General features: G+C 33.3%; 3 protein-coding genes across 3 annotated transcripts; 2 read left to right on the forward strand and 1 right to left on the reverse strand.

Moving 5' to 3' along the window:
* Nucleotides 1–18,145: 18,145 nt before the first annotated feature.
* On the reverse strand, nucleotides 18,146–18,718 carry LOC111365716. Its single transcript, XM_022986254.1, has 2 exons — nucleotides 18,251–18,718; nucleotides 18,146–18,205 (listed from the first exon to the last, which is right to left on the reverse strand). The coding sequence occupies exons 1-2, from the start codon at nucleotides 18,716–18,718 to the stop codon at nucleotides 18,146–18,148; spliced, it is 528 nt and encodes a 175-aa protein (XP_022842022.1).
* A 5,889-nt stretch (nucleotides 18,719–24,607) lies between these two features.
* LOC111365407 (60S ribosomal protein L7a-1-like) lies at nucleotides 24,608–27,255 on the forward strand. Its single transcript, XM_022985930.1, has 6 exons — nucleotides 24,608–24,707; nucleotides 24,815–25,067; nucleotides 26,233–26,402; nucleotides 26,479–26,607; nucleotides 26,696–26,788; nucleotides 26,918–27,255. The coding sequence occupies exons 1-6, from the start codon at nucleotides 24,705–24,707 to the stop codon at nucleotides 27,047–27,049; spliced, it is 780 nt and encodes a 259-aa protein (XP_022841698.1). The 5' UTR covers nucleotides 24,608–24,704; the 3' UTR covers nucleotides 27,050–27,255.
* A 12,975-nt stretch (nucleotides 27,256–40,230) lies between these two features.
* LOC111365408 (60S ribosomal protein L7a-1-like) lies at nucleotides 40,231–42,927 on the forward strand. The gene is made up of 6 exons (XM_022985931.1): nucleotides 40,231–40,341; nucleotides 40,449–40,701; nucleotides 41,893–42,062; nucleotides 42,139–42,267; nucleotides 42,356–42,448; nucleotides 42,580–42,927. The coding sequence occupies exons 1-6, from the start codon at nucleotides 40,339–40,341 to the stop codon at nucleotides 42,709–42,711; spliced, it is 780 nt and encodes a 259-aa protein (XP_022841699.1). The 5' UTR covers nucleotides 40,231–40,338; the 3' UTR covers nucleotides 42,712–42,927.
* Nucleotides 42,928–72,089: the final 29,162 nt, after the last annotated feature.

Below are 72,089 nucleotides of genomic sequence, written 5' to 3' on the forward strand. Positions count from 1 at the left end.
AACTTAAGTTTCGAAACTAGAGGCCATTTATTCATTAAAAGGGGTAAAACCACATATTCACTTTGCAATATTTGGAGACCTATCATTGTGACTATGAAATCAAGAAAAATATGATCTTGAATCGGAAACTAATGCACAAAATGCAAGCATGTAATACTAGATCCTTTTCGTGTGCATTTCATTCTTATTCAATATTTTTCAACAGAACTACCCTTGAAACTCAGAAGAACCAAACATACTCGACTATGCTTTTATATCAAAACACAAGCGAACAAGCTCGAATTCAAATTACCTTAATAAATAATTCATTTTCAATACTTCCAAACAATAACTGTGCAATTAGTTTTCTATAATTAATATTTACCTTTACTGTTCCAACTCTATCTTTCAAACATACCCTAACATTTGTAAACTATTTCCATGTTTACCACTATGAAATATGTTGCCAAATTTAGCTGGACATGGATTGGTTCTGCAGCAGAACTACAGCCATAGAAACTTGCAATTTGGTGAAGAAGATGATCATAGAAGCTAACATCTTGGACATGTCCATGCTGATTAGTACATATAATGATAGTGAAGAAATTAAATGGCAAGGTCATCTCTGTGTTCTGTGTCTCTAAAATTGGAAGTTGTTGAGTGGGGTTTCTGAAGAGACAACAAATTTGAATTCCTACTAATATATAATTCTACGTCAAGCTACCACCCATATTCATTTCACACCTATTCTCTCAAAATGAAAATTATAGAGTTTTGAAATGTAGCCAATTGTAACCTACCCCCTCCCAACACCCCACCCTACAATGGGAATAAAAAAAACAAGCATCCTCAATTGGGAGAACCATATAGCACACTTGTCATCCATTTAACCGAATTAAGTAGTAACAATTAAGTCAATGCAAAGAAAATACATACTCGCCCTTAATTCATTAGTCTCCATCATCCCTTCTTTGAACACAAGCTTTACAACAATGTTTAACAAGAACAAGAAATCTCACATGGAAGAACATATAGTCACAATTTGTAAAAGTACTATAAAACAAACTGTAATTGATGCAATCAACTGCTCGTTATCGACCTTTTGTAGTGAATAGGGCAGATATGGAAGCAGTGATTCGTTCGTTGTCAACCTTTTTTCTTGTTTCGTCTTCGTCTTTCTGGTTTTGTTTCAATTGCATGATGAGAGAGGGTTTTGTACGTGGTGAAGAGGTAAGAGAGAGAGGGGGAGAGATTGTATACGTAAGTAGGTAAAGGACTTGATAAGAAAGAATTTTTTGACAATGTGAGTTCCATAGAAAATAAATTTTTTGACAGTGTGAGTTCCATAGAAAATAAATTTCCACTCCACACAAAGAAAATGTTTTCCTTGTTTTCAAAGAAAATTTGGTCAACTGATTAAAAGTAAGAAAATATTTTTTCACGAAAAAAATAGTTAATCAAACAGCATAAAAATGAGAATTTAGGTTAAAAAAAAAAAGACATTTTCCATGTAAAATCTCGACAATCAAACACGCCCTTACATTTTTCCTTTCTTTGATGTATAAATTATCATTTAAAATTAGAGTTATTTTAAATCCTTTTCTTATAGGAAACTTCTAATGTACTTTCAAAACTGAGCATAACAACAAAATCTTATTGCAAGCTACTAGTCCCCCTTTTTTTTTCTATAATATTCTTTATTAAATGACTTGATTAACAATTATTGTTAGTTATAAAAGTAAGGAAGTCTTGAGGTAGATAAAAGGGATTTACAACTTTAACCATGGTTAACATTGGGTTAGACAAGAATAAAGGCATCGTTTTTTCGAAATTAGTTATTTTAAATCAATCCATACTACCATTATTCACTCTTCATTTATCTAAATAGCATTTTTTTTTCTCACTTAAAATCATTTAATTTTTTTTCACATGAACAATGACGTCTCTGTCGCTGTTTACGATGAACTCAACATTGACATTCACCGTTTTTTTTATTTTTGAAAATTTGAATAAAGTTAATTTTGAAAAAAATAATAATATGCAAAGTCTAAAGACCCGATTAAAACTCGAACTCTGATACCAAATCATAACGACCCAAATTTTATATATTCAAGTTGCTATCAAAAAAAATGTTTCTTAATACTTTAAATATTGATGGATTTTTGGCATGAATAGTTTACACAAAAATTGAATAGTAATTTTTTCATATTCTTTAATCATTTTATTTATCACCTAACTGGTATACAACTCAAACTCGAAACTAATTACTCTAGATGTAAATTATTGCATTTTATTATTATTATTTTATTTATTTATTTATTATTTTTTTTTTTTTTTTGTAGTAGTAGTAGTAGTGTGTTGGCCATGATCAAGGGCAGAGCCCACTAAAGTCCAGTGTCCGCACTGAATTTTGGGCCCGACCTTCACGGCCTTTTTTTTTTTTATGAGTTAATTCCCTCCTGCTGCCCAGCAAAGACCACTAGCCCATCATCCCATTAGCCCAACATCATCACTCAATACCCATGACCCATTTACAAATACAAAATAGAACCCATTCCCATTCAATTGAAATGGCCATGATCAAGGGCAGAGCCCACTAAAGTCCAGTGTCCGCACTGAATTTTGGGCCCGACCTTCACGGCCTTTTTTTTTTTTATGAGTTAATTCCCTCCTGCTGCCCAGCAAAGACCACTAGCCCATCATCCCATTAGCCCAACATCATCACTCAATACCCATGACCCATTTACAAATACAAAATAGAACCCATTCCCATTCAATTGAAATTATTGAATCAATTCAAAATTTTCAATTCCATTTTCATTTTTCAATCGCCCGCTCTCCAGCCTCCGTGAATCGTGACTCCGCCTGCTATTTGAGGACACCAATTCGGGCTTCTAACTATCGCTGACTATAATAACCTCTGTCAGTGCGAAACACTTGAAGATATCGAGATGCACCTATCCGCCACTCAGTACGGGCTACCTCCAAAATGGTTCGTCTTTTATTCTTAACAATCAAAATTTATTTTAGGTTTGCGAAAATTTTGTTTATTTGATGAATTATGTAAGTGTACACGAAATTATTGAGAGTTAGGAATTTCTTGAGCTAATTTATTGAATTAATTGACAATTAGATTCAAGGGTTTTCTGTTTGCAGAGATTTGATTTTTAGACAGTGTAATGTAATTGAAATTGTTGGTCTGTAGTAATTTTTGAAGTAATTAAATGTGTTACTAATAATCTGATTCAATCATTCTCATTTGAATATAATTTGAGTTAGTTAATTATGTCTTTTAGCTGCTGCTATGTGACTTCTGATGATAGTTTTTGTAGATTCAATTAAACGCACATATCTCATAATTTTTTCTATTTACTAAATTTTGTTGTATTTATGCATGTTGAATTTTTTTTCTACTTCCATCTCGATGGAACACTTCTCCCGATTTCCAAATTCCACGACCCTGATTGGCTGATTTTATTTATTTGTTTATTTTATTTTATTTTTTACGCATATGGAATAGCAGCTTTTCAAATGATCGAACACTGGAAGCGGCACTACCACTGCCTACACTATGAGTTGCTTATTCTCGACGTCGAAAAAATTTTGCTCGCACTAAACTAAAATCCTAGCCCCGTCCCTGGCCATGATAGATGGTAATGATTACACATGCCAATGAATAGATATTCCACCATGATGTTAAACATAGTTGAACCGGTAAATGTATCACAAAACTTGCAAGCTCTCCTCACTCTGGTACCCTTTATCACTCAATCCCTCTTCAATTCGGTTTATTTACGAATGAATTTTAACACCCATTTATACTACCACTTTCTTGAAATGGACGATAAAGATTTATCCAAATTAATGAATAGGACTCATCTTCACAAGAATAGAACAACTTAGCATCCTTCCATAAGTTTCATACACTTTCATGGAGTCTTTGAGACTTATCACTAGAATCTTCTTGAAGCTTCTCTTATGGATGGTTCAAGTCTAGGACTTCTTCCACGAGTTTCAATAGTTTTTTGCAAACCTCTTCCAAGTCAATTCAAACATGTAGGCTGCTGGTCTAAACTTTCAATCAGTCGTAGTGTGCCTACATGCTCCTTGTGCTTGGCTACATCCCTGCAACCTGCCTATATCCAGTGGCGAAGCCAGTAGCTGCTGAATCAGAGTGGCCGTCCATCAAAAATTATATTTTTGGGCAAAAAAAGTTTGGTACATATTTATACAAATAATTTTGTACATCATGACGCACTTTCTAACAATTTTCTAATAATTATACAAATTAGTTAATTAATTAAAAATTACATCACTTACGGAGTACGCCGATCAGTGAAATCGAAGGCAAGCCAACTGGATACAATGGCCAAGTGATACATATCATGGAACGACGATATATTAGTTGTCATCCTCAGGAGCTGCTTTGTCTTTTCCTCAGTGAAGGAGCATGGAGTGAACCGGAACCTCGACTATGTCGGATCTGGGTTGCTCTTCTTATCATTGGACTGTAAATAGTTAGAGTCCACGACAACCTGAATCGTGAGATGATGAAGTTATTTAGCTTCAGATTTCTGGTCATGAGCGTTGATACTAGCTCTAGCAACTGCCACCAGCCAAAATGGTAACGTGCCGAATGCCATTTCAGGGGGTAAACAATTGACCATTTGGAATCTGTGTGCTTTACGGTTTATGATGACTTGATTTCGATGCTTTTATTAGGGAGTTCATTGATTTTAGGGGAATGGGGCTTTAAAAATGGTGCAGGAAAGATGTGTCCGTGGTGACGTGAGAGTTTGGGGAGCGAGGGTTTTGATTTAAAGATATAGTTAGTCATTCAACTATTAGAGTTTTTCATTTTAGTCCTAAATTGTCCCTTCTAAGTTAATAAAAGAATTTGTTGACCTTCAAAATTTGATTGATAAAGATGTCAACCAATCCATTTCCATAGGGATAATTTGTTGAGTGGCGAGATTGGGTATTCTGTTGGTGACATATTGCTAGTGGAGAATCTAGTACTTAGTCAGTACTCGTGGCCGCACGTGCTGGATCCACCAGGAGCAATTTTTTTTATTTTTTATTTTATTTAAACAATAGATAAACTTTTTAGCTTATATTACTAGTAATTCATCTTAATTTCAAACATCTCTTCTAGCTAAATTGGCTAGAGCTTGCATGTACGTGTTGGAAGTTGTTCGAATCCTTTACCCACCAATTTATTGTGCAATAATTTTAGTTTTACAATTTTTACCAAAATTAATGCAAAGGGAAGGCGTCGAAGGAGATACGTGTGTCATCTTGTTAGGATTATTGAAAGCTTAATTATTAAGGCACCGTTGAATTTTGACATTAAATTTAATAAAATAATAAATGTTAAGTTTCAGCAGTTTTAATTCAATTGTAAAGGTTCGAGCTCGTGCTTTTCCTTTGAATTATACAAAACTTGGCAATAATGTCATTCGGTGAGAACAATTTATTCTTATAACAAAATATATATATTCAAATTGAACAAAATAATTGTTATAGTTAAATTTTAGGCCTTGTTTGACTCTCATTTATTTCAAAATACATTTTTCTTTATCTTATTGTCAACCATATACTCTTCAATAAAATATTATTACGAACAAATTAAAAACTTTTCGTTATTTTTAACCATACATTCCCATCAAATCACTATTCCAAAATGCATTCTTTACAAAAAAAAATGACATCGAACGAGCTCTTAATATTTTATTGCGACCGATGGTCGATGGTCAACGACCACCCATACTGATTCAAAATCCTAGGTCCGTCACTGCATATTGTAGTGCCTAATATGGAGGGTATTGTAGTGTCGAGAGGCTGAATTTTTATTCTTATTATTTTGAGTTGTATCAGATGATTTCATGAATGTCCTACCCCTCTTTTACATTTATTTTCACATTGGGGACAATGTATAGTTTAAGTTTTGGGGGGTTCAATCATTCGGGTTACTTGCTATTGTTTCTTTTTGTTTAAGCAGTATGAATATGTATATATATGTATGTATATATACATACATATATCTATATGTATATATATATATATGTGTATGTATACATATATATGTATATATATATGTATGTATACATATATATATGTATATGTATGTATACATATATATATGTACATGTATATATATATATATATACATACATACATTTATGTATGTATATATATATACATACATACATACATATATATATGTATGTATATATATATACATACATATGTATGTATATATATATATATATGGACAATGACTCCCAAATCAGATAACTATAGGACATCAAGTTTTAAATACTCTTGCAAGCTTAATCACTCGAATCACAAAGACTACGAAAAAACATTTCATATTGAGAAATTTTTTTTGTCATCATTAGTGTAATGTCTTTCATTAAACACTCATTCTAAAAATCGACCATAATTTAAGATTTTCATCTTATTTGTCTTAGACAATTCGTACAAAAATTTCACGCACGAAATCTTTAATCTTATCAATGTCTTCCTACACTAGTTCAACCATTTCCAAGTTATCCTAAAAGTGGTTTTTCTATATATACATGTTTTAGTGTATTTATAAATTGATTGAAGAATTCTTTAATATTATTTAATTAAATATTAATAAATGATCTCATCATTGCAGCTCTAGACAGTCGATGATCAACGATCAATGTTCAATGACTGCCCTAGAGCATGGCATATTCTTGGATCTGCCATGGCCTACATCATTCCCTTGATCTGCATTAGACTTAGGCTATGTACATCCTTCATCCTCTCTTTATATCGCATTCAATCTATGCATCCAACTTTCGTCTTGCACCTTCGTCCTTCCATTTGAAGAAATGAAGGATCCTAAAAGAACCGATCTTTCTTTTAGTTGTCAAATAAATCTAGGGAATAACCTGCTGCATTTGTGGACAAATCAAAGTTTGTTGAGAAACAAATCTCTTTCAAACCTTGGTTCAAATGGTGGGAGTAAGCCATGCTAATGTGCCTTGGATGATCCGTATTTCAAGTTCGAACTAATTGAACATTTGTATTAGAAATTCCTCGAATTAATTTGCATTGCAATCTAGGCACTGTCTCGGAGAGAGGCTTGATTTCCAGTTTGACTACCTTCTTACGACTTCACTCCAATCACTAGCCCTACCAGTGGCATACCCCTCCTTGCAATTAAGGTAACGACTTCGGGCATGGCCTTTGGCCCCCTGCTTGTGCAATCCTTGCACATTTTTTGGGTGCAATCTTCGATTGCTCTCATAGATCCTCGACTCTGTAATGCACGGGCCTATCCTTACTCATTGAATGTAGTTTCTATTGTTAAGATTTGTGACAATTTTTTCAATCACAAGACAACAGAAAAGCATGCTTTCAGATGACTCAAAAGTATGTTCATATATGATATATTTCTACATATGGTATGTCTATGATGACACATTCTATCGTTCAACCTTAGAAATTGAAATTTCTGGTTTTTCATAACCAAAGAAACACAATTGAATAATAATTTGGTGAATACCGTTGAATTGCAAATGCTTGAGGGCTACAAGAATCATTTGTGAACAAACTACAATATCACCCCCTAAGTTTTTGTAAGTTATTGAAATCTTATTTGTAGTCTAAGACGAATTAATTTTTATATTTCTCATATTACCTTTTGTAGTTATGCCATATTAAAAGTGTCACTTTTCTCATTTTTAATTTAATTAATGTTAGCTTAGTTTAAAGAAAGTTAATTCCTTTTTCCTTCTCTTTGGACAAAGTGATTGTATCACAATAATATTTTAGTCAATTTTTTTAAAAAGAAAAACTAATTTTATTAAATTTTTTGACAGGAAATAAGAAGGTAAAAAAAAAAAAGTTAAATTTTATATAATGCTAAATTTGTTTCATTTATGATAAATAATAATTTTAGTCTAATTTTGTGAACTAAAGAAAATATCATTAAGAAATTTGATTTTTAGTAGATTTTAATAAAAATGATGAAGTTTATGATTGAAAAGTTGTTATCTCATTAAATATGTAATTGAAAATAATTTTTAATTTTGACTTAGATTTTAATAATCTTTTTTAGTTGAACCAAACATGGGATAAATTCAACTATATAAATTGAACTTTAATATCCTATTTCCAAACAAAATATATTTAACATTTCAGATAACTTTACTATGGTTTTGCCATAATTTTTTAAGGAAAAAAGGTTGCTACTTAATTTTCAAGTTTCGTTTTCTGAAAAATATGCTGTTTCAACCTTTTTTATATTTATTAATTAATTTTTTATTTGAAACTTAAAACTAAGTTGAATTGATTGTAATTATCATCTTTCTCACCCATACGCATATAATTTGTGTTTCCAGTCACTTACTAAATTTTTAACGCTCCCGTAATCTTATATTATCAATTAGAAAAAACTAAATCACCATTCCCATGAAATCCAATTATTTTATGCATTTATCAAATGTCTACAATTAAAATAATGTCATAATAAAGGTTACTAGAATTAATTAGGCACGTGTTATGGGTAGATTAAAACTTGATAAAAACAAATATAGCTACAAAATCGAAGAATCAATAGCGTCTCCAATACTAATGTATAAAAAGGATGAACCCCAACCCTGAAAGTCCACACTGCCCTGTCCCTAGAGTATCGTGAGAGAGGTAAATCGCGGGATGTGCCCCATCATATAAGGGAACAAGAGTTTACCCATACACTAGTGCCTACAAAGAGTCTAATTCCATATCTCAAGATCGAACTCTCATACTGTGGCTGCCTATAAGGGAAGCATGCATTGATTTTGCTCCAACCAGAACAGCTGATGTCTAGCATAAAATCATGTGGAAATTTTTGCCATAAATTTTTGCCATTTACTGCCATTCAATTTTATATTTACAGTAGTTTTCTAAGTCTGTATTCTACACATTATAACAGTAGCATAGATTCAGCCTTACTATGTATGTATTTCCAAAATCAGCTCATCAATTACTTGTATATAACACAGAAGTGCTATCAATAAAAAGTGTGGGAAATTCTTGATTGAAAACACAGGAAATCTGTTCTTCTATATGGTATCAGAGCCGTTCATCTCTAACGAGCCACCGATCCAAGTCACCACCATGTCTTCCTCCTCCAACCAAACCTCAAACTTTAACCTCAATACCCAACCCCTTTCTGGAACCGAAAAACATCTCATAGCTCTCAATATCACTGCCCAAATCAATGAAGAATTAACTCCCTCCACCTTCCCTCAATGGCGTGCTCAATTTGAGGCACTCCTTATTGGTTATGATTTACTCGACTATGTCGAAGGCACTCTTCAGTGTCCCTCTTCCGCTAGTACATCCGCTGATGACCTGCGCAAGACCCATTGGGTTCGACAGGATAAACTTATCCTGAGTGCTATTCTAGCCTCCACATCTCCTTCAATCACCCCACTCATTGCAACCTCTCATGAAGCTTGGAAGAAGTTAAAAACTTTGTATCCGAGTCGATCAAGAACTCGTGCTATGTAGTTAAAGGAGGAACTCACATTGATCCAGCTTGGAAATCGGTCGATCACAGAATATCTCCATGCTGTTAAGGCCTTGGCTGATGAATTAGCCATTATTGATCACTCAATTTCGGATGATGACCTAACCCTCTATGTATTGAATGGTTTATGTCCAGATTTTCGAGAGATTGCTGCCCCTATTCGAGCCTGAGAATCATCATTGGCCTTTGAGGAATTGCATGACCTTTTGGTTGGACATGAGGCATATTTAAGGCGTCTTGAATCTGCAACGCAGAACTTGGTGGTTTCTATAAACTACACGAAGACGAAGCAGCCTGTATAAGGAGGAAGTCACCCATGGACTTTCAAGCAAAATGGCACTCAACGTGGGCCTCAAGGCTTTGGCCAAAGCCAAAACTCAAATGGAGCCCAGCGCGATGGACGTCGCTACAACAATTCTGGCCGGCCCAACAATTCCAATTGACGTTACCAACCCAAATGTCAAATTTGTGACCAATTAGGCCACATTGCCAAGTCCTGTCCTCAATTTCATTCACAAAATATTTTCATAAATTGTGCTACAACCTCTACTGGAAAGGAGAAAAATTGGTTGCTTGATTCGGCCGCTTCTCATAATATCACGGGTGATCTTTTCAATCTTTCTATTCACTCCGAATATGATGGAACTGACGAAGTAATTCTAAGTGATGGTTCAGGTTTGGCAGTCTCACACATTGGTTCCTTGGCTTTGTACTCTCCACACCGAGCTTTCACATTGCATGATACTCTTTGTGTTCCAAATCTTTGCAAAAATTTAATTTCTGTTCACCATCTCACCAAACAAAATAATGTCTTTATTGAATTTCACCCTTTTCATTTTCTTGTGAAGGACAATATCACGGGGGCGATCCTACTAAGAGGAGCATGTAACAATGCCATCTACACCTTTCCGGAATCAACGATGACATCAAACAAATTTGCTAATGTACATGAAAGGAGTTCCATTGACGGATGGCACAAGCGCCTTGGGCATCCTTCTAATAAAATTGTCCATCATCTTGTCAAAAATCTTTCTCTTCCTATTTCATCGAATAACAACTTGTCTTCATTATGTACTTCATGTTCTATTAATAAAGCACATCAACACTCCTTTCGTGCCACTAGTCTTCAAAGTCATGAGCCACTTGAACTTATTTACACGAATGTGTGGGGTCCCGCTAGTTATACTGGAATTGATGGATCACGATACTACCTTATCTTTGTTGATCATTATACAAAATATATATGGTTTTTTCCAATAGTCACTAAATCCAGTGTTTCTAATATTTTTCCACATTTCAAAAAGGTTGTTGAAACCCGCTTTCAAAAACCTATCAAAACACTATACTCCGACAATGGCGGTGAATTCATCGCTTTAAAATCATATATATCACTTCAAGGCATAACTCACTACACCACTGCGCCACACACCCCACAACAAAATGGTGTCTCAGAACGACGTCACCGTCATCTAGTTGAAATGGGCCTTACACTTTTTCATGATGCAAATCTTGATTTGTCGTATTGGCCTTATGACTTTCAAACAGCATCTTACCTCATAAATAGACAACCTACCCCTCTTCTCCAGGGAAAATCACCTTTCGAAGTCCTTTTTGGTCAAACGCCCAATTATTTGAAATTAAAAAAATTTGGGTGTATTTGCTATCCTCTCACACGATCCTATAACTCAAATAAAATGCAATCCAAATCCAAATCCTGTATTTTTCTCGGTTATTCACGAACTCAAAATGCATATAGGTGTTTTGAACCTCAAACAAAAAAATTCTTCATCTCACGACATATGTTATTTGATGAAAATCAACATCACTCCAGTCCGTCCCACCCCGAGCCTTCCATAACAACTTTTAACTCTCAAGAATCTTACAAATTTCTTCCTCTCTTCGATGCCCAGCAGGCTGCTGTGTCTCCATCAACGTCGTCCAGTGCGCCATCCTCATCGCCACCTCCGGAAGGTTCTCCTGCCATTATTGCGCCATCCTCAAGTCCATATCATAATCCCATAAATCCCACTCTTCAAAACCCCATAGAACCAAATAATCCTTCCCTACGCACTCATAACATGACCACAAGATCAATGAACCAAATTTTCAAACCAAAACAAATACATACCGTGTCCAAACATCCTCTTCCCCAAACCATTGAACCAACGAGTGTGAGTCAAGCCATTTCTCAACCTCATTGGCGTAAGGCCATGTCCAATGAGCTCACTGCTCTAATGAAACATGGGACCTGGGACCTAGTTTTACCACCATCAAATTGTAAACTCGTGGGCTGTAAGTGGGTATTCAGAGTTAAAAGGAAAGCTGATGGGTCAGTGGACAAATTCAAAGCCCATCTAGTTGCCAAGGGCTATAATCAACGGCCTGGTGTTGATTACAAAGAAACATTTAGCCCTGTAGTTAAACCAGCAACTATCAGAGCTGTTCTATCTATTGCAGTTATGAATGGATGGGATTTGAGGCAACTGGATGTCAACAATGCCTTTTTAAATGGTGAATTAATAGAGACTATGTTTATGTCACAACCTCCAGGGTTCAAAGATTTGTCCAAACCTAATCATGTTTGCAGGTTAAACAAGGCCATCTACGGGCTTAAACAAGCTCCACGGGCTTGGTACACAGCACTCAAAAATGTCATTCTTCAGCTGGGTTTTCATAATTCCAAAGCAGATCCCTCTCTCTCTTCATTTACAGCCAAGGTTCCAATCTCTGTTATTTTTTGGTTTACGTTGATGATCTTGTCATTACCGGAAACAATTCCACACTTATGGCCACTATTATTAAACAGTTGGGTGCCATGTTCTCTCTTAAGGATATGGGTTCTCTTCATTTTTTCTTGGGAATTGAAGTAATTCCTACCCGGACAGGATTATTTCTCTCACAACATAAATATATTCGTGAACTTTTGACCCACACGAGTATGAGTGGTGCAAAAGATGTCTCAACACCTCTTTCTACTACTCAATCCCTTCAATTAGTTGATGGCACTGCTGCTGTGGATAGTTATGAGTTCCGTAGAATTATTGGCAGTCTTCAATACCTCTCCTTGACGCGTCCAGATATCTCATTTGCAGTCAACAAACTCTCTCAATTTATGCACAAGCCAACTACAAATCACTGGATAGCAACAAAAAGGCTCCTTCGCTACCTAAAACAAACCATTTTCTGTGGTATTCAAATCAACAAAGCTGGCTCCCCGATATTAAGAACTTACTCCGATGCTGATTGGGCTGGAAATGTAGATGACCGCACATCAACCTCTGCTTATATAAGTTTTTTGGGATCTAACCCCAATTCATGGAGCTCAAAAAAACAAAGAGCCATTGCGCAATCCTCAACAGAGGTTGAATATCGAGCTCTAGCAAATGCAGCTTCCGAGACAATGTGGCTGTCCACTTTTTTAAAAGAACTAGCATTTCCTGTCAATGAAGCTCCTCAACTATTATGTGACAATCTCGGAGCCACACATCTCAGTTTTAACCCGGTCAATCATTCACGCATGAAACACATTCAAATCGATCTTCACTTTGTGCGTGACTTAGTGCAAAAAGGAAGCATCCAAGTTCGACATGTACATACTCAAGACCAACTAGCCAATCTGTTAACAAAGCCGTTGTCAAAACAGTGCACAGAATTGTTACGTAACAAGATTGGTCTTGCCGATGGAAGCTCAATCTTGCAGGGGCGTATAAAGGAAGCATGCATTGATTTTGCTCCAACCAGAACAGCTGATGTCTAGCCTAAAATCATGTGGAAATTTTTGCCATAAATTTCTGTCATTCACTGCCATTCAATTTTATATTTACAGCAGTTTTCTAAGTCTGTATTCTGCACATTATAACAATAGCATAGATTCAGCCTTACTATGTATGTATTTCCAAAATCAGCTCATCAATTACTTGTATATAACACAGAAATTCTATCAATAAAAAGTGTGGGAAATTCTTCATTGAAAACATAGGAAATCTGTTCTTCTATACTGCCAGCAAGGTTGAAACTACCTCACTCCTGTCCTTTACACTACTCGAATATGCCTCGGGGGGTGCATCTCCAATACTAATGTAGATTGTGAGGAATATGGGTATTGTTAAAAAAAAAAAATCTCCAATCCAATCTAAATGTGACTCGATCATGCTAAATTGAAAAAGAAACAATAGACTTTGCCCATTATTTGGTTAAGCTAAAAAAATCAATCAAAATCTAAATTAAAATCAACAATTAAGTTTAATTACATATGTTTCATGGGAGTCCAGACTCACAACTTTTCAATCATATATTTTATTAATTTGTATAAAAATCTAATAAAATTCAAAATAATAATAATAAAATGAAATAGCGGCCCTTAGAAAAGCTTGTTTTCATGTGGATATTTAGTTAGACAAAGTCAACAAAACTGATGTTCTATGAATTTATTTGAAAAAAAAAAAAGGACACTATCCGTTGGATAAACAAATTAATGTTACACATTGCTCTCCTGCTCTGCTCCATCTAGAATATCCAGCAAATGGTACCCTCGGCTTTTGGGGACTCCATCAAGAATTCCACCGCCACCGCAATCTTCTTGTTCAAATAAAGTTGGTGAGAGTGATGAAACTAGTGTTGCAGCTTTGCATAAACACTACCATCTATATAATACATCAAATATCAAATTAAATGAGAACCATTTTTTGGATGATTTTAACTCTCTTACAGTTTAATTATTTCAAAAATATATTAGTTTTCGTTTTTCGATATGTAATATATTCTACAAAATCCTTGTCATCCTACAACACAAAAAGGCCTTTTGTGTTGCAAAAGACAACATTCATCAATTACATGTTGTTAAAAGTGGTCTATCGCAACATTCACTAATGTTGTTTATCTCTTATTTGCTAGTGAATATATTCTCATTTTAAAATCATGATGTGAAAAGCATAAGTTCTGACGTTCTTATTGTAGTATGGAAGGAAAATGTATAATAATCCTCAATGAGATCTGGTCTTTCTCTTTTCCTTTACTTCGATAGAGAGGAAATGAGGATCAATAGTTGAATTGGGCTTTATAATGATAGGAGACTGAGTTGTAAGGGCAGTTCAAATTATGTACAATCCTTCTAGGCTTCAGGTAAAGTTTTCATTTTGAATGCTGGCTCAGCGCCTAAAACAAATTGTCGATTGTTGTTGGTTCTTTCTTTGAAGTTTTACTGGTTGGGAAATTTATCAATGCTCTGAAACATCTAAGTTTTTGCAAAATATGATCTCGATCTGCATATATGATTCATATCTGCAAAAAAAAAAAAAAAGGTTTATAGCCTTTCGATCATTCTGGTCAAGTTGAGTTTGTATGATCAGTAATGTCTATAAAAATGTTGTTTTCTGTTATGTATAGTTTTACTTTTGTCATAGTAAAGCCAAAAATTTAGGGAATGCGTATAAACTTACTTGATGGCATAGAGAACGTACTTGATTAGGGTTGTATTGGAATATATTTTCATATAGTATGTGATTTTTACATACTGGATTATTGCTTATTGGTTATTTTCCTGAACCAGTTTGGTTCAAATGGCTATTCCAGCTTCAAAGGTTCTGTTTTTATGCTTTTGAGTGATTTTGGACTAGAAAAAGCTCTCATATGAACATACAAGTTTGATTGACACGAAAAAATATTTGCATTCTTCATGTTATAGAAGCATATTTGATCAAAGATGTTGAAGAACAACAAATATTGTACTGCATCTTTCATTATATTTGAAGAACAAGCTCTCATGCAATTTTTTTTCTCTTTTTCTTTTTTTTTAATCGATAAATGTAAATTTTCATTGATCAAATTTTTCATGTACAAGTACACCGGACATATCCGGGCAAACAAAAGTCAATATCACATACAATTACTCCAAGCATACCTAGGAGATACAAAATAAGTGAAGTGCGTAAAAATCAATGACCCAACACTAAGGACTCGAAATGGATCAAAACATCCGAATACAAAGAGAACATAACTTTGCATACGTGTGTCTTGATCTATCTCACAATTCAATCCAAGCTAGGTGAAAGGTCTTCAAAAATCTTCTTATTACGTGTTAACCAAATGTAGTAGACGGTACTTGCAAGTGCAATCCTTTTTGCCTTGCTAAGCCATGATGTCTCATGAGTCTCTTTTTTCAACCACTTTAGAACGCTAGCAATTGTTGATATAGATCTTTTAATGCCAAGCCATTGTCTAATATTCCCTCATAAGGATGATGTGAAAGAACATTTAAAGAATAGATGACAACCCGTTTTCGCTATATGCCCACAAAAAACACAATTACAATCAATATCCAAAAATTGCAATTTGTCTTTCGTTAAGAGTTTAGATTGAACCCCTAACCAAAGCAAAAATGAGTGCTTTGGAGTAATGCAAGATTTCCAAACATCACCCGTCCAAACCTTCATTGAACCTTTTGGCATGAAGAATTCATAGGCAGCTTTCGTGCATAATTTATCTCCAGTCGACCAGCCTTTAAATCTGTCTAGAATTTCCTGTTTTCGATCACTGTTTTTTGCAGTTACAGCCCGCTGACTTGAGGGTAATCCAGCAGCCACAAATAGGTTAATTACTCCCCCCACCTGATCTAAAATTACAGCCTGTCCATGAGAAAAAATCTGGGGGGCAGCAACATTTTATATCAAATTATCTCTGATTTTCAACAGTTTTTTGAAAAGTGGAGAGTGATCTTTTCTAGGTAGAACATCCCAAATGCAAGTCACTTTAAGATAAACTTGGTGCATCCAATGTTTCCAAAGAGTGTCCTTTTTATGTTGAATATTCCAAAGAGATTTAGCTAGTAAAGCTAAATTCCAACTCTTCATGTTTTTCAAACCAAGACCCCCTTCCTCTTTCGGTAAGTAAATGTTTTTCCAAGCAACCAAAGGTTTTTTGGAGCCCCAAAGAAATTTTCAGCAAAGACTAATAATTCTTGAAGTAATTGTAGTCAGGATAGGAAAAATAGAAAGCCAAAAGCATTCAACACCTTGAAGCACTGCCTTAATAAGTTTTACCTTACCGGCATAAGATAAGATGAGCAATTCCAAGCTCCAATATAAGCAGCAATTTTATCAAGAAATGGAGCATAACAACTCACAAGCTCATGCCCATAAATACCAGCTATATACAAGCTAGATTTTAAAGTGTTGATCTTCAAACCTGATACAAAACCAAAGTTAGCAAGGCAATCCATAAGAATTTGCACCGACATAACATCTCCCCTTGCAAAGAGCATCAAGTCATCCGCAAAAGCTAAGTGGGTTATCTTTAAGGGGTCACATTTGGAGTGATAATTGAATTCACTATCACTTGTAGCAACCTTAATCATTCTAGAAAAATATTCAAGACAAACACATGAACAAAAAGGGGGATAGTGGATCACCTTGCCGAAGACCTTTCCTACCTTTGAAGAAGCCGTGTATACTCCCATTCAAAGCTATGGAATATGTTGGAGAGGTAACACATTACATCACCCACCGTATAAATCTCAAAGGAAAATGCAACCCTTCGAGTACAGTTTTAAGAAAATCCCAACTTATCGAATCATAAGCTTTCCTTATATCAATTTTTAGGAGGCATCTCGAAGCTACCCTTTTCCATTATATTGTCTCATGAGTTCTTCGGCAAGATGAATATTTTCCGTCATACTCCTACCTTCAATAAAAGCGGCTTGTGCTTGATCCACAATGTCCCCTAAGGTAGGCCTCAATCTAGAAGCAAAGATTTTAGTAATCACTTTATCGATAACATTACAATAAGATATAGGCCTATAATCCCCAACACTAGGTGTGTGACTTGACTTTGACACCAAAGCAATGACTGCGTGGTTGATTTGTTTGAGGATGGATCCCAATGAGAAGAATTCCATGATAGCCTCCACAAAATCATGTTTAATAGTCCCCCATACCTTTTTGAAAAAACAAGAAGTGTAACCATCCGGGCCGAGAGATTTATCATCTCCAATCCCAAAGAGAGCTTCTTTGATCTCATCACTAGAAATGTCCCGAATCAATGAGTTGCCTTGTTCCAATAATACCAAAAGCCCATTGCTAATAATTTCCATCTCAATAGGCCAAACTGGCTCTTTTTTCCCAACAAGTTGGTGTAAAAATTGACAAATTCTCGAGCAACTTGGTCTTGTGAAGTAGTATACATCCTATCCTCTTTAAGAATAGAAACAATAAAGTTTCTTCTTGCATTCCATTTAACCAACGAGTGAAAGAATTTAGTACACTTATCATTTTACTTAAGGAAGATGCATTTAGCTTGTTGGTAATAAAAGCTATGTTCCGCTTCACATAATCACATGGCTTTCTTTCTCAATCTTGCCACCATATGTTGATAATGCTCATTCGTAGGTTGATCATGAAGTATGAGTTGGGCAGCCTCCAATTCACTTTTAGCCTCATTTGCTCGAGTAGAAATTGCCCAAAATACTTAACATTAAGCTCCTTCAATGCTTCTTTCAATTTGCATAACTTCTTACAAAGAATAAATTGCTTTGTTCCCACCACACTAAAATTCCAGCTTGCTTGAACAATATCATGGAAGTCCTCGTGGTTTGTCCACATTGTCTTGAATTTAAATGATTTCCTAGTGTTCACTATATGGTCTTGAATGGACACAATGCATGGAGAATGGTCGGAAAGCCACCTGGAAGGTAAAAAATCAACAAAGACATATGCACCATTTTTGTACCCAAATGTCATTCACCATAGCTCTATCAATTTTGCTCCATACTGAATTATTAGTCCATGTGTAAAGACAACCAATGGAGCGCACATTCGTAAGGCCAGCATGAAGGCAACAATTAGCAAAATCTTGAATTTCATAAGGAGTTACTTCTGCCCCATTGTTTTTCTCATTGAATTTGAGCACATCGTTAAAATCACCAAGAATCATCCAAGGTAATGACACATTTGCATTGAAATCCATGATGTTGTTCCAAAGCGGCCTCCGGCTAACAATTGTATGAAAAGCATAAACAAAGCTAACAACAAAGGTATAAGATGTTACCTTGAAAGTAACAATACAATGGATGACTTGTGGGTTAGTCTCCAAAACTTCCAGTTTGACTTTTGATGAATTCCCCAAGATTAAAATCCATCCGGCTCTATGAGTGCAAAAATTGTTGACTTGCATAAAACCATCAAATTTATTCCGCATAATTCGGTTCATCGATCTCCAAGCTTCGTCTCCTAAATACTCATGACACCAATGCAATGTCGCTTGATGAAATCTCAAATCCCATTTTGTTTGAGGAGGGATTCGAGCCCCTAATATTCCAAGATGCAATTTTCATGATTTGGAAGCAAGGGAAATTCCCTTCTTCTTGCCAATTTTGGTTCCGACTTTCCTTTGCTCATTGACCTTTCCTTTGAGCTTTTCATTGCTAGATTTTTTTAGAATCTGCCCCTCTAACATTTGATGTGGAATCTGCCCCCACATTTTCCATTTGACAGCCTTCATCTGCCGACACATGAGAAGGCATAATACATGCTGAATTTTTTCCATTTTTCCGGTTAATTACCTCAACAAAAGGGGCGTCTACCTGGTCTTGAATCTGGACTTGCTGGTCGTCCACATCTTGTTGCTGTGCAAAATTTTGATTTGGGGGCTGCCCTTGCTGGCCGTCCTTCCCCCTAGGTTGCTGTCCCCCAATTCTGGCCGAATTAACACTAAACTGTGAAGCTGTCTTAGTAGAATTTGATGCTGTCCAATTCTTTCCAGCCTGCATGTTTTTCTCTTGTGCAGCCGGTATGGAGGTATTTGCTGTCTCTCTATTTATGGACTTTCCTTTTTCACCCACAGCCTTTTTGTTGTAGTTAGAACCGAGATTGGAATGCCCGAAAACTTTACAAGAACTACAAAATTTTGGTTCATGCTCAAAAAGAATCTCTTGCCTCCTCAAAATGCCATTAGGAAGTTTTATCTTTACCATCCGAACAAACTCAATAGATGCGTCAAGTTCAACTAGGTCTCTTGCATAGGATAGTCTACCCCTTGATGCCGTGACCTTATCGGTCGAGATGGGTTTACCAACTTTTGAAACAATCTTACCCAAGGCACTCGTGTTCCAAAATTCCAATGGCAATCCCGGTAAGTTAATCCAAACCGGCATAGTGCTAACGTCTTTGTCATCAAAATCAAAGTAGCGGGGCATGACTTTTAGCATTAATGGTCTCCCATAAACCAAGTAGGAACCACCATGCAACACACCAGAGCCGGTCCTATAGCCAGGTAAATGAGGCCTGTGCCTCAAGCCCAAGACCATAGGGGGCCTATTTTGGCCCAAAAGTTTTTTTTTTTTTTAAATATTAAAAGAAGGAAAAGGAAAATAGTTTTTTTTTCCGTTATTTGTGAGATGATTGAGATATTTGTTTGTTGTTATAATGTTAAGTTTTAAGTTGACAATATTTTACATAATATATTATTGAATTTTGCATTTATATTGATTTTGGGCGCCTAATTTTTGGACTTTGCCTCCAGCCCCGACAAACACAGGACCGGCCCTACCACACACTAAGCTTTTCCTAGTCCATCTCAAATTTGAAACCCAACCACTCGCTCGAGTGCACATAATATTTATAATCAACCTTCCATGAATCATACAATTGGAGTAATGCCACTTTCCCCAGGAATCTACCGACAAAATATCCAAAAGTCCATATCCCCAAGTATTCTCGATATTATCTTCATCTAATTCACCCAACACCACTTCTTCCGATTGATTTTCGAAGGGCTTTAGCTTGATATTTTCCTCCATCTTCCTATTGTTTTTGAAGAGGTTTACCCATGGAGCTTTAGTGTCTTCCACACCCTCAATCCACCGTTTTCCTCTTTTTGGTTCTTTAATTCATCCGTATTTGACTGAAATTTAGAACTTTCAGATTCCGTATCCTCGCCTCCAAGTGTTTGGGACACACTTGGATACTCACAAGTTGCCTTATGAAGTACCTTCGAAAGGGGGATTATCTCCTTAGACATGGAGGAATCACAAGAGGCCTGCGACAATTCATTAACTGGTCCAGCAGAATTTTTCCAGGAATTAGTGTGGCTAACCTGGGAATGGACGTTTGAGGGCTGCTTGGATAAGAGCCCACTCTTGTGGGCTGATTTCTTAGCCATAACAATCAGTAACAAAAAGGCCCAGCAAGGGGGGAAAGGCAACCCACGAGGAGAGAAAGGAGCCCAAAGGCAGAATAAAAATCCAAGGAAGACCCTGCCCACAGAATAATAAAACAGAAGTGGTCCAAGGAGATATAAATGATCCAAGAAGGTCCAGCCAAAACAGGCCCAACTGGAGACTTGATCCACACCAAAACCAATAGAAAATCTGAGATATAATATATTTAAGAACTTTCCGCCTGTTGAAACTTAGAATGGCCTAAAAATAAGCTGCAATAAATGAGAATTCAACCAGAATAAGAGGCACCTCAAACTGAACCAAATTATGCAAGAAAATAATCTGAAAATAGATGGACAAAGCTGGGAATCCAGGAACCACAGCACTGAGCACGTTTTTATTATTTCTTATTTCTTCCAAATTTTTTATTGGTTTTTACTTATACTTTTCTTTTCAAAGTATAGAGTCTTTAGCTTCAACTGATCAACCACGTTTTTAAAATATTTGATATTTATTTGCTACAGTAGATTATAATACAGTAACATCTCTTTCGCTAGAATATTTTTTGCTATTATATATAACTTTGTCATTTTTCTTATGTTGGAAAATACATCAAGTAATTAATTTTTTAACTATTCGTAAGTGAATAATTTTTTCAACAGCTGGCTCACATTGATTGTTGCGAGATTCAAAGAAAGATGGAGTTGTTTCATTTCAAGAAATTTTATACTATTTTTGAGATGTAATTTTACCCTCCCAAAGTTAGGAAAATCATTCCATCAAAATGACAATTTACAAAATGTGTAGTAATTAAGTCATACATTAAAGGTTCGAGGTACCTAATAATGGATGTTGAATCAAAACCAATATAAATTCCAAGTCTACAATGGGGTCCCATTTTGGTGCACTGTAGGGATAAAATTGGGATTTGCATGACACAATCGAAAACCCATAGTTAAGAAATATTAGGTTCATGACCTGATGTACATTGCAAATGTGAGTAATGATAATAAGTAGTTTGTTTTGTGCGAACTAATGATACAGCATGTAATTTGACATGTCCCAAAATAGAAGTTGAGAGTTTTATTTCATAAATAATGGTCTATTACTACGTTTTATACGTTTGACAAATGGTTTTTTTAAATCATTTTGTGTACGAACACGTGCAACTGAATATTCAATAACAATCTCAATTGACATATGGTAATTTTTGAATTGTTTGTGATTAATTCACAGCATTATTAAGACGATTTATTGATTGAGTAATTAAAAAATTGAGCTCATAATTTTATGATTATTGACAAATAGTTTAGTAAAAGCTACATTCCTAGTGAAAAATAAGCAAACATGTGACCATCTAATAGAAAATTTAATTAATACCATAAAATACTAAAATGGTCCCCATGGTGGGTGTGTTGATCCACATATATCTTCATAAATTCTTTTAAAAAAGTTAGATACCCAACATTAACTTTTGTAGTCGAATTTCAGATACTTACTTACCTTGCAAACAAGCAATACATGGATAATCATATGTAAAAAAAAATTTCTAGTTCTTTAGAGAATGTCCATGTGAGTTGTTATTATTCGGCACATTATTGTTCCTGGATGTTCAAGCCGATCATGTAAAAGTATAAAACTTTTTGGGTCAACAAACTTCGAGTTCGTGATAACATTTGATTCAAATATTTCTATAAATATATAATACATACTAGATGGGAGTGTATTTAATTTTTCTTTTACCTATTTTTGGCCAAGTACAAAATAAGTTGTAGGGGGTGTTTGAGCCACATTATTTTGATAATAATGCATTATTGAATAATGTATTGATGGGAATTGTGTGATTAAAAAATAAAGAAAAGTTTTTTATTTGCGTGTAATATTATTTTATTGAAGAATGTGTAGTTGAAATGATATCAAATAACTGTTTAAGAATGCATTTTTTTGAAATAATGTGGCTCAAACGGGCCCATAGAAAGATATTTAATACTATTTTCTTTTATTGCTTCCATGTGATATCCATTGCAGTAAATATTTTTAAAAATTAAGCAATTATTTTAGACTTATTTGAATAAAGTACATCATCAATGTATAATTTTGTATTATTTAGTAAGATAATACAAGCTTTTTTTGAAGCCTTCAATGATATTTGATGTACTTGATATTGCATTAAAATTATTTTTTGCTAATATTAATTTCTAGAAGTTTTTTTTTTTTTTTTTTGAAGAATTGTGTGCATAGTTGCACTATCTGCTTAATAAATATCTTAATAATCCATCTTAAATCTTATCAGTGTTTCAAAATTTTTGCTTTTTCAAAAGTAATAATATAGTATTTTTTTACAATATTGAGACGTTGAATATTATGCTTTTTAGGAGCGATAAATTAATATTCTTCTTGTAATAAAATAAAATAAAAATTGTTTTTCTTCAATGTGTTTGATTCGTGCTTCTTCAAGAGCTTAATGAGATATACTCTTACAGAGTAATAAATACAATATTCTTCTGAAATATTAATATTAACAATTTCGTGCTAAATAATACAATATTTTTTCTAGAATATTTATCGAATATAAAGTTGTTCTTCTTTAAGGTCGAGTAACGATATAATATTTAAGAATTGGAATAGATTTGGATAACTTAGAGTCAAATTCTTATAATAATAATAATAATAATAATAATAATAATAATAATAATAATAATAATAATAATAATAATAATTTGTTCTCCAAAGATTTAGGATTTCCAATCAAATCAAAATTCGCTATTGCTCGCATAGTGATTTCTTACAAATGAACCGTTTGATCATCATTGTAACCACTGAATTTGAAGAACAATGAGTTATGGATATATCGTTCAAATTTCACGACAATCGAACCACGGTTTATCGACATATCAACATTGAATGAGAATTGTTGCATGTTGTCCAGATCTGTGAATTTTTCGCACTATTAATTTCGAAGTTTCTTTCTATTTTGGGTTAGCTCATTCAAAACATGTGTTACTTTGAGAGCACATTGTAGCTTAGTATTACTTTTTTCAAGAGTAATGTGTCAATATTTTTTTGGAATATTGACGTTATAGTTAATGCATGGGCCACCACTTCTTCAAGGCAATATTTCAATATTTTTCTGTAATATTGAAAATTATAATTAATGCTTTTTAAGAGTAAGTAATATTTTTTTGAAATATTAATTGTACCGTTGTGTTACCTCAGGAAAAACAACAAAATAATCATAATAGATCGATCTACGAGTATTAAATTAATAAGCTGTACTACGTTTTATAAAGAGTAAGTGCGTGAAATGATAAACAAAAAATAAGACTAATGAAACACCTCTAACATCAATTATACCTCGATAATCCTAGCCCCCATCTGGTCCCATTAAATTTATAATACATTTTCTCTCTCTTTTCTTTAACTATACATTCTCCAATAAAATAATATTACACATAAACTAATTTTTTTCATCTTTTTCAACTACATATTCTTCAAAAAAGACTATTCCAAAAATTATAATATCAAATAATTGGGACATAATTATAATTTACAAATATGAGATCTTGATTCTCAATAAAATACACATATAAGTCTATTTAATTCTTTATTTTCCTCTACTTTCACTCTAATTTATCATATGAACTTTAATTATTTTATAAATTTTTAATATTTTTTATATTATGATAATTTTATTTTATTTTTCTACTCGTCAATCATAGTTTGCATAAATTTTACGATATGGAAACACAAAAAAACTGCAAAGAAAAAAAATAAAAAATTACTAAATCAACTGTTTTTTAAATTAAAATTATAATCATTTTGGTATAATTTTAGTGAGGCCTTGGTATCTTATTTGGGCCTGGATGTCCACTAAAGAGTTAGGCTTTCAGGTTGATGTGTTATTTGGGCCAAATAAAACTGGGCTTTATTTTAGAAGGTTTGCATTTCAGGAAGTATATAACCCTAACCTAGCAGGATCTCTAGGGTTTTACACGTTCTAAATCCCTCTGATCTGATCTGGGAGAAATGGTGCCGCTTCCTCACCGATTTTTACTTTGTTGCAATTTTCAATTTCTGTAACTTACATATCAAACTGACTTTATTTTGCTTCTTTCGTGTAAAAATGAATGTTGTAGGCTCCAAAGAAGGGCGCGAAATTGCCGGCGGGAGTGGCTAAAAAGAAAGCGGAAAAGGTAGTGAATCCTCTATTCGAGAAGCGGCCAAAGCAATTTGGTATTGGTGGAGCGTTGCCGCCAAAGAAGGATCTCCACCGATTTGTGAAATGGCCTCAAGTGGTGAGGATTCAGCGCAAGAAGATGATTTTGAAGCAACGCCTTAAGGTCCCGCCGCCAATTCATCAGTTCTCTAAAACCCTCGACAAGAACTTGGGTCTGTTTTTATACCCTTTCCTCTGTATATATTCGTTTTTTTCATCTACTCCGTATTTGCTAATTTTTTATGAGATTCTGACTGTTATTCTTGTTTGCTAAATGTGAACTTGGTAATTTTTATAATTTATTTTTGATTGTTATGCTTGTGAAAATTAGATGAAGGCTACCTACAATGTAGGAGGCTGGGTGTGTATAGTAGTATGCTATTTTTCTATGATTGACGATACTGTTGAGTTATTTGCCTGTTACGAATGGGGTGTCTTGTTATACTTTCACGAAATGTTCTTTTGGTTTGTATTATTATTTGTGACTTGAGATAAGATACCCCAGCTCATATCATTGCCAATTCAATTGAAAATTTCAGCATGGTACAATGATGCTATTGATGGAATAATGTTTGGTTAATTTATGCTTATGCACATGTTATAATTCTAAATTGAGTGCTCAGATTGGATTCTATTTTTATTATCCTTTCTGAAAAATATACCTTTGGTTATCTGGTTAAAAGTAAAGAGAATTGTTTTTAGGACTGGATAAGTCTGGAAAATATAGAATTTATATAGATACACTTTGATCTCTGATTGTAAGTTGCTTAAGCACTATTTATCAAGCTTGTAACTGATAATCTTTTATATCTTTTAGACAAATTCATATCTATATAATAATAGAGGAGCCAATCTATACCATGAAATTAACATTTACATTGTAGTCTGGCTTTATGGTCTTGGAATTGCTGTCCTAACTATGATCTACGCTGGTTATAAAGGGCCTCTTTCTGTTGCCTTTTTGTAAAATTTTATTGTTGTTTGGCTTTAAAATGAAATTAAATAGTGCTTGTACCATTGTCAAATTATATGTTCATGATGCGGTATTTATCAAGCTTGTAGCTGGTAATCTTTTATATCTTTTAGACAAATTCATATCCATATACTAATAGAGGAGCCACTCTAGGCCATGAAAGTGACATTTACATTGTAGTTGGGCTTTGTCGTATTGTAATCACTGACCCAACTATGATCTACCCTGGTTATCAAGGGCCTCTTTCCATTACCTTTTTGTAAAATTTTATTGTTGATTGGCTTTAAAATGAAATTGAATTGTGCTTGTACCATTATGAAATTTTATGTTCATGATATTGAATTTGGTTGCTTTTCAATATACAGCAACGAGCTTGTTCAAGATGCTTCTCAAATACAGGCCCGAGGATAAAGCTCAAAAGAAAGAGAGGCTTCTGAAAAGAGCACAGGCTGAGGCTGAAGGAAAAACACCTGAGGTTAAGAAGCCGATCATTGTGAAATATGGTCTCAACCATGTTACATATTTAATTGAGCAGGTTTGGACTTCTTGACTCCAGTGCACGTGTTAGTGTATTATTATGAAAGAACTAATGAACAAAGCTATTATTGCAGAACAAAGCTCAACTTGTTATCATTGCCCATGATGTGGACCCCATTGAGTTGGTGGTATGGCTTCCTGCATTGTGCAGGAAAATGGAAATCCCTTACTGCATCGTGAAGGGAAAGGCTCGATTGGGAACTGTAAGTGGCCTAAGGTCTTTGGCTACATGATTTTCGGTAGTATTTGCTTAGAGCCCATTATAATGTTCTGTATTATGCCATCTTGCAGATAGTCCATAAGAAGACGGCTTCTGTATTGTGCTTAACCTCAGTTAAGAATGAAGACAAGATGGACTTCAGCAGGATCTTGGAAGCTATTAAGGTAGTGTGTTATTCATATTCTGTAAATCATGTTTCCTTACGTCCTATGTTGAGTTATTCTTGATATGTTTGGCATAAATTAAAATTTGATGGACAAATCCCTTGTTTTCTTTTTCTGCTGTTGCAACAGGCCAACTTCAATGATAAATACGATGAGACCAGGAAGAAGTGGGGTGGTGGAGTTATGGGCTCAAAATCCCTGGCCAAGACAAAGGCCAAAGAGAGACTCATGGCCAAGGAGGCTGCACAGAGGATGACTTAGGCTCTTAGTCTAGCCTTTTTCTATCAAGGATAGAATCTTTTTACCTTCCTTTGTTGCTCCAATTCATGCTAGACATTTTTGTTTCCATGTGATATTGGATAGACGAAATGCTTTATCATGACTAGTAAATGACAATGTTTGGTTTTGTCAGGTGTTTATGTACTTTCAAGTTTTTCGTAGAATGAAATGCAACATTTTTAACGTGTTGTATTGTTCTTCCTCTAGAAATTTTGCAAATTTGAGGCTCCCTTATCGTTGTGGAATTCAGGGTATAGAGTGTGTGGTACCACCGTCAATGCATGGCATAGAAATTCAAGGTATAGAGCTTTTGCTCCAATTGGTCGACCAAACTTCTAACATATTTGAAATTTATATGCTACAGCAGATTGTACTACGGTAACATCACTTTTGCTAGATTGTTTTCTGTTGTTATTTATAACTTTGTCACTTTTCTTATATCAACAAATATATCAAGTAATTAATTTTTAAACTATTTGTAAGTGAATATTTTTTCAACAACTTGATATATTTGTTGCGGGGATCAAAGTAAGATAAAATTGTTTCGTTTTAAGAAATTTTATGTTATTTTTGGGATGTAATTTTACCCTCTCAAAGTTACGAAAATCATTTCATCAAAATGACAATTTACAAAACGTACAGTATATAAGTCACACATTAAAGGTTCAAGGTTACCTAATAATGGATATCGAATCAAAATCAACATAAATTTCAAGTCTACATTGTGGGCCCATTTTGGTGTGTGGGTTTTGAACAGCATAATCGAAAATCCATAGTTGAGAAGTATTAGGTTCATGACCAAATGTACATTGTAAAGGTGAGTAATAATGGTAAGTATTTGTTTTGTGCGAACTAATGATTCAACATGTAATTTGGCATGTCTCCAAATAAAAGTTGGGAGTTTTATTGCATAAATAATGGTCTATTACTAAGTTCTATAAATTAGATAAATCATTTTGTTAAATCATTTTGTGTATGGACACGTGCAATTGAATATTCATTAACAATCTCAATTGTCATACAATAATCTTTGAATTGTTTGTGATTAAATTCACCAGTATTATTAAGACGATTTATCTTGATTGAGTAATCAAAAAATTGAGCTCATAATTTTATGATTTTTGGCAAATAGTTTCGTAAAAATTGCATTCCTAGTGGAAAATAAACAAACATGTGACCTCTCATAGAAAATTTAATCAATACCATAAAAAATAAAATGGTCTACATGGTGGGTGTATTGATCTACATATATCTCTATGAAATCTCACCAAAAAGTTAGATATTCAACATTAACTTTTGTAGTTTGAATGTCTGATACTTGCCTTACAAACAACCAGTACATATATAATCATAGGTAAAAGAATTTTCTAGTTCTTTAGAGGATGTGCATGTGAGTTGTTATTGTTCAGCACATTATTATTGCTTCTGAACGTTCAAGTCAATCATGCCAAAGTATAAAACTTTTTGGGTCAACGAATTTCTAGTTCGTTATAACATTTGATTCAATTATTTTTATAATATAATACATATCAAATGTGAGTGCATTTAATTTTTTCTTTTATCTATTTTTGGCCAGATACGAAAGAACTTGTGGAAAGATATCCAATACTATTTTTTTTTTTTTTTTTTTTTTTTTTTTTTTTTTTTTTTTTCCTTTTTTGGTAATTTTTTTAAAAAATAAAGAAAACAAATTCTAATTTTTTTTTTTGTATTGCTTCTATGTGATATCCATTTTGGTGAATATCTTTAAAAACTAAGTAATTTTTTTAATTTGCTTGAATAGAGTGCGTCATCTCTGTATAATTTTGTATTATTTAGTAAGATAATACAAGCTTTTTTGAATTTTTCAACGATATTTGATGTATTTGGTATTTCATTAACATTATATTTTGCTAATATTAATTTCAAGAAGTACTTTTTTCTTTAAGAATTGTGTGCGTAGTTGCACTATCTGCTTGATAAATGTCTTAATAATCCATCTTAAATTTTATTAGTGTTTCAAAATTATTGTTTTTTCAGAAGTAATAATGAAATAATTTTTTTTTTAAATATTGAGACATTGAATATTATGCTCTTTAGGAGTGATAAATTAATATTCTTCTTGTAATAAAATAAAATAAAAATTTATTTTTTCTTCAATGAGTTGTTTAATTCATGCTTCTTCAGGAGCATAACAAGATATACTCTTAAAAAGTAATAAATACAATATTCTTTTGAAAATATCAATATTAACAATTTCGTGCTAAATAATACAATATTTTTCTAGAATATTTATCGAATATAAAGTCGTTCTTCTTTAAGAGTAATGATACAACATTTAAGAATTGGAATAGGTTTGGATAACTTTGATTCAAATTCTTAAAACAAAAAAAAATAAATAATAATAATAAAAAAAAAATTGTTCTCCAAAGATTTAGGATTTCCAGTCAAATTAAAATTTGCTACTGCTCGCATAGCGATTTCTTACAAATGAATCGCTTGATTATCATTTTAACCATTGATTTTGAGAACAATGAGATATGGACATATTGTTCAAATTTCATGACGATCTAAACATGGTTTTTTAACATATCAACATTGAATTAGAATTGCCGCATGTTGTCCAGATTCTGCAAAGTTTATGCGCTATTGATTTCGAAGTTCTTTCTATTTTGGGTTAGCCCATTCGAAACATGATATTAAATGCATGGGCCACCACTTCTTCGAGAGTAATATGTCAATATTTTTCTAAAATATTGAAAATTATAATTAATGCTTTTCAAGAGTAAGTACTATTTTTCTGAAATATTAATTGTACTATTGTAGTACTTTAGGAACAACAAGAAAATAATTGTAACAGATCGATCTACAAGTACTAAATTAATAAGTTATTCTACTAAATTAATAAGTTATACTATGTATTATAAAAAGTAACTATGTGAAAATTAATCAAATGATAAACAAAAAATAAGATTGATGAAACACGTCTAACATGCAGTGAAAACTATATATATTCGGCCCCTCAGGTCATATTTTAGTGGTGCAAAAGATAAGTGTGATGTATACTCAACCTTGCTGGTAGCCGGAGTGTGAGGATTCGATTTTTAAAATATGGATTGAGATTCTTTATGGGGAACCAGTGAATAAGCAGCTCTTGTTCCTTAATCTGTTGGGACACATCCCGCGATTAACCCCTCTCACGATACTCCAAAGGCGGGACAGTGGGGATCCTTAAAGTTGGGATTCAACATTTAAAAAAAAAATGTATTCGTGGAGCTAAAGTCATACGATTAAAATAACGTATTAATTAAATGGTCAACGTGTGAATGCAATGAATGGGTAACATGTATTTGCAATATATATATTAACTAAATAAACGTGTAATGGCAATGGAATGAAAGTCCATAACAATCATGAACACAAATAATTAAATCAAACAATTACATGTGAATGGCTGGATGCCACGTATATTTTAAGTCCAAATAACTTTGTAGTGTGGTCGCACACAGAATTTTCCTTGGCAGAAGAATTCCAGATACTCAAATGGGGAGTGGGTCCAATGTGAGTAAAATAATCCTAAAATTAACCCACCCACACATGCTAAGTGTATTAGGTAAAAGGTCTGTAAACGAATTTTCTATATGTGAAGGGTAGCTCTTTCAAATAAGTACAATCATGTGACATCGTCAGAAAAATAAGATGAGATTTAAATAAGAACTACCGAAGCAAAATGAAAGTGTATCGTATAGATAAAATTGATGACAGAATGATACGTATATTCTGCAATGAAAAAAATAGAGTTTATTGACAAAAAATTGACGGCCTTATTAGATACTAATTAGTATGACCAAACAAAGAGTATAAAAATTAAAGGTTAGAAATAAAACATGTACAACAAAGATACCGCATCTGTCAATGAAATGAGATTAGGTATAAATTTATCGTCTAACTAATTCATTTTGATTTTCAGGTACTTGTGTTGAAAACGTATTATAAACTAGACAAAAAAGAGAATAAAGTAAATAAATCAATAGACTTGTGTGTTCTTTATTGATAACCTATGTTTCATATTTATAGTATTCAAAATGAGAGTTGCAATTATAGTGAAATCTACTCTTCTAGACTAGATAAGATTTATCAACGTATCATGTAATACTAAATAATCATCCATAATGATCACATGATTTTACAGTAATTTGTAAATTTTGAATTTTGAATTCTAATGATATAACTGGCATAATTTCTTCCTTTGCTTGTTAAGCTAATGTTTTTTCAAAGTTTGAATTTAGACTTTTAGTTAATGAGCCTATCAGTCCTCTATGGGCTTTTCTTCAATTGGGCCCAACTTCTAAATTCATACAGACCTCACCTTCGAACACTAGAGACTTGGTGCTTATTTGATATGGATTTTATTAATTGATTTTTTGAACGTTATAGATAAAGTGGTTCTTATGAGCATGTTTGGACCCAATTTTTTCACTCAAAAAATTGATTTTTTGACTGTTATTTCACTATTTCAGTCGTTATATTTGACTTCTTCTCTCACAAATGGACCCCACTTTTCTCTCAACGGTCAAAAAATTAATTTTCAAAATCACTCCCAAACAGACTCTTATATGTGAGAGAAGAATTTAAAAATGACGGTTGGAATAGTAAAATAACTGTAAAAAAATTAATGTTAATTGGATTAAAATCTCTATCTAACATGTTCTTAATAGATCGGGTAAACGTTTAGCCCCCGTTTGACCCCATTATTTGGATTTATAACTGGAGAATAATGTTTTTTTTTTTTTTTGAAAAATAGATGGTTGTGAAAGAATGAAAAATTTTCGATTTGTGTAAAATATTATTTTATTAAAAATTGTGTAGTTAAAAATAAGAGAAAATTTTTTTAAAATTAAATTGATGAGTTTTAAAGGGGCCAAACTGGGCTGTTAATGAAACTATGTTAGGTCAACTAAATCATCCATGGTAATATGGAAGATATGGATGAACGACGTAAATTTTTAAAAGTACATCTGACACATGTTTAAATATAAATATTTAAAATTTACATTTCAATTTTTTACGTTCCATGAATACTGTAGAAGTATAATTATAAACTATCAAATCCCCTAACTCCTTAAAATTAGAAATATAATTAACGAATAAAACACTCTCATCAATTTAAATCCCAATGAATAATGTCAATCCTCCAAATTCATTATCAAATTGCTCTTTGTACCAAACAAACATCAAATCAAAACGGACTTCTCTTTTCTTCAATCATCCACCTTCCAACAACCTTTTCTCAATTGTTCTTATAGAAACCTTCATCTATCTCATTCATTATATGTTTCGATATGTTCAATCAACTCTCGAATCATGTTATGTATATTCAACCTAAATTAGAAACCCTAAATGTCGCACTATTTAAAAATGGTTTGATAGAATATCCATAGAAATCTTTGTTTTATAGAAAGCTTTGATAGAATCTCATTAAAACGATTTTAAATTTTTACTATCACTTTTATATTCTCGTTCCATTATATCCCGATTTGCGATTACTCACTACATTTATAGCCATTAATAGCTTGCCATCATCTCATACGAAAAAGTTCCACCAGGAACTAGGCCAATCGTGAATCTAAAACATTGGTAGAGATTTTTGAACTGAAAATGAAAAAATGAACTCCCCTAATCGACACATTACTCGATCAATAAGATGTATGTCAGATGGACATTGTAGTGATAATGGGTTGATGTCAACAATTCGTTTGGAGGCTAGAGTTGCAGATATGAAGATCCCCAAAATAACAATGGTGTTAAGAGGAATATAGAAACCGATCGATGTTCTCGACTTTAGTTTTAAGAAAAAAAAGTTGGTTCAAAAGCATCAACTACTGAGATAATAGACATTATGTTTAGTATTATCTTTTTTTCTATGAAACATGTTTTGAAGTTTATTTTTGACAAAACAAAAAGTTTGTTTATCTTGGTGAATCAGTTTTTTTCAATTTTATTTCATGTATTGAAGTCTGTTTTAGACAAAACATATATCACTCTTTTATTATTATTATTATTATTATTATTATTATTATTATTATTATTATTATTATTATTATTATTATTATTATTGTAATGTGAAACACTCCTTACAGATGGTATTTATACGATGGCTATTGATAATTGTTTCCATGGTTTTTTTGAAATTGCATTTGAAATGGAGATGAAATTAATTTCAGACAATGGTTCCAAAATATAAATGAAAGTAGGTTTAGCATAAATCTGGCGAAGTCGCCACAATTTTCACACTTCTGGCGTGTTTTATTACAAGCATGAAATTTGCGCGAAAAAAATAATAATTTGTAAGCTATTGAATTGTCTAAAACTTATTTGAATGAAAATTGAAAATTAATATATGTTTGATTGACTTAATTTTTAACTTAGAGCGTGTTGTGCTTTTCATAAAGTTGAATTTTTGGAAAATTTAAATTGCCTAGAAAATAAAAACCTATCCCTAATAAAGAAAATATTTTTCTTATTGTCGATAAAAACATGGTCGTGTGATCAAATTTTAAAAAATATTTTTCATAGGAAAAAGTCAATTAAATATATCAAAAGCAGAATCTTGGGTGAAAAAAAAAAAATTTCATGAAAAATAAGGTCAACCAAACACACTTAACGTGTTGGATTAAAGATCCACTGATTCTCTCCAAAGTTTGCTCTTTTTATTTATTTATTTTTGTTCTTTTTAAGTAGGACATATATAGTGAACCACTGGGCAACTTGAGGTGGTTTTATTTTATTTTTTTCAAGTGGTGTAAAATTTTTTCCAAATTCTTTTTAACAAAGAAAACAAACTCCGGAATACGTGAAATATAAATAGGAGAGATTCGGATTTACTTTGATTTAACTGTATCTACTTGTTCCTCAACTAATATATTTTTCTATCTATTATCATGATCGATAACTTCTCATAGATAGGTCCCTCGATATTGATTGATAACTGATCCCATGATCAAGATCTTGCACATGTTTTCCTCAATGTGGATAACATGCAACAAGTTGGTAATGGGCATCCAACCTATAAGCCACATTTTTTACCCTATTAAGGATTTTTGTGGATCAATTTGATTTTCTTGCCGAACCTCGTGATGTTATCATTAGAAAGACTTTATCTCCAATTTAAAATTCCAAATCTTCCCTTCTCATGTTCGCACAAATCTTTCATCTATCTTGCATTGCTTTTATCCTAATACGAACATTATCAACAACTTCAACTATCCTTTTAGCGGTCTCCGATCCCAAAAACTCTCTTTTTTGGTTAAATGTATCATTGGGCCGACTATCTTGAAAAATTCTTTAATAAATTTCTAATTGCATCCTGCCAATCTCAAAAAGCTTGAACTTCATTGACATTCATTGGTATATTCAAGTTACAAGTTGTGACACCCCGAACTTAAGTTTCGAGTGTCACGTACTAAATATAAAAAACTGCTACCTTTGCTATATGTAAATACTCTTAAATGAAAGCATTACATGTTAGAAACTTATTTTCAACCTGGTAAAATATCTCTCATAAAATTTTAATGGCCAACAGGAGCGCATGGCGACAAAATTATACTTTACATTTACGGACTCTGCTCTGCCATGGTTAGTTGGGGCAGCAAGTTCAACTATTTTTATAAAATTCATCCCAACTCCATTTTCTATGAAATTTATGACATTAGAAAGATATTTTCAAGTAGTTTTCTAGATTAAAATATGAAAAATTTTCAAAATCATATGATATGGGCTTTTTACTGAAAACAGTGAGATATTGCACAAAAATTTCAGATTGACCCTTCAACGTTTAAAAATTCATATCTCAGGTTAAAGTTATCCAAATTGAGTGATTCTTATGCCCATATTAAGACAACTCAATGAGGAACGCAGCAATATTTTCAATGTCTCAAATAGACATTTATGGAGTCAGAAATAACGTTTTGAAGTTGACCCAAAAACTGTTCCGTTTCTGCCTTTTGTCACTTGCAAGGAGAAGTTTTTAAAAAAATGCTCTTAACACAACATAGAAGATATAATTGAATAATTTACTTCCGGTACCATATTACCTCATGTCTTATACATGTTTTTATACAATACCATAAGAAAACATATGGAAAGCAGTCGAACAAAACATGCAAAAAAAAATTTCGATGCAAAACAATCTTGTCCCTAACCCATCATCGATTATACCGACTGACTTCCACCAATTTCGCAATTATGGATCTGAAAATTTAGTATAGAATACTATGAGTATAAGGAATACTCAGTAAGATATCATGCTTGGATTTTAACATGTTAATCCTACACAAAAGAATGCAATCAAACACATACTTGCACATTCCGGCTTGCCGGTGCCCTTTGGACTTGTCCTAAGGTATAAGTAGATATTTAACTTTTGTCCACCACATTCATATTATGGTTTTTCATGCATACCTTAAGCATAAATATTACCATGAAATCCTACCACTTAAGCATAGAAAGTATCTTACTGTAAAACTTGAAGAAAATTCGGTTGAAAGATGAATTGAGAGTGCTAGGCTTGTCTCCCTTTTTTTTCTCACGTTGAATGCCCTTTCATACAAGTGAAAATCTGTTTTTTTCTTGCAAGGGAAAATAATGGCAGCAACATTTATATTTAAAGGTAAGAAAATGATTAATTAAAGGTGACTCTTCAACCATTTTATCTACGTGGGCTGCATGGATGCATTTCTTACTTCAATCAAACACCTATGAATTCATTAACCACCTCATGCTTAATTTAAAACAATTCATGCATTGATTAAACACCTCATGCCTGCTTGATACATGCAATACACGGCCAAGTGGAAGGAAAGAAAAAAAAATACTTAACCTTGGTAATTAGGTGCAAAATCGGACATTTATCCCAAACCCCTAATTAACAAATTATTTGGAAAACTTTTAATAAATCAACCAATGCAAAATTTGGCAGCCATTAATAATTTTGGCCATACTAAATTTTGAAAAGTCAAATTACTATCCTAAAAATTAAATGAGCAAATTAAACGAGTGATAAGAGTGTAAAATACCATATTTTCCCCTCTTAACTATTGCATTCATGTGATTATATTATGCCAAAATGCACTCATTACTCTTATATTTTGGTTTAGGTTACATTTTGGTGAAAAATATTAAATTCGGAAGAAACAAGTGAAAAATGACCAAAGTAGAAGAGAACGAAAGTTCGAGGACTAAAGTGCAAATGATCCAAACTTGTGTCCAAGATTATGATGAAGATTCGAAAGTGTTAGAGGTCCAGTGGATGAGGAACGAAGTCAAAGGGATGAAATAACATCAAAGTTTGATCAATACATCAATTTCCAATCGAAAACCAACACACCAGTTTTTAGTCTCATGTTGGGACCCATTTTTGACATGGAAGATGATCGAATTGGGAGATGACTTCTGAATAAAAATTGTGGCCCTTTGAGTTAGCTATCCAATGCAACTCAAATCACCTCAATTGGACATCAGGAAAGAAAGTTACAATTAAAATACTGAAAGCTGTCTGGCGGAACCATGCGGCCGCATGCCTTTCTACTATGCGGTCGCACACACCTATACCGAGAATTGAAGAGGCTGAAAGTGCATAACCATGCGACCGCAATGACAATAACCATGCGGTCGCATAGTTTTTTTTTGGCGGCCGAATCTCAGTTTCCTTATACGATTAAATCTCTTATGGTAACCTAATTTTCATGGGATATAAATGCCCAAAACCACCCAGAACGAAGGCAGACGCCCCCAGACCTATTTCTTTCATCTTGGTGCTCAAAAAACTCCATGGAAAACTAAGGAACTCGGTGAAACAACGAAGGAACTCATTGGATTTGGAGATTTCACGTCATAATTTCATGTAATTCGAACTCTCTTTGCTTAATAATTTCTAGATTTGGATTTTCTCGTTATGAATTAGTATTGAAATTTGTTTAACTTTTAATAAATTTCTCATGGATTCAGTCATACTTTTTCCATTGTTAAATTAAACTATTTGTTGAATTTCAATTTAAATTACTTATTGTTGAGATTATTTTAACTTTTATCAAATCCTTCATAGATCTAGCCATGCTCTTTCTATCGAATGATTGAAATAATTGTTGAATTTTAATCTTAATATCACTTTATTGGCGGATTGATTACTGCCTTATGCCTGACGTATATGGTCGATTTTTGATCTTGTTCCAATAAAAATGTGCGAATGTGTTATAGAAAATCTAGATTCTAGAAACATAATTGGAATAAAATTGGACTTCACTGTTAAATCTTCCAATTAGAGAGTTGAGAAGAAAACCTCTAATTGAGTAAAAATACATGAATTATTGATGTTGATTGATCCAATCCAATGGGGGAACTCCGACGCTTTACTAATTCGCATATTGATAATTAATTTTTATTTCAAGTGACAAATCATTCCCACATTTAATTACGAAGACCCTAGTTTGTTTGATCTTTTGAGAATTTTTTCATCTCCCTGTGGATACGACACTCCAAAGCTGTACTACAATCACCGCGTTATTCTTTGGGCATAATCAACGAGCATAGAATTTCGGAGTATTACATCCCTCCTCCCTTAAAAAATTTCATCCTCGAAATTACCTTAAACTTAGTTGAAAAGTTCTGGATACTTGGTCTTGATTTCCTCTTCTCTTTCCCAAGTTGATTCTTCGACATTATGGTTTCTCCATTGAACTCTCACTAACGAAATTTCTTTTGTTCTCAATTGTTGGATTCTGCGATCCAATATTGCTACTGGTTTTTCCTTATAATTCATGTTTTGTTTGATATCCAATGGTTGATAACTAACTACATGACTTTGATCTGTCACATATTGTCGAAGCATTGACACGTGGAACACATCATGAATTGTCGACAAATCTGGTGGTAGAGCAATTCGATAGGCTGCATTTCCAACTTTTTGCAAAATTTCAAAAGGACCTACGAATCTTGGTTGAAGTTTTCCCTTCGTTCCAAAGCGAAGAACTCCCTTCATCGGTGCCACTTTTAAGAAAACCTTATCACCCACATCAAATGCCAAATCTTTTCTCCTTTTATCAGCATAACTTTTCTGTCGGTCCTGGGCTGCCTTGATTCTAACTCTTATTTTATCAACCGTTCGACTAGTTTCCTCAATTATTTCGGGTCCTAAAACTCTTCGTTTACCTACTTTATCCCAATAAAGAGGAGCTCTCTACCATAGAGAGCTTCATAAGGTGCCATCTTTATCGTAGCCTGATAGCTATTATTATAGGCAAACTCTACCAGTAGTACATAACTTTCCCAACTGCCTCCTAAATCAAGGACGCAGGCACGCAGCATATCCTCTAGAGTCTGTATAGTCCTCTCCGATTGTCCATCGGTTTGAGGATGAAAAGCTGTGCTGAAGTTTAACTTGGTTCCCATGGCTCCTTGCAAACTTTTCCAAAATTTTGAGGTAAATCTTGGATCTCTATCCTATACAATTGAGGCTGGGATTCCATGCAAACGGATGACCTCTTTGATGTACAATCGCGCATATTGATCCATACTAAAATTCATTCTTACCGGTAGGAAATGAGCTGACTTTGTTAACCGATCCACTATAACCCATAAAGCATCATTTCCCCTAACTGATTTTGGAAAACCCATAACAAAATCCATAGTTATATGCTCCCATTTCCATTGTGGAATTGTTAATGGTTCCAACAATCCAGATGGCCTTTGATGTTCAGCTTTCACTTGTTGACAAGTCATACACTTCCTAACAAAAAGACCTATGCACCGTTTCATATTTCTCCACCAAAACATACTCCTTAGATCATGATATATTTTTGTTCCTCCTGGATGAGCAGTATATGGAGTTAAGTGTGCTTCTTCAAGAATTTCTTTCCTCAATCCCTCATCTTTCGGCACACACAACCTTCCCTTAAAAAGTAAGGCTTTATCACTGTCTAATTCAAAATCCTTTCGCTTGCTAATACCAACTTCGGATTTAATCTTTTGCAAGAAAGAATCATCATCCTGTGCTACTCTTATTCGATCTCTAAGTGTTGGTCGAATCATTAGAGTCGTCATCTTGGTGATAGTTTGGGTTGGTGGAGCAATTACTTCTAGATGTATGTTTTCAAAATCCTTTAACAATTGGTCCTGCATAGTAATTAATACTGCTAATTGTCCAACCGCCTTTCTGCTAAGAGCATCTGCTACTACATTAGCTTTACCAGGATGGTAAAGGATAGTGCAATCGTAATCCTTCACTAGCTCTAGCCATCTCCTCTGCCTCATATTTAATTCCTTTTGGGTGAAAAAGTACTTCAAACTCTTATGATCCGTATAAATGTCACACTTACTTCCATATAAGTAATGACGAGCCCGAGCCGAGAAGGGGGCTCGATCCCACGAGCTGTTTTGACGATCCAAAAAATTGAATTTTTTTAAAAAAAGGTGCAAAAAATGTGCAAAAAAAAAAAAAAAAGAAAAAAAAAGCTCACGAGCGGCTCCACTAGCTCGTGGCTCGTGAGCTCACGAGCTCGTGGGCTCCGAGCCGAGCTCGCCCACGAGCAACGAGCCGAGCTCGAGCTCGGCTCGTTAAAAACTCGCCACTAGCCCGAGCCGAGCTCGTGGATTAAAGGGTCGAGCCGACTGGCCTCGGCCCATTGCCATCCCTAACAATACTATTACACATAAAATAAAATCTTTTTCTTCTTTTTCAATCACATATTCTCTAGAAAAAATACTATTCCAGAAATTATAATATCAAATAATAGGGGCATAATTGTAATTCATAAAATATGAGATCTTAATTCTCAATAAAATACACATATAAGTCTATTGAATTCTTTACTTTCCTCTACTTTCACTCTAATTTATAATATGAACTTTAATTTTTTTTATAAATTTTTAATAATTATTATGATAATTTTATTTTATTTTTTCTAAACTTCAAACATAGTTTGCATAAATTTTACGAGTATGGAAACATAACAAGCTACCAAAAAATAAAATAAAATAAAAATCCACTAAATCAACTAATAAATTAAAATTATAATCATTTTTGGATAATTTTTGGATAATTTTAGTGAGGCCTTGGTATCTTGTTTGGGCCAGGATGTCCACTAAAGAGTTAGGCTTTCAGGTTGATGTGTTATTTGGGCCAAATAAAACTGGGCTTTATTTTAGAAGGTTTGCATTTCAGGAAGTATATAACCCTAACCTAGCATGATCTCTAGGGTTTGACACGTTCTAAATCCCTCTGATCTGATCTGGGAGAAATGGTGCCGCTTAACCACCCATTTGTACTTTGTTGCAATTTTCAATATCTGTTACTTACATATCGAACTGACTTTATTTTGCTTCTTTCGTGTAAAAATGAATGTTATAGGCTCCAAAGAAGGGCGCGAAATTGCCGGCGGGAGTGGCTAAAAAGAAAGCGGAAAAGGTAGTGAATCCTCTATTCGAGAAGCGGCCAAAGCAATTTGGTATTGGTGGAGCGTTGCCGCCGAAGAAGGATCTCCACCGATTTGTGAAATGGCCTCAAGTGGTGAGGATTCAACGCAAGAAGATGATTTTGAAGCAACGCCTTAAGGTCCCGCCGCCAATTCATCAGTTCTCTAAAACCCTCGACAAGAACTTGGGTCTGTTTTTATACCCTTTCCTCTGTATATATTCGTTTTTTTTTTTTCATCTACTCTCCGTATTATGAGTTCTGACTGTTATTCTTGTTTGCTAAATGTGATCTTGGTAATTTTTATATTTTGCTTTTGATTGTTTCTTATGCTTGTGAAAATTAGATGAAGGCCACCTACAATGTAGGAAGCTGGGCGTGTAGTAGTATGCTATTTTTTTTTTTCTTTTTTTTTTATGATGGACGATACTGTTGCGTTATTTGCTTGTTACGAATGGCGTGTCTTGTTATGCTTTCACGAAATGTTTCTTTGGTTTGTATTATTATTTGTGATTTGAGATGAGATACCCCAGATCATGTCATTGTCAATTCATTTGAAAATTTCAGCATGGTACAATGATGCTATTGATGGAATCATGTTTGGTTAATTTATGCTTATGCAAATGTTATAATTCTAAAATTGAGTGCTCAGACTGGATTCTATCTTTATTATCCTTTCTGAAATATATACCGTTGGTTATCTGGTTAATAGTAAAGAGAATTGTTTTTAGGACTGGATAAGTCTGGAAAATATAGAATTTATATAGATACACGTGGATCTCTGATCATAAATTGCTTAAGCAGTATTTATCAATTTTGTAACTGATAATCTTTTATATCTTTTAGACAAATTCATATCTATGTAATAATAGAGGAGCCAATCTAGGCCATGAAATTAACATTTACGTTGTAGTTTGGCTTTATGGTCTTGGAATTGCTGTCCCAACTATGATCTATGCTGGTTATAAAGGGCCTCTTTCCGTTGCCTTTTTGTAAAATTTTATTGTTGTTTGGCTTTAAAATGAAATTAAATTGTGCTTACCATTGTCAAATTTTATGTTCATGATATTGAATTTGGTTGCAGTATTTATCAAGCTTGTAGCTGATAATCATCTATATCTTTTAGTCAAATTCATATCTATATACTAATAGAGGAGCCGATCTAGGCCATGAAAGCAACATTTACATTGTAGTTGGGCTTTGTGGCATTGTAATCACTGACCCAACTATGATCTACCCTGGTTATTAAAGAGCCTCTTTCCATTACCTTTTTGTAAAAATTTTTATTGTTGATTGGCTTAAAAATGAAATTGAATTGTGCTTGTACCATTGTGAAATTTTATCTTCATGATATTGAATTTGGTTGCTTTTCAATATGCAGCAACAAGCTTGTTCAAGATGCTTCTCAAATACAGGCCTGAGGATAAAGCTCAAAAGAAGGAGAGGCTACTAAAAAGAGCACAGGCTGAGGCGGAAGGAAAAACACCTGAGATTAAGAAACCAATCATTGTGAAATATGGTCTCAACCATGTTACCTATCTAATTGAGCAGGTTTGGACTTCTTGACTCCAGTGCATGTGTTAGTGTATTATTACGAAAGAACTAATGAACCAAGCTATTATTGCAGAACAAAGCTCAACTAGTTATCATTGCCCATGATGTGGACCCCATTGAGTTGGTGGTATGGCTTCCTGCATTGTGCAGGAAAATGGAAATCCCTTACTGCATCGTGAAGGGAAAGGCTCGATTGGGAACTGTAAGTGGCCTAAGGTCTTTGGCTACGTGATTTTCGGTAATATTTGCTTAGAGCCCATTATAATGTTCTGTATTATGCCATCTTGCAGATAGTCCATAAGAAGACGGCATCTGTATTGTGCTTAACCTCAGTTAAGAATGAAGACAAGATGGACTTCAGCAGGATCTTGGAAGCTATTAAGGTAGTGTGCTATTTATATTCTGTAAATCATGTTTTCTTTAAGTCCTATGTTGAGTTATTCTTGATATGTTTGGCATAAATTAAAATTTGATGGACAAAATACCTTGTTTTCTTTTTCTGCTGTTGCAACAGGCCAACTTCAACGATAAATACGATGAGACCAGGAAGAAGTGGGGTGGTGGAGTTATGGGCTCAAAATCCCTGGCCAAGACAAAGGCCAAAGAGAGACTCATGGCCAAGGAGGCTGCACAGAGGATGACTTAGGCTCTTAGTCTTGCATTTTTCTATCAAGGATGGAACCATATGAGCGAACCTTTTTTACCTTCCTTTGTTGCTACAATTCATGCTAGACATTTTTGTTTCCATGTGATATTTGATAGACGAAATGCTTTATCGTGTCTAGTATATGACGATGTTTGGTTTTGTCAGGTGTTTATGTACTTCAAGTTTTTCGTAGAATGAAATGCAACATTTTTAACGTGTTGTGTTGTTCTTCCTCTAGAAATTTTGCAAATTTGAGCCTCCCTTATCGATGTAGAATTCTGGGTATTGAGTGTGTGTGGCACGAACGTCAATGCATGGCATCGAAATTCATTTCACCGCCATGAAATATCGAGTAAAATAGCTATAAACTCCATTTGGATTTCAGGTTGTTCTATCCTCAAGTTGCTGATTGAAGTTCTTGAAAGCAACATAGCTCGAAGGGGATCCATGGTAGATTTCTAGATAATTTCAGTCAATTATGAAGAATTACGCTACGTTAATTTTTTTATGACATCTTCTATGGGACAAAAATAAAAAATATGGATTTCGGAAGGAAACGGCATCCAAGGTTTAATGTATATTGTAGTGTATCGATGCACCACTGGCTTCTATTTTGAGTTGACGGGTGAAAAGGGTATCCAGCCAATGGATGCTGCGCGGTTGCCGGTATATTCCTTGTCAAACAATCAAGTTTGGTCAAAACAATATTCAAGTACATATGTATGTTGCCTGTTGTTTTACAAATGATTGTCTTTCTATAGCGTGTCATTTACTTCCTGACTCCAATTGCTAATGGCAAAATTTTTTGTTAATTCAATGGTTGCGGCTTTGAACGGGACGGGGGGTTCTTTGCTTAATCGGGTACATGGGGTATCGTGGTGAACATGATTCTTGTTCTGTTTAAAGTTTTTGATCACACAAGAAGAGATCATCATCTTTTCTAAATGGAATATGAATGGTTCTACAAATTGGAAAAAGGAATAATTTTCACTAGTTAAAGACATGAATAGAAGAATAAAGGCAAGAAAAAAATGAACAAAAATAAATAAATAAATAAATGGGATGATAATAGGGAAGGAGACCCCACCCCCGCGTTAACTAGAGATGGGGGCTGGGCAAGGACCCAATTGGACTCGAGACAAGAATGACTGCCCCGACCCCAATTCACCGGCGCCATCTCTAACGTACAGAGTGCCAATAGATGGTTAATATGGCGTTCAAGAGATGCATGAAAATATAATCTTTGCACAGGACAAATCATTTCAAATTTTGCGGATTGGATAAGTCTGCAAAATCACGAATATTGCTAGCTAGTTAGGCTGGGCCTATCCCTTTTTAAAATTTATATTTGAAACTTTGATATATTTGCAATTCATATTGCCAATTTTTTTTTTAATTTATAAATATAAATATTACTTTTACAAATTACAAGTAGAATTTACTAGTAAAAATACAATTTTTAATGAATAAAGCCCGCTAGACTTGTCCTTATTATGTCTATATAATAATTAATTATTTTTAGATATTCTTCTATAAACTTAAAATTGATAATATATCATATTGTTGCTATTGAAGTAGCACAACTTTATAATTAATATAAAACATTAATCGTAAATATATTTATTATAAATAATTTGTTGTTGCTCCTAAAGTATCACAACATTTTAATTAATATTTTTGAAAAATATTACTTGCTCTTGAAGAACATAAATTATAATTTTCAACATTTCTGAAAAATATTGACATATTGCTTTTGAAGAAGTAATAGTAAAATATAAAGTGCTCCCAAAATAGCACATGTTTCGATGAACATATTATTTTAGTGTTTATTTTTGAAAGAAAACACATAACTTATGTCATGTTAATATTATTACTTGATTAACTATTACGTAGTGTATAATTATATTTTTTGAAACTAATTGTATTTTCTTTTGCCTTATCGTGTAGTTAATTAAATGACAAATATTACAAAATTTGAGTTTGCTGCACTTGACATATCTAGCAAAAACTATCTTTCATGTGTGCTTGATACTAATATTCACCTTGTCTTAAAAGATTTGGAAGAAGCAATAAAAGGAAACAAGACCCTACAGAATTATGCAAAAGCACCCATCTTTTTTTGTCATCATTTTCATTATGGATTAAAAATTAAATATCTCATCGAGAAAGATCCACAAATTCGTTAAAAAAATTAACTGAAAGATTTGATCATCGGAGGATTATAATCCTTTTTAAAGCCTACTACGAGTGGATGTACCTTCGTTTGCAATAATTCAAAATTGTTAGTAAGTATAATTCAGAATATGTTCAAAATTAACTACGTGGAGAAAAAATCACAGATGAATATATGTTGGAGAAACCTTTTTCCACCTTTCATGCATCGAATGTGCTTCTACAACATCAATATCGTGAGCCTGGTTTTTAAAATTTATATCTTGAATGTTTTTTGCTGAATAGAATAATAATCTGCTGATGAAAAATTATGAGTTACGTTCAACTAGTTCTGTACCATTGCCTAAAGCAAATGGTACTGCATTACTTGAAGCAAATGCAACATCAAGATAATGACGTAGATGTGGACACGGATTTGGACGTGGATGCGGACATGGATGTGGAATAAACCATGGACGAAATAATAAATAAAGTTTTTAACAATAAGGTAAAAATTTCAAAAGGTATAAAATAAACAAAAGTAGCATATTCAGAAATGTACACAAAGAAAGTGGCTTTATATTTTGAAATGAAGAGGCATTGGACATGTACCTGTCGTACGGTAAAATATCTTGTAGATCTCTACCAAAAATCATTTAAGGGAAATGGAAAAGTGAAGATAAATTTTGTTGATTATGATGGTCCAATTGATGTGGCTATGTCTCCGATTCTTTACTGATAAGAATATTGGCCATTTGATTAGAGTTGTGTAATGGAAGATATAGATTAGCTTATTTTCTATATCTCTAGTATTTACCTTTATTTTAGAAATTTAATTTGAAATATGTTTTCACTTTTTGCAGCAAAATTTGAAACTTTATTATACTTCATTAATTTTGTTTACCCTTTTAAATTTAAATTCAAGCCTTTCTAAAAATATATTTAGTTTGGACTTAACATTAGAAGAAAATAATGTTAATATGATATTAGGTACATCGAATATCATCGAAGGCTTCGGAAGAGCTTATATTATTTTACCAAATAATACAAAATTATATATTAATGAAACCCTTTTTCTAGCAAATCTAGAAGAAATTCGATTAGTTTTAAAGACCACTCGATATTGAAAATATGGTTTCTGAAGAACCACAAGAATCCGAAAATAATGAGATTTCAATAAATTATATGTTATCTCATAAATTATGGGAATGGAATAATGTTGTTATAGACTATATTTTCATTTTTAATATGACTCTTGATATTACGCTAAATGAAGATTCTGAACCACAGTTAGTTAAAGACTATCAAAATATAAATGATTGGCCAAAATGAAAAAAAAGTCATACTGGCAGAATTGAATCCTTTTTGGACACAAAAATAAAATCCATTACTTGATATCTTTAATCTGTTATCATCTTGAGTGATGTTCATTGCTATGCTGGCTTCTAGTGGCTCAACGTGCTCAGCTCCTTCTATGACTCTAGAATGCCAGACATGCAACTTCACCATCAAAGTATGGCAGAATGCATGCAAAAGCCTCCACTTCAGTAATCACTATCCTGTCTTTAATAGTCATCGATTAAAAATTACATGTAATTCCACTATATTTGTAATCAACATGGTGGGTTCACACATATTTGTAATCACTTAGAAAAAATACAAATCAATTGAATTGCATATCAAAACTTACTTGTAATTCCACTATGTGACGTGTTGGTCATATAGGCAACATTCTGAAAAAAAAAAATTAGCATGCTTGAATTATGTTAACACGAAACAAAAAGGTAGTCTTTGATTTCGTGAGCATCACGGAATGTTAGCGTGTATAATGACAACAAATCTAAGAAAAACAAGAAACTTGGAATAACGGGGTGTCTATTTGTAAATTAACGAGAAAATTCTTTTCAATGTTCTATATATGCATACTAAGTGCGATTAATTCCACAACAGGATTGCTTCGTACAAAATATGTGTGACAAGACAAATATGTATAGTCGTCTACACAAGAATACTGCATAAAATTGATATGATTATTCTTCATTGCGTTATATCAGGTTACCCAAGGAACAAGCTTCTAGGTACCACTTATTTTATGAATATTCTATGTTGTAATAGAAATGCATAAAAAATCATTAAAATGAAACGATTTAGTAAAGTTAATAGTATGATTGTCTGAGGTATAGGTTGCATCATTATTTTCTTCTTCTTTGATGAGGAGTCACCAGCAACGTAGTCTATCTGCCACTTCTTGCTATTGTTCATGTAGGTTGTCCTATTCGTATCTTCTTTGACATTTTTTAGGTCTTGAAAATCATTTGAATGTTCACTTTATTCCTTCAAACCTAAAAATACAGCTATGGAGCGTGTTATGTGGCGTGTAGGAGTACATACAATTTCATTTTTCAGCTCCATAATCTCCATGGATTTTTAACCTTCACCTATGTGACTACCCTCGATTGAAACCAGTAATAATCTCCATTTTGGGGTTGCCAAGTGATAAGAATAATTTGTAGACTTATTTAGCCTTTAATCTAGAGTATCGATTGGTTATTTTGATGAATCATAGCCTTCTTCTTTTTTTTTTTTTTTTTTTTTTTTTTTTTTTTTTTGTTGTAGGAGTACATACAATTTCATTTTTCAGCTCCATAATCTCCATGGATTTTTAACCTTCACCTATGTGACTACCCTCGATTGAAACCAGTAATAATCTCCATTTTGGGGTTGCCAAGTGATAAGAATAATTTGTAGACTTATTTAGCCTTTAATCTAGAGTATCGATTGGTTATTTTGATGAATCATAGCCTTCTTCTTTTTTTTTTTTTTTTTGTATTGTGTTTATTAGGTACAAATCGACGAAAATGATTGAATTGGAGAAAAAAGGCGGAAAAGGGACTCAATTGCAAGGAATCCAAAGTTCAGGGACTCAAATGCACATAATCAAAAGATGGATTAGACATAAGAACAAAGATTCAAAATTGCTAGGGGCAATTAGATGAGAATAGAAGATAATTGGATGAGAAAGGATGAAAAAGCACCAAAAAGCATACATGAAAAAGTTTAGGGAGCAATTTGCACAATTGGCCCCAAAATGTGAGGGCATGCGTACGCGAGATTCCATTATAGGCTGACTAAAGCGCACAATTTATACCATGCTTAAGCATTGTTTTCCGACTGAGAAAGATTTATTTTTCATTTTCTTGCTTCAACTTTTTATGGTATGATAATTTTACACATTTTTAACTTAGAATGTACATTGAAGCTATAATTACTTAGGTTCTACCACTGCAGGGCCCAATCATACTCAAAAGAAGAGTTTGATCCTGGCTCAGAACAAAATATGATACAATAAGATAGAAACAAAGACATGGAATAAGTTACCTACTTTTAACGGTCAAAGCGAGCCGCTAGGGACGAAGAGCTCAGCGAACGGTGAGGCTTTTGAACAGGAAAGCATGGACTAGCCTTTTACGGCTCCCATGTCCATTTCCTTTTCTGACGATCACCTTCCGAATTCAAGTTGATTCTATTTCGCCTCTTCATCAGATAAAGTCGATCAAACAATTCCATTGAAGTGATGGAAAACAAGAGGTTTAGGGATAATAAACACAAGGAATTGAAGATTTAAGGCGCAAATAGAAGGAAAATTGCAAGTAACTGCTTTCTCAAACTTCTACATCTATTCTTTGAATAGGGTGATGTCTTTTCTTAACTTCTTGTGCAATTTAGATGCAATTATATTAGGCTAATCTTCTCTTGTTTATTGGATGGATGATGAAACTATTTGAGTTATATTTCTAATTTAAGACTTATCGTATTTTAATTGTTTCTCATTTTTGTGATTAAGTATGCATGAATATTGTGTTATTTGATTGCTTAGCTATCAATTAGATAACATGTTACTTATTCCTAGTGTTGAAAGACCCACAACAAGTAGAACACTGCATATTTGACACGCGGACATTAGGTATTAGGAATAATATTTAGAGCGTGTGCAATCATGTGTGATAATTGGTGATTATATGTTGCTTTGCATTTGAATTTGGACTAGGAATGGGATCTGGGCTTGCTAAGAATAAGTTTAATATATCTTGAAAAAGAATATTAGGTGTTATTTTGATGAATCATAGCCTTTTTTTTTTTTTTTTTTTTTTTTGTATTGTGTTTATTAGGTACAAATCGACGAAAATGATTGAATTGGAGAAAAAAGGCGGAAAAGGGACTCAATTGCAAGGAATCCAAAGTTCAGGGACTCAAATGCACATAATCAAAAGATGGATTAGACATAAGAACAAAGATTCAAAATTGCTAGGGGCAATTAGATGAGAATAGAAGATAATTGGATGAGAAAGGATGAAAAAGCACCAAAAAGCATACATGAAAAAGTTTAGGGAGCAATTTGCACAATTGGCCCCAAAATGTGAGGGCATGCGTACGCGAGATTCCATTATAGGCTGACTAAAGCGCACAATTTATACCATGCTTAAGCATTGTTTTCCGACTGAGAAAGATTTATTTTTCATTTTCTTGCTTCAACTTTTTATGGTATGATAATTTTACACATTTTTAACTTAGAATGTACATTGAAGCTATAATTACTTAGGTTCTACCACTGCAGGGCCCAATCATACTCAAAAGAAGAGTTTGATCCTGGCTCAGAACAAAATATGATACAATAAGATAGAAACAAAGACATGGAATAAGTTACCTACTTTTAACGGTCAAAGCGAGCCGCTAGGGACGAAGAGCTCAGCGAACGGTGAGGCTTTTGAACAGGAAAGCATGGACTAGCCTTTTACGGCTCCCATGTCCATTTCCTTTTCTGACGATCACCTTCCGAATTCAAGTTGATTCTATTTCGCCTCTTCATCAGATAAAGTCGATCAAACAATTCCATTGAAGTGATGGAAAACAAGAGGTTTAGGGATAATAAACACAAGGAATTGAAGATTTAAGGCGCAAATAGAAGGAAAATTGCAAGTAACTGCTTTCTCAAACTTCTACATCTATTCTTTGAATAGGGTGATGTCTTTTCTTAACTTCTTGTGCAATTTAGATGCAATTATATTAGGCTAATCTTCTCTTGTTTATTGGATGGATGATGAAACTATTTGAGTTATATTTCTAATTTAAGACTTATCGTATTTTAATTGTTTCTCATTTTTGTGATTAAGTATGCATGAATATTGTGTTATTTGATTGCTTAGCTATCAATTAGATAACATGTTACTTATTCCTAGTGTTGAAAGACCCACAACAAGTAGAACACTGCATATTTGACACGCGGACATTAGGTATTAGGAATAATATTTAGAGCGTGTGCAATCATGTGTGATAATTGGTGATTATATGTTGCTTTGCATTTGAATTTGGACTAGGAATGGGATCTGGGCTTGCTAAGAATAAGTTTAATATATCTTGAAAAAGAATATTAGGTTATGGATTATTGATTATCACAAACACTTGAATAACCCTAACTTACATAAATTGAGAATTGGAATAGAAACCAATAGGTGAATTTTGAAATCTAATACATTCATCTCATTATTTGATAAGAACAATTTTTTATAGTATTCTTAGCTTAGTTTAGAATAATTATAAAACAACCAAGTGTTTTGTGTCACGTGGATTGAATTTGTTTGAAATTGGTACTCTATAATTAATTCTTATTCCTCATGTGACGATAACTCAATTCACCATATTATTACTTGTCAACAATCTTGTACACTTACGAGTTTTGTTTGAACAAGATTTTGGCATAGTTGTTGGGGAATAATATGTTTAATTCTAGTTTATTAGTTAATATTGGATTCAATTGTTCTTTTTGTTTTTTAGTTATCCATCCCAATATTGATATCTCTTTTATTTGTTGTTTTTTCCAGGTGCTATTTGATTACGTATGCAGGATTATGACATTAGTAAAAGTAGAAAAGTTGGTGTAATATTTAATCCTAATATGGATGATGAGGATATGCTTGAAGAAGACATAAATTGTGAGATTTGTCATGGGATGCATTATATTGGGCAATGCTTGTATACATACACTAATCTCTTTATGTCTAAGCTTTTATGGTTTAATAATATTTAAGATATTGAAAACAAGCAATTGGCAAATCTAATGAAGGCTACATGCACGAAGTTGATTATGTATCTCCACGTGGAAGATGACATCGTTCTTAAGAGAGTTAGTCCTCCCTTGTTGAAAGATGAGGCACTTGCAAACTATTATAATGAACTTTCCATGTCAGGTGAGAGCAAAATACTCATGGTAGATTTCATATTCTTAGATGAATTTAAAAGGTAGAGATATAATCCACTTGAAAAGGTTGAAACGAAAGAATTTTCATTGCTTGTGAATTTAGATTGTGAATCAGCCATTCAACACAAGAAAATATCAATTATTGAAGAAGAGCATCAAGATGATGAAAGATTAATTACAAAGAAACCAAGTGAAGAAGAGACAATTAATGAAGATGAAATTAACACACATTCTTTCGATTTCATTGATTGCTTCACATTTGAATTTGTGATTAAAACCAAAGAGGAGAAAAAAGTCTACATAGTTGATTTCGTATCGGATGGAATCGGCAAGTGATATCACCTAGGAGGAAGCAATGTTAAAATTTGGAGAATCATCAGAAAGTGAAGCAAAATCAAAAGAAGCAAATTGAGCAAGGCATCAAAAGCATTATTCAGAATTCCTTGATGCAAAATAACAAAGTCAAGCTAATGATAATAAACAAGTGCTTAATAGGAGACAATCCAACTTTTTCCCCTTTTTATTTACTATGCTTTCTAGATATAGGATAGGGAGTCTATTTTTATTTAGGTGTCATAATCCATACAAAGAAAAGAAAATGAACAGTAACTTCGCGACCGCATCTCGCGATTGTAACGTGTCTATGTCCGTTGTTTCATTTTCCCTTAATCCCTTAAATTTTTTTTATTGGTCATGAGATGTTTTGGCTTAGTATCAACTTTTCTATGTTATTTCGTCACTAATTTTTGAACTTTATTCATTTTACAGGTACATGACATTGAGGAACACTCAAACTAATATTGGCAAAGGAGATAACGCGACCAAGCATACCATCTAGCTCTTGCACTTCTTTTCATTTTAGTCATCCCTTCGACTTAACTAGGAAAGTTTTTAGCTTTCCCTCTTCACCTTTATTTGTGCATACTTAGTAATAAATTTTCATACATTGAGGACAATGTACGTCTTAAGTTGGGTGGTAGGGTGTTATCGTTGATTATGTGTGTTTTTATTTATTTAAGCTTTTCCGTGTTTGTTGTGTTATTTTAGTTAATTTTTTTATTGATTTAATGTGTTTATGTTGGTTAGAAGGCCTTGCCATTTAAAACCATGTGTTAGAGTATAAATTGTGGAAAAGTTGCATGTTGGGGTTGATTTACACTTATTCATGTAAAATTTGATATTTCTGCGCATGTAATTCATGCCTTACATCATGAGTAAGTGTTTTGGTTCAAAATTTTGAATAGTTGAATAAAGAAAAAAAATAGTAGATCTTAGATGTTTAACCCAAACAACCACTATAGTTTACATCCTTAAATCAATTCTAGGATAGTTTGGAGTGGTTGAGATGTTGTAGGGAGATGCAAAGATGAATGGGGATTCCATGTGAGTTAAACTTTATGTGGGTTTTCTAAGGCTTACAAGATGAAGATTGGGTAAATATCTTAAGTTAAATGTTGATTTTCGAGAATGAGTATTTAACGATGAATATTACACTAATCATGATCGCCTCATTTTAAAAATTCTCTTCGAAGACTTTTTGACTCCAGTGATTAATTCTACAAGGGTTTTAAAACCTAATGACCTTTGGTGTTTGACTTGTGGGTCATAGGCTAAAAGCTCATTACAAAGGTCATTTAGAAGATTAATGAAGAGAAGCTCGCATATAAAATGAAAAAAAGAAATTTGATGAAAAAGAATAAAAGGCAGGTGCATAAAACAGAAGACGCGCACTACATGTCATGATTAAGCCTCAAACATTTGTTTTAAAGAATTAGACTTTTGACAAGGGATTTCAGTTTAGTTGATTCTTGGAGGTTGAAGCAATAAAATAATTTAGGAGAATATTTATTTGTTGATGTGTTAAGCCGAAATTAGTTAATTAAACCAAACTAGAGAGGGTGAAGATTAGGATTAGAAAAATTCAACTTTGGGTCTTACTTAAAAAAAAAAGAATGAAGAGAATAAAATTTGGGAGTGTGTATCTCATGAGTGAAGAAAGGAAACATTTAACTTTTGAGGGTCAATACTTGAACCAATCATAAACTTATAATGTTTTGCATGAATCTTCACACAGATGTCAATTCTACATTGGGTAGAAGGAAGTTGATTATAATATTGTGACTTTGAAGCTTCTTTATATTTTTGATAAATAAATTTCAATCTTAAATTAAAAAATGCTCTACCATATTTATGCACGGTTTATACCATGCTCACGCATAGCTTTCCAGATGAGAGAGATTTTCTTTCCTTTTTCTTGTTTCGATTCTTTATGGTATGATATTTTATATATTTTTAACCTACAAAGAGTTGTCCAGAATGTACTTTGAAGTTATTACCACATATTCTATCATTGAAGTGATGCCAAACAAGAGATTTAGAGAGAATTAACACAAGGAATTGAAGATTCAAGATGTAAATTGAAGGAAAAGTGCAAGAAATTGATTTCTCAAGCTTCTACATCTATTTTTTAAACTGGGTGATGTCTTTTCCTAACTTCTTGTGCAATTTAGATACAATTATGTTAGGCTAAACTTCTCTTGTGTATTGGATGGATGATGAAACCTTCAGAGTTATATTGCTAATTCAAGACTTATCGTATTTTAATTATTTCTCGTGTTTGTGATTAAGTATGCACGAATATTGTGTTATTTGATTGCTTGGCTATCAACTTGATAACTTGTTACTTATTCGTAGTGCTGGAAGACTCACAATAAATAGAATGCTGCATATTTGACAGGCTAATACTAGGTACTAGGAATAATATTTAGGGCGTGTCTAATCATGTGATTGAATGCTTGCTTTGCATATAAATTGGGACTTAGAATATGGTCAGGTCATGGTAAAGATAGGTTTACTATATCTTGAAAAATAATATTAGATATTAGTGGATTATTGATTATTATGAACACTTAAGTAAAACTAACTTACATAAGTCGGGAATTGGAATAGAAACCAACAGGTTAATTTTGAAATCCAATACATTCAATTCATTATTTGATAAGAATAGTTTTTTACAGTATTCTTATTTTAGTTTAGAATAATTATAAAACAACCAACTATTTTGTGTCATGTAGATTAACTATTATTCTTCAAGGGACGATAACTCAACTCATCAAATTATTACTTGACAACGATCTCGTACACTTGCAAATTTTTTCCTAACACCAAGCAATAAGATGTACCTTCTTTTTACTGGTTCATGATTGAACCCATGGATGAATGGCTATTGGGAATAGCCACGATTGGTGAATATTCAACCGACTGCCTTGAGGTGTTGGAACCCAAAGTTGTATGTCAACTGGGGGATGTTGTTATTCAACAAAAATGCTTGATTATATTCTGTTTTTACCCAAATCTATATGCTAAGCTTTTCTCGAGTTGTGTTTTTCTACTCCTTTAAAATTTTATATGATAAAAACACCAAAATCTTCTGCATTTAATGACAAAGATCATTGATTTGATATACAAAATATGGATTTCACAATATGATGTTTGGAGGTGAGTGATCTTTAGAATGATATGTGATTTTCTGGATTAACAAAAACGGGCTTTTGATTCTAGTCAACGAAGGTTCTTCTGAATTGGGGATTTTCTATGGTAGAGACTGTAATTTGGGGCTTTTGGGCATTAACGATATAAATTGGTTTGGGCTTGTTTGGTAGAGTGATATAAGTTGTCTAAATAATTAGTTTAAGAAAGAGTAAATTTAACCAATGCTCACTGAATTTTAAATTTGTTACTACTTACTCACTCATCTTTCACGCATTACTGAATACTCACTAATCTTTCCATATAGTTATCCATCCACCTCTCATTTCTTCAAATAATTGGGCGATTTTTGCGGCAACTTTTTGACAACTTCCGACCACCAAGACCATTGAATTTTGATACCGTTGGAAAGCCCACGATCTCCTCTTCAATTACCACCCAAAATCACCCTATAACTCCAAGGGATTCGACCGAAAAATTGCCTCAAAAGTCGCCCAAAAAACCTGAAAATTTGCCCAGATTTTCAGATTTTTTGGATGACTTTTGCGGCAATTTTTCGACAATTCCGACCACCAAAACTGCCAAATTTTGATACCGTTGAAAAGCCCACAATATCCTCTTCAATTATCACCCAAAATTTCCCCCTAACTCCAAAGGATTCGGTGGGAATAAACCTACAAAATTAGTATCTCGAAAATGCAAAAATCTGGACAGAATTCGGGATGCTGATTTTGTGGGTTTATTCCGTTGAAAAGCCCACAATGTCCTCTTCAATTTTTAGATTTTTTGGTGACTTTTGTGGCAATTTTCCTATCGAATCCCTTGGAGTTATGGGGAGATTTTGGGTGATAATTGAAGAGGATATCATGAGCTTTCCACCAGTATCAAAATCCCAAGGTCTTGGTGGTTGGAAGTTGTCGAAAAGTTGCCGCAAAAATCGCCAATTATTTGAAAAGATGAGTGTTGGATGTGTAACTATATGGAAAGATGAGTGAGTATTCAGTAACGCGTGAAAGATGAGTAAGTAAGTAGTAACAAGTTTAAAGTTCAGTGAGCATTGGTTAAATTTACTCGTTTAAGAAATAAGTTGTTTATTGAGTTTCGTTTTTTTACTTTATGAAATGCAGTAATATTAGTATAAAAAATGAAAATTGATTATATGAATAATTATTTTAAAATGGATAATACATATAATTTCCTCAAAACATATTAGCCTATGTCCATACCATAGCATCTTGTGTCCAAAGTTAAATAATAGCCCAAGCATAAAATAAATTTAAAACCTAAAATATAAAATTAAAGGAAAATTTTATATCTAAGAGATTAAGTATGATTCATTTCAAAACTAACAAATAAGGATCATGTTACACTACCACAAAGTTTGACACATTGGTTGATACAACACACTTACATCAGAGGTCGGCATTATTTTATTCACGCGGGACCCACGCCTCGACTGTGAGTCTTGTCAATCAATGTGTCAAATTTGGCTTAATCCAAGAAATAATGTTTCAAATTGCAAAAATTAGATATTAATTAATTTTTATCCATGAAATAATTAATCAAAGGTATATTTTATTAATTCAATATATTAAAGTCACGATTCTATACTATTTGGTCACAAATTATCGAATTAATTGGTGAAAAATTATTTCTTGATCACAGGTCAAAAACTTTAGAGGTCACAAGTCACGACTCAAATTTTTATGTTGCATATCATTTATTGATTACAATTTATCGGTTACATATTATTTATTGATCACAAAATATCTAATTATTAGTCACAATCTCAATAATTGGTCATTTCTTACTTATTGGTAACAAATTAACCAATTTATTGATCACAATAAACCAAATAATTGGTTACAAACACCCTACCCCAATGTGCCCTCCCAACCATAACCACCACACCACCACCAAATCTACCACCATCGCTAGCACATCCACTTGTACCACCAACAACATCAAGATATGGAAACCACCACCACCACTCCAACATCTAAAACCAAAACAACACTCCATTGCACATCCACCAACCACATATACCATCACCATCACGACTTATACCACCACCACCGTACATCCCCAAGATTCGAACTAAGCAAATTGGAGGAAAAAACCAACCCAAAACTCCAAAACCATCGGTATTATACCCTACCCCTCTACCCATTTGCACCACCACCATCACCGCACACTCCTAAAACTCCGAATATGTAGGTTGGAGTAAAAAACCAACCCAAAATGTACATACTGCTGTAGCAACCCACATCTACCACCATCGCTAGCATCATTGTGCACACATCATACAGATCACACTCATAGATCTCGCATAGATCATCGTTGCACACACCATCATAGATCACATGCCACCACATACGACTAATCAGGGCATCAAACACCATAAATCATCACACCACCACATGTTACAGAAAGACATTAAATGGGAGATTAGTGTTTCTAAGGTCTTCGATAGCATCTTAGCAAATAGGGTAGTCTATGGTGGCGATGGCGGTTCATGTATGAGTGATATGATAGAGAGAGATGGGAGAAAGAGATGGAGATGGAGAGAAAGAAAGAGAAAATGATTTTGGAGTTTGATGGGTTAGGGTATGAATATAATTAATTGATAATATTATCAGGAATATTAAAATTTTCTATAGTTTAATTTTTGAAAAAAAAAGTGTAAATCTGTTTTTGGTTTAAATTTTTTTTTTTAAATCTTAATTTTGAATTGGAAAGTTTAAAATTCATTGGCCCAAACCCAAAATGGAAGATTCCAAACCTAATATACATATCCCTCTCACTCTGAAGACTATGACCTTTGCATTCCACTCGAATGAATTAGTACATGCCATCTACCCACAATGGCCTTTGACCATGTTAAAAAGAGATAAACAGGTAAAAATGTTTAAAACTTGGAAAAGCCAAAAATACCCTCAAAGAGAAAGAGAAAAGATTAAAAAACTGGAAAAAAAGACACAGTGATTTTGAAGATTTGTCGACCCACACCGACCACCTAGAATTAGATCCACGTTGATCATTACTGGAGATTGCCATTTCTCAATGAGGTTAGCTTTGTTCCACTTTTTTAAATCAAGTATTTTTGTGTCTATGTTATCAATTGATATATTTTCTTATAGCTAGTTCATCTTTCTATGTAACCAATCTTCTCATTTACGATCAACATCTTGTGGAGTTCTTCTTGAACAAATATATTTCTATGGAAAAATAGAATGTCTTGTAAATGTCTTTGTATAAGATTTTCAGGGTGTACTATGCTTAAACAACAGTAGATTTGTGGTTTTTAGGATTGGAAATCGTTGAAAATTTACAATCTCTGCCCTTTGCCTTCTGGAATCCAGACGAGCCAGTTGAATTCCGTACAGCTTTCCTCGAAAGTTTATTTTAGTTTTTTTTATATAATTTCTTTTCTTTTTCTATGATACAATTGCTGGTTAATTTTCTTTTTATTTAAATTTTTTTTCTATTTAATTAATTTAATTTTTATTCTAGCTCTTCTTTTCTAATTTAAAATGTATAATTCTAATTATTCATCTTTTCAATTTCTTTTTTTAACAATATAATTTTTTTTGTAATTTCTTTTTAAAATTTAATTTAATTTTGTCTATTTATTTTGATTTTTTATAATATCAACTATAATTTAATGAATGTCTTTTTCATATTTTTTAATTTTGTTGATTTTTTTCTTTGTTAATTTAATTTAATTTGTTTATTTTAATTTATTTCTATGTTTTATAAATGTAATTACTATTTAATTATTGTCTTTACAATTTCAAAAATCATAAAATTTTCCCTCATTTTATTTTCCTTTTCTAAAATTAGTTTTTTTTTTTGTTTGTTAATTCTTTGTGTTTAATTTTTATTTACTTTCATTTCGTTTATTCTATTATTTGTTAATTTTTACGTATAGTAGTATATAAATCGATTCTTTTTATTTTCTAATATTACGTTTTATTCCATATTTCTAGTTAAGGTTTTAACATTTGAAATTTTGCAGGATGAATTAGCATATCGATGGTAGGATGAGACATATTTACGAGAAAGTTACTTTGAACTGTAACTCTGGCATTTTTACAACGGTAATTAGAGTTGCTCGTTGATAAGCATGCAGGTATCTTGTGCCATTCCTGCCTGTAGCCCCCCATCCATTGAGAGATGTACAGTTTTCACGGTAGCTCTTTGATGCATTACTATGTCGGTTGCTTAAGCTAGTCGATGATGATTCACTCCATTTTGATCTAAGGCAGGCCAGTTAGCTAGATTCTCTCTATTTGAGTTTACCCTCACTACTGAACTGAAGTGTTCGGGAAAAGAAGCAGTGAGGGCCCGTATTCCCAAAAAACCAAAGGTTGCTGAATGAATATTTTCTAGGACAAACGATTGTAGTTCAGCCACAGTTAGAAGATGCATTAAGACCTGCAACCACGAGTTTGGACAAATCGAAGTTAGGCTTGGTGCTTATCTTTGAGAGATTAATGAGGTGTCGACATAAAAACACATTGATTAACATCTTTCATTCTGAAGTTGTTGAAGATATTAATGGTTCGACAACTATCCATGGAAACAGAGATGTTATAAGGATACACTATGCGTCTTCAGGAGTGAGCATTTGATGCCCAAGGCAAATAAGCTCGAGCGTCAGTACGATGCATATGAATTGTTGTTGGCATTACAGGTAAGTGGGCGAGAAGAATCGAGACACTCTACCATTGTATACATCATTGGTGAGAACATAATAAGCTAAGTGCTAAACAATTATCAACTCCCCTAACAAGCCTAAGGTGAATATTATACCTTTGCGCCTGGATTGGCTTTCACAATTGACCTAGTTGGATCTTCTTCGTGCCCAGATGGCTTCATTGGCCTTTTTTTCAACAACCACGAATCTGTCTGAATATATATGCAAATGAGTTTTTTCTTCTCTTTTTTTGTTTAAAAAACTTATAGATTTGTTTAAGAAATGTAAAAAATTTATTTGCTTATGTCAAAATAAGGTTCAACGATTAAGACAATGTACTAATTTAATGAAAACAAAATTAAATTTATGTAAATAAACTTATTGATTCGTAGTGATGGCTATAAACAATATTTTCTTGTTGAGCGTTTGATAAATTTATGTGATTTTAAGGTTGAAGTAGATAAAAAAAGAAAGAATTTTTATGTGTTGAAGTAAACAGATAAAGAAATTGACTTGGTTTTGAAACTTTAAGTGGGAAATGTTTGAATTTTTACTTTGTAATTTAATTATTATAATCTTTTAGACAACACCATGTTTTTGTAATTGTATAACATACGTAAGGCTGTATTTGTCTTTTAATCATTAAAAGCCCATTGTGGTGAATGATAAAAAAGGTTGGCTCATGTGGAAAATGGTTATGTTGACATGGCTGATTTTAGAAGTGCCTCGATAAAATCAAATCTTTGCTCCAAGCAATATCATCAAAAAGTCCTTGTAGTACCCCCAATGTATCTTCGATATTGTTGAGGATGGATTTGTTCACAATGAAATATTTTCCTTTAATTTTCATCATGTCGATTTAAGCTTGAGTTATAATAGCTCTAGTCACTGAATCGTCATAAGTCCCAAGCCCGAAAATTGAAGCATTTATAACTTGGGATGTCTAGTGCAATAAATGTTGGTCAACTTAATAAGAAGTTTAAATGCGATGGAGAACTAAATACGTCCTTAACTAAATGATACAATCATTTTTGTATATCCACACTTTCGGTTTCACTTTCTCACGTACAAAGTGATACCAAACTCGAATGTTTATTGTTTTTGAGTAAAAGCTGGATTTTTTAACTAAATGCAAGGTGCTCTAACTATCACAAAATAGAGTAGTATTCTCTTGTTTGTGTCCGAGTTCCTTCAATAACATTTGCAACTAGGTTGCCTCTTTACTAGCTTGTGTAACTGCAAGATATTTTGCCTACGTTGTAGAAGTAGCCACGATAGATAATAGCTTTAAAACTGAACTTATAGCTCCGCTAGCAAGAGCATATTCAGTGGTGAATTTTCTTTTGTCAAGATTACCTACATAATCTAAATTAACATAGCGAAAATAAAGTTCGATCCTCCATAACACAATGCAACATTGGTGGTACCCTTGAGATATCTCAAGATCCTCTTCATAGTATTCCAATGCTCTTTATCAGGATTAGTCATGTATCTAATAATCACTCTTGATGCTTTGTACAAAAACATTATGCTACCCATTGCTGATTCATATGGTAACTAAGACATTTCCATCAGTTCTGCTTCATTTTTAGGACTCGTACTTGACAATAACTTGAAACTAATAGAAAGAGGGATAGAAATTGATTTACATGTTGGAATATTTCTAATGTGGGCTTTCCATTTGATTGTAAAATTTACGAGTTAGATGTATGACTTACAATGATATTTGTGATTGGGCCAAATTTATTAAGTGACTGATTGGGCTTTTTACACCTTACAAGTTGTATTTAATATGATGTGGTAATTTTAAATAACTGGGCCAAAAATAAACGCTTGCCCTATAGATGGCTAATACTTTGTGAAGAGTAAGGAGGGAAAGATCTAACTACTATTATTCATATCAAGAATGACTTTCGCAAGTATAAATTCGATTTATTAATTTATTAGTTTGTGATTCATAATTCTTTGCATGATTACAATTAATTTCTACAATTGGCGTCAAAGCTTACATGCTAAGATCATATTTCTTTATAAAAATAAAATAGCGTTCTTTCTCAATTTTTGCCTTCAAATATTAACACATTATTCTAGTTAATAGTTGTCATCGTGTTTAGTTATTTTATCCAATAATAATAATAATAATAATAATAATAAATAAATGGATAGCATAATTAACCCAACAACATCTACTACATCCCCTGTTTCTCTCTTACACCCAATCTTGCATGTGTGTGTCTCTCTCTCTCAAAAATATGCACATGGAGACCTTTTTATCTTTCTATACATATGTATATGTATGTACAGCTCACTATAGGTAAGCGTGAGCCCAAAGTCAAAGGAAGACAGCCGTATGTTTTGTATTTTTGGAGTGCCTTCTATTTTTGATTTGGATTTTGACATGATTATGAAATGCTGCCACCAAATCCCAGTTCTGTAATTTTTTCTTATTGTTGTAAAAATTGAGAATTGATGTTGTTGGAGGAGAAAGAAATGGTGGATTTGGGGCCTGTTTCGGTCGGTTGTGGTAGTTTTGGGAAAGGGGCCTCTCTTGCAATTTGTGAGATTAGAGGCCCCTGTCTGCAATTAAGAGATTGGACTTAAGCTTGCAATATTAAAAGGAGGGCCTACTTGTAATTTGAAATTTTTGGAGGATCTAGTTTTAATTTTAAATTTAGGGTTAAGATGTGATTTTCAACAGGGGCTTTTAATTTAAACTTTTAAAATTTTGACCCAATTAAAATTTTATTTAAAATTGACCCGATTGACATTATATTAAATAAATAAATAATAATAAAACTAATTGATGACTTTTACATTCTTGTCAAAATCCCAAGGGCAGGTTCTTACGCGTTATTCACCCGTTTTGTGTGTTTAAATGTTGCTATTGTTTATATATATATATATATATATATATATATATTGAAATTTGTTGCCTATTTTGTCTTCCAATCACATAAATTTTCCCGTTATCGATTAATGATTATGAATTGTTGCATAATTATTGTTTTGTGATTGAACTTTTTATAAGCATTGAGACGATCCTTATTTTCCCACAAAGAAAATATTTTGAAATAAAAATGGGTGGTAGTTGTCAAAGTGGCACACTCATTATTATTTATTCCATTTTCTCTTGCCCAAAAGTGTTATTATATGTGATATTTTTGGAAAATGGCATAAGGCGATTAACGAGCTTATTTTGGTATAGAAGTTTCATTCTGCCCAAAGGTATTGGAAATTCGGAAACCAATGTGATCTTGTTAACTAGCTATATGATGTACTTTGAGAGTACCTTATAACGCGTTATATTGTCAACCCAAAGATGACTTTGTGATGATGCATTTATGCTCTTACTATTATAAGATTCATATGTTTTTTATTTTAATTACAGATTGTCTAATTAATAGCCCATGTTAATTATTTAAATATTTTATCATCCATTTGATTGCATTCATTATGTTTGGATGATATTGAGTATGATATTTTATGTTTCCACAGTTTATAATGCCCTATCTCCTTCGAGTCAATTGTCTTCTATTGAAACCTTAACTGGGAGTAATTATATGAGATGGAAACGAGATGTAGAAATAGCACTTGGTCTTTTAAACTTAGACTTTGCGATAGAGAAAAAAGTTTGAGAACCCATAGATAAGAGCACTATTGAATATGTAGCTGAATATGAAAATTGGAAAAGACCTACGAACTTTGTTTGAAATCATTAAGCGCTCTATATCCTATTCCATTATGGGTGCTATCTCAAATAATGAAAATGCCAAAGGTTTTATGGATGCCAAATGAGAAAAATTATCAAGTTTGATAAAGTCGAAACTGAGGATCTGATGGATAAATTGATGAATACGAAATATTATGGTACAAGTGGTGTTAAGGGTCACATTATGAAGATGATAAATATATCATCTAAGCTAAAGGCTCTTAAAAGTCCATTGATCTTAGTTTGTTTTGAGTTTTCTTTAGTAAACGTGCCTTTAAATTTTTGATGGTTAGACTCTGGAGCTAGTATTCATATTGTGAAAATGGAGTTCAAGTGAAGGTTGAGTCATAGGAATAGTAAAGTTGACTTTTGAGTCTGGTTTCTCTCTTGTTTTGAAAAATACAGTTTTTGTACCAACAATAAGACGGAATTTAATTTCTATATCGAAACTCAATGCTTGTGGTTTTACCTTTAACTTTGGTAATGGAATGGTTTAGTTATTTTATGATTCTCGTTTGATTGGGAATGGCCTATATGTGATGGTTTATATAAAATTGTCTTTAGCTCCTTTTGATGAAGTCTCTTGTGTTACAAATGTATCAAAGAAAAGGGCTTTAATTCGTGAATCATCATCTACGTTGTGGCATAAACGGTTGGGTCACATTTCAAGGGATAGAATGGAAATATTGGTAAGAGTTGAGATACTTCCTCCTCTAGACTTATCTAACTTTGACACTTGTGTGGATTGTATAAGAGGAAAATTAACTAAGTCTACAAAGAATGGTTCAACTAGGAGTAATGGTATTTTGGACTTGATACATACTGATATTATTGGACCTTTGCCTTCCACCATATTTGGAAACAAATATTTCATAACCTTTATTGATGACTTCTCATGATATGGATATGTTTGCCTGATTAATGATAAATCCCATGTACTTGAAAAATTCAAGATTTTTAAAATGGAAGTAGAGAAAAGATGTGGAAAAGGTATAAAATTTGTAAGATCTGACCGTGGTGGTGAGTACTATGAGAAATATGATGAGCCTGGTCAAAATATGGGTGATTTTACAAAGTTTTTATAAGAGGTGGAATAGTGTCCGAATACACCATGCCAGGGACACCTGAGCAGAATGGTGTTTTTGAAAGATATAATCGAATTCTAAAAGATATGGTCAGAAGTATGATGAGTGAAACAAATTTGCCTGAATATTGTGGGGGTGAAGCCTTGAAAACTACTATGTATATTTTGAATAGAGTTCCATGTAAAGCTATTGTAAAGACACCTTTTGAATTATGGACAGGACGTAAGCCAAGTTTGGCTCATTTTAAGGTTTGGGGATGTACAGCTGAGGCCAGGATTTTAATCCATTTGAGAAGAAATTAGACACAAAATCAACTCCTGGTTCTTTCTTTGGGTACCTAGAGAAATCAAAAGGATATAAGTTTCTGGAGAATGATTTTGGTGATAACGGGAGTTCTACATTGAGAGAACCTTTTGTTGAACCAACTCAAGTTGTTGTTTCAGTTCCTATTATACGAGAAAGTGTTGGTTCTCAACCAATTGAAGTTGTTAATGGAGAATCGATGAACTTCTAATTCCTCTAACAATGATTGAATCGGTTCCTGAGCCACAAGTTAAGAGATCACAAAAGGAAAGGAGATATGCATTGCCTAGTGATTATATTATATATTTATTGGAGAGTGATTTTAATATTGGGCATATTGTTGATCCTGTAACTTATAATCAAACTTTGACAAGTCCTGAGGTAAATAAACGGATAAATGTTATGGAAGATTAAATGAATTCTATGGAAAATAATAAAGTTTGGGAACTTCCTCCAGATGCTAAAGTTATAGATAACAAGTGGATCTTTAAAAGTAAATTGGATTCAAAAGGGAATGTTGTAAGAAAAAAGGCAAGATTGGTTGCAAAAGATTTCACTTAGCGTGAAGGCATCGATTATGTTGAAACCTTCTCACATGTCTCGTCCAAAGATTCTTTTCGAATTATTATGGCACTTGTAGCACGCTATAATTTGAAGTTTCATCAAATGGATGTTAAAACATCATTTTTGAATGTAGATCTTTCTAAAAAGGTTTACATGAGACAACCTGAAAGTTTTGTTGTAAAAGAAAAAAAAACCTGGTATGCAAGTTAAATAAATCTTTATATGGCCTTAAGTAAGCATCTCAACAGTGGTATCTGAAGTTTGACGACGTTGTAACTTCTTTTAGTTTTGTCGAAAATACAGTTGATCAATACATTTATCACAAAACCAGTGGGAGAAATTTTATTTTTCTTGTCCTGTATGTTGATGACATTTTGCTTGCTAACAGTAACTTAGGGTTGCTTCTGAGACAAAGAAAATGTTGTCTGCCAATTTTGAGATAAAAGATCTTGGAGAAGCCTCTTATGTGCTTGGCATTGAAATACATTGTAATAGAAATTGTGCCTTATTGGGACTTTCTCAAAAGTCCTATATACGACGTGTTCTAGAAAGGTTCAATATATAGAACTGTACACCTGGTGATGTACTTATCATTAAAGGAGATAAGTTTAATAAACTCAATGTCCAAGGAATGAGCTAGAAAGGGAATCTATGAAAATGATTCCAAATATTAGTGCTATGGGGAGTTGATGTATGCTCGAGTTTGCACTAGACCGAGTATAGCCTACGCAGTCAATGTCCTCAGAGTTTTCAGTCGAATTTAGGACAAGAGCATTGGAAAGTAGTTTAGAAAGTTATGAGATACTTAAAAAAAACTGAAGGTTATATGCTTACATTCCAGCGTTCAAATCACCTTGAAGTGATAGGCTATTTGAATTCTAATTTTGTTGGATGTCAAGATAATTTGAAATCAGACTCAGGTCATATTTTCACGTTAGCTGATGGTGCTATCTCTTGAAAAAAGTGTTAAACATACTCTAGTGGCATCTTTTACTATGCAAGCTAAATTTGTGGCATGTTATGGGGCTACAGTCCAAGTCATTTGGTTAAGAAATTTCATCCCTCGCTTGGAAGTCGTTGAGTCCATCTCAAGACCAATTACCATCTACTGTGATAAAAGTGCAGCAGTGTTCTTTTCAAAGAATAATAGAAGTTTTGATGGGTCAAAGTATATTGACATAAAATATTTGGTAGTTAGAGATAGAGTCAAGGAAGGGCAGACGAAAATAGAGCATATCAATACAGTGGCAATGATTGTAGATCCTTTGACTAAGGGACTCGTTCCAAAAGTCCTTAAGACACATGTTACTAATATGGGCATTGTGAAAACATTTGATATTTTTGGTTAGTGGGAGTTATATAAATGTAAAGAACTACGTTTTGGACATAATTCCTTTGTGGAGTACGTAGGCAACCCATCTGTTTTTGGATATAGCCTCTTCTTGATAATAAAATATTTATTCTCCTATCTATGAATTATTTTGTCCATGCATTTGACTTATGTATTTTATTATGATATTATTGTAATATTGAGATATGACAAATAAAGACATAAGATGAGTCTCCTTTGAAAACATGTGGCTTTATTTTGATTTGAAGCATTACTAGGACCGATATGAATTAGCACATTTTTTAATCACATTTGGTGTTAAATTCATACCACATACTACCACATTGGTTGGACGAAAATCCATGTTGATAAGGATTTCCAATGGAGCAACAACCGATGAGCTCAGGTTGCGCCACAATAGATTATACCTTAACATTTTCAACAGACTGAAAAATAAATCTTATTACTAAATTAGCGGAGATATCTACCTAATGCATGAAAAGAACTGATAAAACCTTGCAAGTTCAGGGAGCTGCCATTAATAACTTAGAAAATCAGATGGGATTAATAGCTAAAGCACTTTTTGAAAGATAACTAGGAGCATTACCTAGTGACACAAAGACAAATCCCAAGCAACAGGTAATGGCAGTGAAGGTTGTGGAACTTTCATTCATTTAGGAGATTTTTGGAATTGGTTAAGCATAAAACCATGGTAAACTGACTTCTGTGTCGAATTTATCCAAATATTTGGACTTGATCTAATAGTCAAATTATGAAAATAAATAGACTAACTTGTTCTACTCGTCAAGTAGATTGGTGTGGTATGATCGGAATCTAAAAATCAATTCAGGATGAACGAGAAATTATGGTCGAATATTGGATGAAAAAAGAGGAAAATTGGGTGAGTATTTACCCCACTCCACCACTAGCCTATCGCTCGAGTGGTGAGCAGGCGATATGATTGTCGCTCAAGCGTCAGCCTTTCTATTTTTATGCGCGAGCAACACATAGGTGATAGACGAGCGACAACAAAGGCTATGACTCTTGGCAAAGGTTGTTGAGTTTTGAGAGTACATTGTATGGTAGTTGTTAAATTAATTATTTCATATTATATTTTTTAAGTGGTGACGAAAAGATTAAAAAGCTTATCGACCTTCACAGCATATAGCTTGTTTTGAGTGAGTGAAAAAAAAACTTTTCAAAAATAAAAAAGTATTTATTAAATTTATATTAGATCAGAAAGTTACTTATTGCATAAAGTTGATTTGATAGCATGATTTTCAGAATAAAATGAATTTTTATAATCAATTCTTGTTAAAATTAAAATTTAGTTCAATTGAATCATTTCATTGGCATGTTATATAAGTACTACATGTTTCAGCATATCTAAAATTATTTTTAAAAATCACCATAAAGTACCCAGGTACTTCTACTCGTTCTGCACTGGTGTGAATGTGTTTCCACAGTGTATAATTAGTTATGGTGATTTTACCAGTTCTGCAATATTGTGAATATGTTTTTCATAGTGTATAACCAGATTATAGCTTTTGAGCGGCTTTGTGCACTTGTGATCGGAATTACAGTATTTTAGAATTAAATAACTCTCCTATATACACTATGATTAATCGATACATGAATATAGTTATTCTGGGTACCTTTTTGGTATGACTTTTCAATATTATATAGCTTATCAGATTTTAAACTACAGAATTTAATTTATTCAATTTACAAAATAAAGATTTCGATTTACAGTACTGTGAAATGATATTATTACTCATAGTATGGATGTCAGATTTCTTATATACATCGTACCTTACAGATGTTTATTTAGAATAAAAAGTAGAAAAATTTATGGATCATTACACATTTTTCTTAAAAGTATTATCAGATTCAGACTTTCTTAAAGTTGTAATAGCATATATAAGAGTTTTTATAAAGTTTGCATAAATGGGAGAAGCATACTTATTTCCAAAATATCCACTCACTAAGTCATAGGCTCATATTTTGTCACCCTTTTTTCTAATCAGATAGAAGCTAAGTTGAGTAGTGTTGAGCCTGTCGATCTACTGAGTTAGCCACACATTGCCATTTGTTGTATAACTCACTTTATTAGTTTATATAGTCTATATTTATTTTGGGGTACATGCATCTTTTGTTAGAAAAGTTAATTTATAATTTATGTATTATTATGGGCTGTTGCATATTTTGTATCTCAAGTGCATTGGGGGATTTTGGTTTGTAAAGAATAGTAAATATCTAAATCCCTACAATTTATTTTGACTAGTTTGTTATTAGAAAGGTAGGAGTTCCCCATTTTTACATGATATGAATATTTATTGGGAAAATTCCTTGTTTGTCGGGTGGTATTAGTTCATATTTTAGAGAAAATTTATTTAATTTTTTTTTAGAAAGAAATTATCATTGTCAAAGTAGGTCAAATTTGCCTTGGTGGTGGTGGGTCCAACATTTACTTTGCATTTACCATCTACGTACTTCATATTTCAAGTCCACTAAGGTGATTTGGGAGTGGATGTGTCAATATAGATAGTTACAGATGCTGTACAATCAGTTATTGGAAATTATAGGACACTACTTCAAAGTTGATCTTTGAGCTATTGCAGAATTTTTTACTTGTCCAATTCAACTAGATCCAAACTATAATCAAGGTGCAGAGCATCATAGGCCAAATCTAAAAAAGCATCTATTGTTCCAAAATTACATCGGCACGATTGACGAAACACACGTGAGAGCCATGTTGCTGCATGATCAACGAATAAACTTTATAGGCCGTAAAGGAATACCAACACAAAATGTGCTAGTAGCATGTGATTTTAATTTATGTTTCACACTTATGTTGGCCGGTAGAACGGGCAATACTTAAGACACCCGCATCTTGGTTCTTGCTATAAACAACCCAAATATTCATTTCCTGGTACCTACTATGGGAAAGTTTTATCTAATTAACTCGTGATAGGTTTAATTACAACACTCATTATGTAGAAACATAATTGAACATACATTCGGGGTTTGGAAACAAAGATGGAAAATATTGGATCATATGCCAAGCTACAATTTCAAAGCGCAAACTTTTGTTGTAATAGCAACAATGGGCATTCACAACTTCCTTTGATTGGCGAGAGTTATCAACGATACCTTTACGAGAGTGGAGACGGATCCAGATGCTATAGATGCAGAGCTGTCAAATGAACATGACAAAATCCTACTGAAATGAATGCACCTGGAATTTTGCGCACTGAGTGGGACCGTTTATAGGATTATATGGCACAACAAGAATGATAATGCGTGTGTATGTAAATGACAAATATTTCAATTTCGTCGTGTTAACATGGTTGTAACAGTGTTGAATTTATTGTAGTTATTTATCTTCACTACGATTGGCGTTTATATGTTTTGGACAAGGATAAAATTCTTTGGACAACCCTGTCCAAACAAGGGCCAACGTGGCAGCCCCCTATTGGGGGGTTGTTTGCTGACATCTCCTTTGAACAAAAATATGGGTCTGTTTGATTCATTTGTGGCCGAATTTGATTTCCATGTACTCCGTAATTTGCATGTGGGAGTGGCCTCACTAACAAGTACTCTCCTTTTAATATTTTGACAATTCAATGGGCACAAATTTCATAACTCATGTTGAATGGTAAAAATTATGTTGCTAGATCAGACAAAAAAATAAAGTTTCCACACAGTTGCATAGAGGAGTAAAATAGGCTTTGGGAGATATTAAAGTCATGTACTCTAATCAAATTGGCAAACACGCATCTTTATATCAAACCCAGTTAGGAACGACAGAAGGAGACAACTTGCAATGACAAGAAAGATGGATGATCTCCGTCTCCCTGCAGTCAAGAAAGATTAAAAAAAGATTGAAAAAAGAAAAGAAAAAGAGGATAACTCCTTATGCGAACCACGTAGTAGCGTTGACTACAAAATCCACAACGAGATTGTTCTAAAAAACCCAGAAAAGCCTAATTAAAGGTTTAGAGTTTGAATCCCAAATTAATGAACCAAAAAACCTAGCAAGAGCGTTGCTAGAAGGACCCCTTGATTACACAATCCAAGACCAGCACTCGAATTGTAGAAGGCCACAAGAATTATGATTCTTGACAAGTTCAAATTGTTCGACAAAGAACGGAAGAAGAAAACAATATGCCGTTCAATTTAATTCACTCAATAATAATATCTTGTAAGGTTTACAATGAAAGAGAGAGATCATATTTATACTAAGTTCAAAATCCTAGAAATCGAGGAAAAAAAGGGAAATAATAATATCAAAGATTACAAGAATGTTGCTAAAAATAAAAACCTAACAAAATATGAAAAATCGCGAAAAAAGGAAATTTTCTACCAAAATTTGATCTATGGGGTCGCATAGAAGAACCAGGTCAGCCTCTTCAATTCCCTGCCCATGTGTATGCGATCACATTGAGGTTTTGACTATGCGGTCGCATAGTTGCCAGAAATGCCTCCATCTTCGTTTGCTCGTATCATGTTGATCCAGTTAGTTTCAGCTCTCGACCCGAACATGAAAGTTACCTCGTTTTGCTTCTCGAACACGTCCCATCAATAGTTGATTGAACTAGCAACCCCATCGCTTGTTTTACTTGCTTTGACCTCGATAACATCATCGATCTGCCTTCGATTATCAATGGGTCTCGTTTCGTACTCGCCTTTTTCGGGCTCAACTCCTGGATCACATCAACTCCTCTCTTGATGTCAAAATGATTCAGCAAGAAGAGGAATGCCCTATGTTACATAGAGAGTCAACACTTCATGTTCTTGTTTGGATTAGATGGAGTTGTAGAAACTTTTGCAACTTTATGTTTGGATTCATTTTGAGTCTAATGCTATGGATCTTTAAATCTTTTGTAATGTTTCACTTCATTGCCCAAGAATGCCCGGAGTAGTTGTAATCGAAATTTTGATCAAAATATTTATTTAATTGATAAAAAAAGACAGTGAGGCCGGTGATTTGACAGGAAAATCAATTTTCACCTACTAAAATTGTGCCCAAATAGATGCATAATATTATTCATAGACAAAATAGAATATCCCAAGCTAGACTCCATGGTTGATATATAAGGTTATACTCCCGTACCAATCTTCTTTACTAGCTTGACTATACAAAATTCAATCCATATAATCAACTCTAATTTTATTAAAAACAAGACACAATATGTTGTCATAGATGTGAGAGTATCTAAGATTGTCGAAAAAATATCAAGAGAAGGCATAGGGGACTTTTCAATTGAAGAAATGAAAGCATATGAACCACTAGAACTACTAGACGAGTATTTGTTGTAGGGGTGTTAAAAAGACTCGACGGTTCGGACGGCCCGCAGCTTGGGAAAAGCCTGAGCCGACTCTGCTCATCGCTCGGAGCAACCGAGCTGAGGCTCGGGCAGAGCCCCATTTTGGGGACATTAGTCGAGCCCGAGCTGGCCCGCGAGCCTTTTAATTAAAAAAGGGTATAAAAGGCAGCAAATTCTACCTTTAAAAAGGTAGCCAATTGCGGAGAATTGGTTGCCTTGAAAGGCAGGCAAGAAAAAAAATAAGTCGACGCGGTTCAGCTCAGGAAAAGCCCGAGCCGAAAGCTCGACTTGAGCCGAAATTTTTTGGTTGAGCAAAAGCTCGGCTCAGGCTCATAAAAAAGCTCGACAATTTTAACTGAGCCAAGCTCGAGCAGAAAATTTTAGGCTCGAGCTCGACTCGGCTCGTAGGCATCCCTAATTTGTTATGAACGTGGATTATTGTAAAAGACAAGTAACCTAAAA

This window comes from Olea europaea, chromosome 17 (genome assembly GCF_002742605.1).
Source record: "Olea europaea var. sylvestris chromosome 17, O_europaea_v1, whole genome shotgun sequence".
In the NCBI taxonomy this organism is placed as follows: domain Eukaryota; kingdom Viridiplantae; phylum Streptophyta; class Magnoliopsida; order Lamiales; family Oleaceae; genus Olea; species Olea europaea.

Excerpts from the sequence above, each read along its gene's own strand:
- LOC111365716 (XM_022986254.1), bottom strand. The coding sequence starts at position 18,718 with ATGCGGAATAAATTTGATGGTTTTATGCAAGTCAACAATTTTTGCACT. Across the intron at positions 18,206-18,250 it reads CTATGGTGAATGACATTTGG|GTGGCTTTCCGACCATTCTC; the intron begins GTACAAAAATGG and ends TTTACCTTCCAG.
- LOC111365407 (XM_022985930.1), top strand. Across the intron at positions 26,403-26,478 it reads TTACATATTTAATTGAGCAG|AACAAAGCTCAACTTGTTAT; the intron begins GTTTGGACTTCT and ends CTATTATTGCAG. Across the intron at positions 26,789-26,917 it reads GGATCTTGGAAGCTATTAAG|GCCAACTTCAATGATAAATA; the intron begins GTAGTGTGTTAT and ends CTGTTGCAACAG.
- LOC111365408 (XM_022985931.1), top strand. Across the intron at positions 42,063-42,138 it reads TTACCTATCTAATTGAGCAG|AACAAAGCTCAACTAGTTAT; the intron begins GTTTGGACTTCT and ends CTATTATTGCAG. Across the intron at positions 42,268-42,355 it reads GAAAGGCTCGATTGGGAACT|ATAGTCCATAAGAAGACGGC; the intron begins GTAAGTGGCCTA and ends GCCATCTTGCAG.